This window comes from Macrobrachium rosenbergii, chromosome 3 (genome assembly GCF_040412425.1).
Source record: "Macrobrachium rosenbergii isolate ZJJX-2024 chromosome 3, ASM4041242v1, whole genome shotgun sequence".
NCBI classification, from domain to species: domain Eukaryota; kingdom Metazoa; phylum Arthropoda; class Malacostraca; order Decapoda; family Palaemonidae; genus Macrobrachium; species Macrobrachium rosenbergii.
The window spans coordinates 70,065,998-70,138,086 of record NC_089743.1 but is presented as its reverse complement, the minus strand read 5'-3'; the positions used below and the strand labels follow the sequence as shown (position 1 = coordinate 70,138,086).

The following is a 72,089-nucleotide window of genomic DNA, read 5'->3' as shown; positions in this document are numbered from 1 at the left end:
CTGGTCTATTTTTTATGAAGTAATTTTAAAGAATTGATGCTTGTTAAACGGTTGATGACATTCTTCAAGTAATTACTTAATATCAAACTTGAGATATTGTATTTGATGCAAAAATTTCATCTACAGTAAGAAAGTATGTCACATAGGTTCATCCTACGCACTTTAGGGATTTGTTATTCACCCAATATACAACATTATCGTGCTCAAGTAGTGTCTTTCCTTGACAGATTAGGTCTAGATGATTAGGACTTAGTTTACTAATGAAATATTTTGTAATGTAAAGGTAAATAGGTCAGGGATCATAGTTTTCTCTTCTAGTACTGAGAGACAGAGGGAAGTGGAGTCGGGCTTAATCTAATGGTTATGACCTTTTTAACACTATGGGGAATGTATGTCAGGGAAAACATATACAGAAAGAGAGTTCCAAAGTTTTGGAATAAAGGAAGATAAATTAACAGTGTGAGGGGAGTAGTTAGCTCATCTGACAAGGTGAAAGGAGTGTTAGCTAATTGGTGCTTGAAGGTCACCAAAATAGTCAAGGGTCTCTTAGTTTAAAGGAACAGTGGTTGAAATGTTAGCTACAGTAAGATAAATTTACTATAGGAAATCTTGTAGCAAACTGCAAAAATGTAAGGAATTTATTTTTTAAATTGCTTTTAAACTCAATTCTGTCAAGAAGGGACAGAAGTAAAGATACTTCAAAATAAAACTAGTATTGCAACTATGGATGGAAGGCAGGAAAGAACTTTAGAATTCACAACAAACCCCCTTTTTTAGGCAGATTTAGCAGTTAGAAGTGTGATCACCCTAAATGCTGACAAAGTGAATTTCTTTGTCAGCAAATAGAACTGAAACATTGGACGAGTAGAAAAATAACCGGGAGAACCAGTCTCATCATAGTGTATTTACTAAAAGTGTAGATGATTTACACATTAATCCAATTAAATTCACACACAAAATGTTTTCCTTAGGGCTGCGATGTTGTCATTATTTCCCTTTAAGAAAAATCCTGCGAAGTGAATGCTCAATAAATTTCTCATTAAGACAAACCTTAATGGTACAGGCAACTCTAGCTATACAATTAAGGTAGGTTCCTCAAATGCCAACCATTGGTGATTTATTGTAGATTGATAGCATCATAATATGGATTTAATGGGGGATATATTCCCAGCCACTCAAAAATAATAGAGAATTATTAAAAGGGCACCCAGACCAACTGTAGAGCACTTATTTGGTGTCAATATACACCTATTTACACTTTCAGCTAGACAAAAAAATCATTAAAATATTTTATAATGACAGAGAAATGAAATAAGACAAAAATTGATAAACAAAAGAAAATTCCTGCACTCTTACACCAAAATGTCCCGATTTGCCACCTCAAAAACTAACACTGGAGCATCTAAGTTACATTTGCAATGTGAATACTGTATATACACATAATCAAATGTACAAGTATTTAAATTTTAGAAAATTTTCATTATGAAAAAGTAAACAGAAACAGATGTAATGATCACATTCACCAGGCCTCCTAACCAACTACAGCATTATTAATTATTCACAATAAATACTATAATGTATCATGCACCTACACAGTTTTTTAAGTAAAGAAAAAAGGTATTTAAAGACAAGAAAATTATATTTAAATAAATTTTCAGAAATTGACAAAAACAGAAACAATTTGATACTTCAAACAGTTCAGACGAGTCTGGCATTGTGAGGTGATGGGAACGTGGTGGCTAGTTCTGATATAGAATGGAGCGTAGTAATGCCAACTTATTGTCTTTCCTGTCTTTGAACTGCAATTGTGTGTCTCCTTATATTAACTAAGGTTGCAAAAAAAAAAAAATAAATAAATAAAAGAATGAACCAGGCACTTTCATGTTATTTCATCACATTTTCAAGGTAACTTGAAAATGTACTGAATTAATACAAAAGCACTTGGTACTTCTTTTGTGTCTCCTTATGTGTATGCAAGTAAGAATGTACCTGTATAGGTGAAAGCTTGAATTACATTTGTTTAAAAAAATATTGTAAAATGTTTATAACATTACATGAACTTTGTGGACATTTCTCATTAGAATTTGGCCCAAGTGCTTCGGTGCTTTTGACTCTATAATTAGTAATTATAATAATATAGTTAGATTTCATGATACACATTGGTCGTAGTCATTTGACTCTGGAGCAGTTTTTGAATAACCACAGGACTTCATCCCCATATGTAGAGAATGCAGGTCCATGCTTAAAAGTTAAAATGTTTATAATATACAAACATTCACAAGTTGCAAATGTCAAGGTTTGGAAACAAATAAAAAATTTTTATTAGAATTGTCAACATTTTTTACAAACTATCATATTGTGAAAGTACTTAGTATATATAACATTTTAATTTTACTATTAAAGACATCCTTTGGGTCAGCTCTATGAGAGTCAGTTTTGACTTTGGTCTGGTTAAACAGCATGAAACTAATAATAATAAACTACCAATCTTACATTCTTTACAGTATTTGCAAAGCATGCAAATTTAAATTGTTTGCTTAACAATGCAGTAGTAAATTTTGTTTAGCCTAATAAAGACAACTGCAGCAGTGTATAGTTTTTTTTTATTTTACAAATTACAGTTTAAGAAATACAGATTTATGTACACTACCCTAACTAAGGCTGCAAGTGAACAGTATTTTAAATAAAATACATGTAATACTAGTAACAATAATGTGGTAATACTCATGATTTAGATGTTGAGCAAAAACCCTGCTTAGACTCTATAAGTGGTTGGAGGGTTATCAGATATAGACTTTGGGCAGGGATAATTAAATATTTTATAACAGATAAACAATCTGTTGTACAGCGAGGGTTGCCCAAATTTATGTAGGTATATTACTTTAGTAAAAGCCCTTTCTTTCTGGGAAACATTTGCTTGATATGTGCCAAAGTAAAAAGCAAAATCTTGGACTTTCATTTTAACCTCTTTTTATGTATTATGTATACAGTATTGTTTCAGCACATTTCCTAGTGAACTATTTCATGCATTTTAATCTAAAACTCATATCCATTCATTTGAGGCATATCATTTCAAAGTGAGCATATTCTTTATTTTGTGATGACGACTGATCTTGTATTTTGTAACATAACTTACTAACAATATCTAATGAAGTGGAAAAAGGTTTTCTAATCTTTGAGGTATACTGTACAGTAAGAAATTCTGAATTAGGTGGTGCTGTAAAGGTTTACGGTAGCATTATGACATTCATGGTGTAACTAACTGGAATATGGTTTTAAACATTCATGGTGTAACTAATTGGAATATGGTTTTAAAGTTATTTTTTACTCTACACAGTTTGGCATTATGACTATACCTTAGGAATGTTACTTTGCAGTTCACCTAGGTATAACCTTTGACCCTAGAAATCAGCCAATTCTTCACACTCTAGATCTCACAAAACTCAACTACCATAAAATGTCATGATCCTACTATAATCCAGAGATGCCTACATTTCTGTGGCAGTTACAAAACTGGTAACTGCAAATAGATTTGAAAAATTGTACAGTGTTGAATTTGTAATAAACACTGTACCGTACTGTTCTTTAATGAACACATATATTCCTGTAGTTTAGCAAGTGCATAATCTCTCCTAATCAGAAACGAATAGTTGAAATGTGAAAATATTAAAGGTTAAGTGCTTGAGTGATGAATTCCAAGCAGTGGAGTGAATTCCTTAATGGTTGGTGTTTGGGGCCAGTTTTTCTCATCGCTGATGAATTATTTGATCCGCATTGAAAGATTGATTGAAGGCAGGTGAAGGACCTCTAGTTGTGTGTTACTTCAAAATAATAATCTAATGTATCATGCTCCACTTTAGAAAGGTTCATTTCTTGTGTCACATGGGCTTATTTCATATTCTTCACCTGTAGTGCTGCACTGACTATGTGAGGAAGCCATTGTTGTTAGAAGTAAAACCTGTTGTTTTCCTGCCCTGGTTCAAGTTTTTATTTGAATATTACATTTAATTTTGTTTTATTAAACATTTTATATGTCGTTTCATTAAAAGTTTATATATATTAAAGGTGTTTCCAGTTTTCCCAAAGTGTATGCTTCTGTCTATGTCTGTTTTTTGTGATTTGTCTCAAAATATTGCCACTCTTTTTATTGAGTACTGTAGTTTTAGAGTAAAAACAGGTCATGCAGTGGAACTTTTAAAACACAAATTTTAAAATTAATTAATTTGTATTTTTCCTAGGTATACAAACCAGAGCTTTTCATAAATGGACTATCCAATGGAGTATGAGGTAGAAGGCTGTGAAGGTGGACTGATTCTTCCTTGCTCAGGAGGCCCTCCCCACTCCTGGACAATGCTGTATGCCCTGGTTATTACCTACCTTAACCGGAAGATGGTTTTCTTAGGCACTTCCTCTTTTCCTGCCAGTGCTAATGAACAGCTTCCAGCATGCTGGATGTTAGGCTGCTGTTGTAAGGAGTGCCTGACAGCTCTGACTGGGCACCAAGGACCTTAGGTATGGGACAGTGAGGTTCTGCGTTTTGGCCACAAACTCCAGCAAAAATCCCTTCCAGGTGGGAGACCATGTGGGACAGGCTGTGAGCTCCCCAACTTCTTGGCCAAGGTTCGGCCAGGAGAAATACTGTTTTCAACGTTAGGTATCTGTCCTTAGCTTGCTTCAGGGGCTCTTATGGAGAGCTTCTGAAACTGGACTTGCCAGCACCCTGGTCACATCCCACTTGGGTAACCTGACTTCCCTCAGGAGGCATGACTGCTTAAAGCCTCTTATGAGTGCTGATATCTTTCAGGCTGCAGATGAGTCTATCCCTCTTGGCCTGGACACTTGCAAAAAGGCTGCCCTGTTCACTTTAATGACTACTGCTACAGAGGCCCCCTATCTTGCCTGAGGTACACCAAGAAGTCTGCCACTCTTTGAAGTGAGGCTTTGAGTGGAGAGTGACCCTTTCAACAACAATTGCAGATGGCTTTCCTTGCCTGGTATATGCTGCAGGAGATGGCCTTAGTGTGTGATATCTCTTACACAGGTCCCTGAGGAAAGCCACTCTTTTGCAAGAGTTGCTGGATAGCCTCCACCTATGTAAGTGCAGTGCATTCACCCCTGTGGTAGCTCCTGATGTGCATCTGGACTACCAATCTACCAAAGTATGCCACTGTGGGATCTCTCTTGGAACGCCTACTAACAACAGCAGCAGGTCGGTTACACTGCTTGCAGTCACTTGGGGTGCCACCAGCATCACATGCAGGGGCAGGGACATGAACATCCTATTCATCACCTTCTGCATGGAAGCTGGAAAGCATCTTGCATCAATACCTTCAGGCCTGGCACCAGGGAGCAGTAGAGGGGTAGTTTAGAGTTTTGACCTGTGACAAATAGGTCTGTTGACATCATTCCACCACTTCTGATGTAGAGACCATACTGTCCCCTCTATCTGGTCCTTTCTGCTTAGTAAGTCTGACCCACATTCCTTTACCCTGGCATGTACCTGGCTGCTAGGTCCACCATGTCCTCCTCCAACCTGTCGTGCATCCTTATTGGCAACAAGACAGACTTGGTGATGTCATGACTTGCTTGTTGATGTAGGCCACCATGGTGGTGGTGTCACTCACCATGACCAGTGAGTGGCCCTGCAGTTGTCCCTGGGAGTGCTGTAGTGCCAACCACACCACTCTGATCTCCAGGAGTTTGATACATTCCTTCCTCACCTTGGTCCTCCAGGTCCTGGAACACACTTTACCACTCAGGTGTGCTTCCCATCTCCTTTGGGAGGCACTGGAGAGTACCAGCATATCTCGGGCCGGCTTGCTGAGGGACACTCTCTTTCGGAGGTTGGAGGTGTCCAACCATCACTCCAGGTCCTTCTCACTTCCTTGTTCATGGGGAATAGTTGGTGGAGTTACTTTTTTGGGTATCCATTGAATCTCCAGTTGTCACTGCATGGAACAGAGGTTGAACCATCCTCTGGGCGCTAATGCTAGGTCCTTTCTTACTTTCTCATTCAGGGAGATTAGTTGGTGGGTTGCCTTTTCTGGAATTACCCAGTGCTTCTTCAGCTGCCACTGCATGGAACAGACGTGGGCTCTTCCTCAAGGCACTACCTTCTCTAAGGTGAGATGGCCTATTAATACCTGCCACTGTTGAGCTGGCTGCATGCTCCCTGATGAACTCCTGCACCACTTCCCGCAGACTGTCTATCTTTCCCTGGGAATGGCAACACTTATGTTGACTGACGATGCCTTGCTTGGGGGAGGGTCTGAGGTTTGGCATCCCCCATCTTAACTGCACCACTGGCCTCAGTGCAGGGGCCCTGCTGCCTTATCTTCCCTTTAATGAAACTGCCCTGCGAGAACAAGTCTCTGGAGTCTTCTCTCTCTCGATCTCAGTGGCCTTCCATACTTTGCTGGGTGGGAAGTAGAATGGAGAGTGTGTGATTGGGCTATTCATCAAATTTAGCCATCTCTCGTAGGAGACCTGATGAGAGACCATTGACAGGAAGGATTCCTGCCTCCTTAGGAGTAAGTTTGCCCAGATGTGGGCAATATGACATGTGAGGAAAGTGACTGCTTTCCTTGCTGGGGCCACCAGACTCTTGACCATAGGCCACCTGTTGCCAGAGCCATCACTTTTATCTCCTTCAGGAAGGCTCCCTGGCACAGATCTATAAACGAGATGGACTGTAATGCCCTCCATATGGTGTTGTTGCCCAAGCTAAAAAAGGCTGGGTCCAGGGAAAGAGAATCTGCATGGGCATCTTCTGGGTGGGACTGGGTAGCAGCTTCTCTGATCAGCTCATTGCCAATGAGCCCTCTGGACTGGTGATCAATGCATTGTCCTCTGCCAGCACACCTTTTGACAGGTGGGACCAAGGTAGTCTCACTGACTGACCCACTTCTGGGGCAGCATCCATTACTTGCTCCAAGCATGATAATGACGGGGTGATGAAGAGGAGAGACATGACCTCATCAAAGCATCTATCTTAACAGCTGTAATCTCTCCTGAAAGCCCTTCTCCTCCTCCAGGTTCATCGTTTCTGCTTGTGCTGACTCCTACTGGCTATCTGGGTCAGAGTGGTTGCAACATGGCTCCTCTCCACTGACCCCAGTCTTAGTGTGCCTTCGCCAATTCTAGGATCATTGTAGCTCTGCAGTGAGTTTGCTTCCGCTGGGTGCTCCCCTGGCAGGATCAGGGTAGGTGCCTTTGGGAGTCAGGGGGGAGAGGACTTGCCTGGAAGGCCCTATGCTCTGAACAGAGTAACTCTGACTGCAAAGCAGTGTAGTATGCTTCGCTTCTGGGAGTCTCCTCGCAGTAGGAAGAACTCCTACTCTCACTGTCTCAGCTTTGACATCTTGAGGAGGGTTCCATCTCCTCTCTTGGTGCTGCCTTGTCAAATAACCCCCCCTCTTATTGCTCTTAGACTTCCTCCTACTAGAAGATGCTGTTCTTCTGTGATGACTCCTTTAGATAATGCTACTATTTGAAGAGAAAGAACTGCTCGAAGGAGAGGAAGAAGATCGTCTCAATGAGCTCTTCCTCATGAGGGGAAGCACCTGCCTCATCTTCCCAGTCATTATGGCCTCTCTCTCTCTCTCTCTCTCTCTCTCTCTCTCTTTGATACTTGAAAGGGTGGGGGAGGCTAGAGTGCTGACTGGAGATTGCAGCCTCTTTTCTTTCCTGGAGTGATCTGCACCTTGATCCTCTCTGTGAGTGAAAGGGGGTGGGAACTCCAATAACCCCCTTCACTGACTGCCAAAGTGAGAAGGGAGGGGGTAGGCCACTGGTGCTCATGTGGTCTGTTGTGCAGGTCTCTCGAACCTATCTTCAGCCACTCAAGCACCCTTTCAAAAATCTTTTTTCACAGGTGTCTCTTTTTGAAGACGCTGGTGAAGGGTTCCTCCCCATTTCTACAGGGATTGATGGAGGAGTGGGAGAAAGAGGAGTGGAGGGGGTGTGAGGATAGGGGCTCAAAGTCGGTTCCCTCAGTGACATGTCCTTCTGTTTCCTCCTTAGCTTCTCAAAGCCTACCGCAGGGTACGCCATTCCTCACACTCAACACCTGTGGAGTCCCTTGCACATTCATTTCCCCAGCAAGAAATGAACACTAAATGCAGGTCCACTGCCACAGCAACATAAACGTATTGTAGGGCTTGTCCTTACCTGTGCATCAGTGAAGCTCAGGCGAGCTCGGAGTTCAGGAGTTCGCAGACACTCGGAGCATGAGCTGGCGCCAGGCTGTGTGCCAGGGGAGCTGGGCACCAGGCGAGTTAGATAATGAGATGTTGGGTGCTCCTGGAAGTCAAGAGAGTCTGTAACGACCTAAAAGGAGAAAGAATGGGTCCAGGTCTTGGATGGGACCTTCAACTTCGCTAAAATACCCATGGGTAACAAACAATCCGAGTCAATTTCTTACTTGCTTGGCTGGATAAATGAATCAAGGAGGGACGGAGATTAGGAATAAATCTAGGTCCCTGTGCAAGTGGAGGAGTACTAGAGAAATTAGAACTCCTCAGAAAAGAGGTAAACTGCCATTGGGTCAGAGCTGTCTCAAAAGAGGAGCTGAAGTGTCTGAGGTAAAGTTACAGAAAATTGATCCCTTAGTCTGGTAGATGAAGCTAAAAGATTGAAGTCTGCATGCCATAGTCTTTGCAACATGTCTCAAAACCTTTTCGACTGACAAGCCTCTGGATCTCCTGAAGCCTGTCCAGGCAAAAGCAGACCATCTTTGGTGGTATCTCTTGAGGGAGGTTGACGGAGGAGAAATGGTTGGGGAAGTAACCTGGAGGGTCCACTAATGACTGTCGCAGATTCAGGAGTCATTCTACATAGGACAGAACGTGTTATGACGGTCCTCATAACGTTACAATAAGTCTGAAACTTATTTAGGGCTTCTCTGAACCATAAGGTTGTGTAAGGCTAGGAGAACCAAGAAGGATCGGTCTGTATATGGCGACTGTTGCCCATATTAGAGAATTTGGGACAGGAGAATCCAAAGGAGGAGGTGAAGGGTCCTTGCAGTGACAGACAGGTCCAAAGTCGTCTTGCCCCATAGAGTCAACAGATCCTGAGAAACCAAGGGATTGAAGGTCCACTTGGAAAGAAGGACATTCTTCTGATGGCTTGATACAACTGCCAGACCTTAAGAGCACTGAAAAATTTGTGTGGCCAGAATACTTGACTGATTAGCCCACCGAAGTTCTATTGTTGTTGGAGCATCACAGTGCAAACTGCAGACAAAGTGTGGACTCACTGTCAACTCTGCAGCTTGTGTGGACTGACGAGTAGCCACCTCCTCCACAACACTTCACTGTTGTAATGGTTAAATTCATGATAATCAATATATAAGGCTGGCAAAGACATGGGAAGGAAGCAAAGGAGCCAGGTGCAGAAACAAGTGGATAAAATAGGAGGGCTAGCAGCAGAATATAATTGGCAACAGTGGACGTGAGCTGGCACCACATACTGCGTGCTCTGAGCTTGGCCCGCGAGGCGGGAGGAGGCAGGAGGCATGTGGAGACAGGAGGCAGGTGGCAGTCGCTCCTGTGCATGCAGTGGCGGGTGGAGGCTAGCGGTGGGCGTTTCACTGATTTTTGGTAATCATCGTTACCGATTACTTTCATGAAAAATAATCAATTACTAACTGCTTTTTTATATCTATATACCAATTTCTGGTATCTGAGCATAAAAACATGCATACAATGTATGAATAACATTAGCATTTTATATATTCAGACTTCAGACATGTATGCATTTTAAGATAACAAACGTACATTTATCTTCTAAAATAATGATAAATATCAAAAAGTAGTTTACCATAGCCGTCTGCGCATGCGCGCCTAAGGATACTCCTATCACATGATGTTGGGTTTGTATGTCAGGAAAAATACAAATTATTGCTGAATTTGTCATATTAATATAAAAGAGGTAGTTTTATCATTAAAGTATCAAAGCACATCCAACTCTAATATTTTAGAACAATGTGTTTTTATTCTCTAATTAGTGATCGAATCCAGTAACCGATTACACCCACCACTAGTGGCCAGCGCTGGAGGCTAGGAGCTAAAGTTGTGGAACGTTCACGATTGCATGGTACCAGGAAAAACACCTCCTTATGCCGAGGCCATTCGAACCTTCTCTGTAACGTTTCAAAGTACTGCTGAAGCAAGAACCGGTAGCCAAAACTTGGCTGTCGAGAATGTTTCCTCTTAAGGCTCACTGCAGCCAAACATTCGCACCATTCTCTCCTTACTACGTTCCAGCCACTAAACTTTTCAATTCTCTGCAAAAGAAAGTGTGATGAGTAGCCCCGGCCCAGTAAACAAAACGAATTACAAACGTTTTGGCCTAAAGGAATTGCATAACATTTAAGAACTACTTTAAAATAATTTCTCGGAGGCTAGCGAGATGCCCAGGCCCGATAAACAAAAAATAATTCACAAATGTTTGGCCTAAAGGAATGGCGTAACATTCAAGAATTACTTTTAAGGCAATCACTTACCTGTGGCTGGGCTCAGCCTATGCCCAGTAAATAAATCATGAATGCAAAAGTTTTTGGCCTAATGGAATAGCCTAAGCCCGGTAAGCGAAACATAAATGTAAAAGTTTTGGCCTTACAGAATGGTGTAACATTCGACAATTACTTTTAAGACCAAGCTATTACCGGCTTGCTGATGAATCTAAATCAAGGTAATAATAATAATAATAAAAAAGGCAAGGCTCATCCTGAAAGAACTCTGTCTGAGGGCTATGAAATACGTGTTCTGGTAGTTGTGTAATGCTACCGAAATCCGGTGAAATAATCAGAAACTAGGAATAAGCTTTGAGTAAACACTCAATGTTTGTCAAGTACAGCAGAAAACAGAATGAGGTGGTTAGCTAAGTCATTCCTAGTACTGCCGTTAGGGGGCGGTACTGTGCACCTACATTGAGCAATCGAAGTGCTACCTGTGAAATTTGAATTTACTCTGCCGTATGTGGAAAAATATAGCTACGTAATTATTGGATAAGTCACTTATATAAAACCTGGAAGTAACGGCCCCAAGTTCCTCCCAGGTTAACTCCACTGAGGAAGAGGAGGAATCCTTACTTGGGGGAGATGTCCCTATTAGTGGACACGAAGTGGATAAAGTCCCTCGTTGGACGGGTCGGTACCGTTCTCAGCTAACACTTTGCTGGCCCACGTTCGAGCCTCCTACCAGCCAATGAAGAATTAGAGGAATTTATTGCTGGTGATAGAATTCATTTCGTTACCAATGTGGTTCAGTTCACAATGGCTGTAGGTCTCATTGCTAGGTAACCAATTGTTTCTTAACCATGTAAAATAAAATCTAATCCTTCGGGCCAGCTCTAGGAGAGCTGTTAATCAGCTCAGTGGTCTGGTTAAACTAAGGTACACTTAATGAAGTGAATATGGCAACTGTAACTGCCCTGCTGAACCTGGAAAGACCAAGGGACACAATTTCAACTGTACATGGAATAAACTCCCCAAAAGGAAATCCATCTCCCATGCAGCTACTGGATACTGAAGGGGATCTTACCAGGATCCACCTAACCCCACTGAAATATCTATATTATCTGTAGTAACTCACTCAAGACTTCTGCCCCTTGGTTACTGGGCAGTTGCAGTTCGGCTGTCGAGGCTCAATCAGATTGCACAGGCTCCCCAAAAAGGGATACACAGTTTGCTACATTTGCTGAATTCTGTAAGGAAACCATGAGCCTTATCAAAGATGTCCTTGCTACAGAATGGCAATATATAAGGGACATGAGGCACGATTCTGCATATTGCACAAGTTCCAAAAGGGATACACAGTTTGCTGCTTTTGCTGAATTCTGTAAGGAAATTATTAGCAATATCAAAGATGTCCTTGCCACAGAATGGCAAAATTCCGTTCTTTAAGCGTCGTAACCATCGTGCGTAAGCGGAACATCGTCGAAAATCCCAAAATCAGAAAACCTCAATGATCAGAAAACCCATTATTATTGGCACCAAGGATTACATTTTGCAAGGTATAAGACATCGTCGTCCGGAAATAATTTCTGATGAATATATTTAGCAAACCGGATAAAACCGTCGTAAACGCTGCCATCACCTCCGTGATCCCAAACGTAGATCAGCCCTTTGATGTATCTCAGCCTTTAACCAAAGGTTCGAAAATCTGCCCCTGGTAGCAGAAAGTGGCCAGTTCAGACTACAAAATTTCAAATCAAAATATAGCAGGGGCTCCAGTATCCACCCCTGTTGATACTGATAATCCTTGGTATGATGCCTCTATGAGCATTTTTTCTCCTGATGGTATCTTATTAATGAAAGAAAAACCATGACTGAAGTAGAACATGTAGAATTTAGAGACAGAGCAGCATTTCAAAATACACAATGGCACCTGGTACCACCTTCAGTAAACACTCAGAAACCGCTAAAAGAAATGGTTATCCTACCCATGAATGTAGCATTGAAATTTATAGAAGAAACCCTTTACCAGGTTAATGGAAAATGGAGCTCTACAGCTATCTTGGATAAGATATCCAAATTGCCCATAGGGTAGCCCTAGCCTTCTGTCCCTTCACTTTTTAAAATAATTAATCATGTGATGACAGATTTTCAGAACTTTATAGTAACTAGAAAAGCAAGAGCCAATGGCAGAAATAAAGCCATTTGCTGTTGTCATTCCTCTCTCTGATAATTCTACCATGGAATGGGCAATGCTTGTCCTTCCCTTTTGAAAGGAAAAGGCTCCCTCTGGACATGCTACTCAACAGTTTGGGACCCCTATGAGAAGAATCTCAGATTGGACAGCCTTGGCAGAATTTCATGCCAGGATCCTCCTCCTGAGTATTATGATCTCTGCTACCTTGTTGGAAATTGCCACTAAAAGGCTTCCAGAATCTTCCAGAACAATTTTTGCTGTTGTGGCCAAATCACTATGTGAACCCTATGGGAAGCACTCTATGATTTTCTAGAGTGGTGCATAATGGCCCACATGGAAACATTGGAGGGCTCCAATAAGTTACTTCCCAAAGTAACTGCCTTATTACAATCTAATCCCTTCTGCAAGGACCTTTTTGAGGAGTCTAAAGTGGCTCAAAGAACAAGCCTGCCAACAGAATTATACAGTGAATGCTCTCCTTGGGAAAGGGGAATCCAAGAAACAAAAAGCTGGAGATTTCCCTTTTCCCAACCCAAAAAAGGTCCATTATGATTTGGAGTCATATGTCTTTAGCCACCCCTAACCAATTCCCTCAAAAGGGACAACAGCAGCAATATCCCTTTTAATCCCTTTCAGTGTCCAAAAACACACTTGCCGGGGAAAAGGAAAGGCAACGCCTGGAATACCTATCAAAGGAAACAAGGGAAAGTGGATCCCAATAAGATTGTATGGTCAGGGTCAAAACTACACCATCACATGGAATCGAAGTCCTCCCCTTGGGGACACAGTATTATCTTCAACGGGCTAGGGTGGAAATGGTCTTCCCCCCTTTAAAGAGGTTCCCCAAGTAACCAGATCCCTCTTTGGAGGATTACTTGCAGAGGGCCTTTTTAAAGGGAGCCACAGAGAAACATGCCTATATTTGCCACCAAGCACGTTTCTTCAGTGTCCCCAAGAAGGATTTCTCTGAATGGAGGGTGACCCTCAACCTATCAACATTGAACAAGCACACTGTTTGCCACAAGTTTCTATAGATTTGAAAGACGCATACTGGCATGTCCCTATTGCCATTCCCTTCCGGCCCTTCCCAGGGTTCTTGATGGGGAAGGAAACGTACAGGTTCAAAGTCATGCCCTTTAGGCTAATTATTGTCACAAGAATTTTTACAAAATTAGCAGCAGTAGTTGTCCAAGAACTCAGGCAAGAAGGAATTCACCTGGTAACCTAACTACACAACTGGCTAATCTGGGGGCCAGAAGAGAGTGCCTACGAAACCTAAGAGCAGTAGTTGACAGACTCCAGTCAATAGCTTTTCTGATAAATTGGAAAAAATCCCGCCTCACACCCAGCAGACGATTTCAGTGGCTGGGACTTTATTGAGATACTCTCCACGGCCAGTTGCCTCTCCCATCAATTATCAAAACAAAAGGTTCCTTGCACAGCCCAGCGTTTCCAGATGGCAATTAGAACGTATGATGGGCCCGTTACAGTTCGCATCTGTGATAGATCCAATCCTCAGATTACAACTGAAAAATGAAAACAAACTTTGGCTGTCACATGCAAGAAAAAAGATGTGTGATCGGCCTAATCATAGGAATCAAAAAGTTGGGGAGATACTCTGGCCTTGGACTCGGAAGGGGTCTCTGGCAAAACAGGTCACCCTGACTCCTCCGTTTGCACGAGTAAAAATACATGCAGGTGCCTCCTTGACAGGTTGGGGAGGTCACTGGGAGGATCGTCAGGTAGCAGGGTGGTGGTCACCTACTCTGAGGAAATGTCATATCAATTTCTCGGAGCTGATGGATGTCTATTTCTCTCAGAAAACTGAAAACTCCAAAAGAGAGACATATTTTGTTAGTCTTAGACATGATTGCAATGTCCTGCATCAAGAGGTCGGGATCACGTTCACCACCTATCAATACAGAAATGCTATCCATCCTTCGGATGGTGCAAGCAAGGAAGTGGCACTTGTCTGCCTTACAGGGTCTCTCAGTGTAATAGCAGACTCTCTATCAAGGGGAAACATCAGCCTCAACAGAATAATTTTAGTGTCCCTCTTAATGAGACCCACAAAGGCAGACCCACACTGTACTATGTCATTGGCTTTCTACAGAAATGTCTCTTTCAAAGAAGTCTCTGTATGTACAGGGTGATCATCAGAGACAGTATTCTTAAAACATTATTGCCATGAGCTACACTGTGTATCAGTAGGTGGTATGGTTAGTCCTGACCTGGCAAGCGCTACAGCAGAAAACCAGGGGTCTTCTTGATCAGCGGCCACAATATAAAAAACCAGGTTTTGATGTAAGAAAAACCTATTTTTGGTGGCCGCTGTGAGTCCTCAAACCCACCCACTCTTCCTGACGAAAAGGCATGGGATTGGGTGTACAGTTATCCTGCATAGACCAAAGAGAGTAATGGCACCCTGATCTGTCCAGTTACGTGTCTTCAAGATGGCAGCCTATGTATATGTGTCATAGTCACTACTACTTCTCGTAGGCTGACATAGGAATGAACATAAGTAATCACTGTAGATAAGAGAAAAGAGCCCCTCTTATCTTTGAGTCCTATACTGCAAGTGTCAACAGCACTTATCCTGGGCCTAGACTGACTAAAAGAGAATTCTTTTATATTAACTGTTCTATCATGGAGTCTGAATGGACCCATGAGAGTAAATCCTTTGAGGACTCACAGCAGCCACCAAAAATAGGTTTTTCTTACATCAAAATCTGTTTTATAAGAATTTTGATATGAATATATCAGCATAGGAATGTGCAAATTTGATATTTGTTTAAAAAGAAATATGTAAAATATACAGATTTTCACTTTAGTTTGTCTGACCCAAATGATAATACATTATCAATTCTCCATTAGCAAATAAAGTGTGAGCTTAGCTGTTCTTCAAATAATAAAGGTCTAAAAATGGGAAAGTCACCCTCTGTCATTGAGGACTACAATTCATGTCCTTTCCTGTTGTCAACAATTTTACTTGACAGTATGTTAAACTCTACTGTTTTCACCTTTGCATATAAATTACAACTTTCTGCTCTTATGTGCCAGCCTCTTGAATATGTTTACATAAGACTGATGAACAGTCATCACACCACAAAAAGAGATGGATATGAAAAGCATGAAAAAATATGATATTTATTACCACTTGGTCCATCACTTCCTCCATCTGCAAAGATAAAAATACGACATCAGTGTCTTAGCAATAATGCTCTACCTATGCAGCTGAAATAAAAAGTTTTTAAGAACTCATTAGTTTTTCCTAATTGATGGCATGAAAGATCATAGATTTTCACAAACTTGCCATGTACAGATCAAATTCAGGTTTCATGGCCAGTAGTGCCTTCCTAAATTGAATACATATGACAATTTTATTAATTCTTGAATACATATGACAATTTTATTAATTCTATGTACCTTTCACCAAACTGTTCAAGATAGTTAACAGGCCCTGGAGCTCTTGTAAACATGATTCGCCCCCTTTTTGTAAAGGGGTATAAAAATACCATATTCAAAGTAATTTGTTTGTATTTTTCATAGTATACAAACCTACATTTTCATAGATTGAGTTACTTGCGCTTGGCGAGCTTTGGCTGTCACTGAATCATCATCTAAGGTAACATTGCTATCGAGTAGGCCTATAGTCACCTGTGACCTGAGCTGGTCTTACTCTCCCATTATGTGAACCAGCCTGTCTGCAGCAATGCTCTGCTCCACAGTTGGGGAGAGATTGAAACTAAGCAGGGTGGTATGAGGAGGGTAAAAAATAAAAATTACTCTAGAATTTGGTATTTGTTCTGACGCAAATACAAACCTACACTTTCACAGATGGAGTCTCACTTGGAGGCTGGAGGTTGTTCTCTTGTAGGGGAGTAATGGTGGGCGTGCCTCTGCGAAAGTTGAAGTTGCACCTAACCCCCATTCCGAGGGCCACACCCTCCACTCATCCAGAACTTGGGTGTAACACTAGAACATCATTTTCTATGTACTCCCCATTCCTGTCTGGCATTCCCAATGTCCTCCTGTCCCTTCCTGGTGGAGCCCCAAAGGTAGACACTCCTGATATCACCTAGTGGGCTTTGACCACTGGGTCCATGGTGAAGCTGTCTATGGACTTGTGTGCCAGGTCCTGAGGTAGAAGGAAGTGAAGGAGACGTCTTCTCCAGACCCCTGCCTTCAGGACTTGTAGGACTGAATGGCTCTTCTTGAAAGCTACTGACAATCTGATGCCCCTTAGCCATGAGTCCTTATTCTACCCCAATGATCACCTCTCAGCCAGAAGGGGATTGTGTTTCTTGAGATCTCTCTCTTCTCTCATCCCATGCTGATCAACAGTCTCCTGCAGTTGGGTCTGTGGGGGCCTGTTCACTAGAGGTGGGATCTCAGGGCTCTCACTGTGTGCAAGAGTATCTTGTCCTTGACATCCCCAAAAAAGTCCTTTCACAATGGGACTAAGAAGACTTTGTGCTACGCTACTGAAAGGTTCTGGGTCTTTGCTACAAAGTCCAGGATGAATCCAGAGACCAGAATGACCACCCCTGGGAGTGGGTGATGTCATGTAAGAGTGCATACAGTTCTCTGACACTCTTGGCTGTGGCAAAGGAATTCCATCTTGAGGGGCAGGTCTCTGTCTGAAGTCTTCTTCAGGGGTTCATAGAGGAGGGCATCTCAAACTGGTGAGGACTTTGGCCACATCCCACTCTAGGGCTCTCATCTCTTATGGGGATACTCCATAAGATAATAGGTGAATTCTATGCCCTGCAGCCAGAACACCATGCAAGGGCAGCTCTATAACCCTTGACTGCAGCAGCCTAGGTGCCTTTCTCCCATCGTAGGTAGACAAAGAAGTCTGCTACTTCCCTTACATAATGGCTGACAGTTCCTTGATCTCAACAGGTTAATACCCCTCGGCCAGAATACCTGTGCGAGGACTACTCTGTACCCCTTAAGTTAATGGCAGTCACTGAAGAAGGGCTTATCTAACCTCAGTAAGAGCAGGGAATCTGCCGCTTCCTTCACTGACGTCTTGAGGGGATCGTAATCCCTCCGACACCAATGAAAGTACTCTGTCCACTTCCGCATTATATTCAGTTGGATTCCCTTGGATTGTGCCCAGAAGGACACCAGCTGGAACACTCTCGTAAAGCGTCGGGAGCTGCCGCCCTGTCAAAGCAGAGAGCCTGGACTGGTATGTCACTCCCCTGGGGATGAGCCTTATGTCTTTCCTTGAGGCCATGTAAAAAGGGAGTGTGGAAGTAAACGTCCTGTAGATCCACTGAAACCATGAAGTCCCCCTCTCTAATGGATCACCACCACCACCAACAGGTCTGCCAGTGGCCAGCGTCCCCTATCCTTATTCCGGTCTGTGGGGTGCTCCTCCAGGAGGACATGCTGAGGAGATCTCTGGTTCCATTAGTTGTAACTCTGCCCTAAAACATGAAGATCAGGGAGGCCAGGGATGAAATGGGACGAGGGTCTGTCCTGCCTAATGTGAGATGAACAGTGGTCCCAGTCAGATCTGCTCCTCAAACGGGAGATGGTTTAACTACTAGCAGGGCTTTCACCACACTGAAGGGCAGTCAGTATCCCTGCCTCTGGACAGGCACTGTCCACTCCTCTGCTCCATAAAAACACACAGGAGGGTGTGGAGTCAACCCCTCTTGGGGCTCGGTCACCCAGCAGTGGGGTTAGAGCAAGGCCTCCCAGCTTCCAGCACGTCTTGCCACTCAGATCAATGTGATTCCACCCTCAGAGACAATGAGCATAGGCCCCCCTCTCTAGGCTTAAATCTAAGAAAGCAGCAACGCATTTCTTGACGTCCAGTCTTAGAAAGCAGAGGGCACCTGATGAAACCGATTCAACGCTTAAGGGTGGGGTGACTGCCCTACTTCTTGACCTCAGGAACCTCCCTCCTCAGCCCCTGGACTGGTGGATGTTTTCCATGGGCCCAGAGTTGGAGGGGGGGGGGATAGGCAAGGGGCCTCAACCACTTTGTAGGCTGAGGCTGCTCCTCCTCTATCCCTACTCATCAAAGTTGGGGGAGTGGGGACACCCTTAAGAAACTCATGGGCTGTCATATTGGATTCTTAAACTTTTCCAAAGGATGTCTAAACTTCTTTACATTGTTTCTACCCTTTCCATTTGCCTGTTACTGGTTCTTCCTCAGATGGTGACACGGGAAAAGATGATAGATGCAAGGGATGTCGCTGACAGAGGAAGCCTTGGAGAAGAGGTAATCATGGAAAGGAGGGGAAGGGCTTAATGTAGTTTCTTTGAAAATATATTGCCTTTCATATGTCTCCTCACACTTGGCCCACATGTCATTCCTTGAACATTCCCCACGCCCCTATTGGGGGAAATTTACTGCACAACCTAACCTTGTTGATACAGTGTCTGAAAACTGGTTTACTGTAGGTCTTGCCCTTACCAGAACAATGCCTAAACTCTGGTTTAATGCTCTCCTCCATCATAGCCATACACACAAAAGAAAGGGCGGGGGGGTGTCACACATACCTGGGCACTACACTGCACCTTGATAAAAACAAAGGACACCTAACATGTACTCAGAAACACTAAGGAACACAGAAGATATGCAAGGCTCTCATCCTTCAGAAAAGAACACGCTGGCCAACACTCAAAATGGCACACTAAAAGGAAAGAGGGGATCACCAACATACATGTGTACCACACTACTGCTCGTTATGAACAAAGACAATCACCAAGTGAGTAGCGCTCCTCACAATGAACAACAAACAAGGCACAAGAAACTACACACTACTCCTGGAGGACAGAAACACTTGGAGGCAACTACACGGGTAGATACGTTCCACAGAGAAATCTGTGAATGCACGAGTCTGCAAATCGTGAGAACGCGAATACGGGGGTTTACTGTATTCACTAGTTACTGACTGTATTTTCATATAATTTTCATGACTAAATGCACTTTTTGTGATAAAACTATTAAAATACTCAGGTACCCAGGTAGTGCTCGGTTACACGATAATTAAGCCTTTTAATTAATATGATTTGCGTTGGGTAGGCAATTAATACCGATCCAACAATATTTAGAAAATATTTTAAATCTCTTGTGGGCTTAGGCAACGCGACAATCAATCAGGCTAGGGCAAATTACAATAGAATAACTTCTTTCCCTCCATCTTTTTATCTCATCTCCTAGTTAAAAAAGTAAAACAGAATGATAAAAGTCTTGTTAGTAACGTTATACTCGTGTCCAGCAACAGAAATAAGTGATTTTCAGTGCCGATATCCACTTGTCAGCGCTGATACATACCTAACAGAGGCGTCGATAAGCCTCGAAAATCACTGATTTTCGTTTATCAATGATTTTCGCTTATCATCACACCATCAGAATGGAATCCCCGACAATAACCAGGGACTGCCGGTATCTGAGGTTCAGAAATAAAGGTTATGTTTCTTAGAATTCTCTTACTCAAAAGAATGACCAGGCATGGCAAATCTCCAGTCAGTTAATTTACTTACCTTCCACCAAGAGTGAGTCTATCCAAATGTTAAGACCAAGGGTTTGTTTTGTATATGAACAAATGACAAATTTATTAAATTAATTTAATTTGTATTTTTCATAACTAACAAACCTGAGGTCTTAACATTTAAGGTCCACCTCTAACCACCACTATGACAGCTTAACCTGGGTTGGAAGAATAACTGATGAAGTCACAGAGTACTGCTTGGGTGTGGGTGGTCCCACATGACTTGTGACTAAGGACAGATGCCACTAGTCCCTTGCATATACAATTTTATTGATTTTACCAGATTCCAGCTGACGCCAGAAGTTTATCTTAGGGCCATATCCAGAAATCATAGGACCGCATTTGTCACCACGTAAGGCAATCGCGTTGTTGGTCCCAGACGAAGGGCTGCTGTATCCAGAAATTGTATGGCCCCAAAATCCCCTAACCCCCTCATCGTGACTTTCTCACTGTTAAACAGGCTTATAAACATATGCGGTTACTGGGAATGAAATGCCTGGAATCGATGATTACAAGGCTGTATCAGTATCATAGACAATTTCTTTTATTACAGTGATATTAAATTAAATTGTCTTTTTATGCTTCTATTTTTAGAAAAGATACTGTATATCTGTAGTATATTTTGTATACTTGATATCTGCTGTCCTGATTTCTAAAAATGTAAACAAACAGTTAGGAACACGCCAAGCAACTTCAGAGAGGAATATGGAGCGTGCACCTCAATAGCGATTCAGCATTTAATGCTTCTTAATTTAATAAAGGAGCATGAGAATGTGATCACCGACCGATAAACAGCTCACGAGGGAATTTCACGCTTGCATCACCTTTAGCCTACCTGTGAGCTTCAGTGGCTGTACTGATTTCAACTTTCTTGGGCAATATAACACTAACACATTAAGATTTCTGATGTATACCAATTAAAAACGTAATTTGTATTGAAAAGGAAAACTCTAAACACGTCATGAAGCCTATTTTGAAGAAAAGAATTCCAACACATGTGCTGACTGGTTCTTTTTCTTGTGAAGAGCTCGAATTCATCCGTCGTCAGAGGCAAAGACTTCTTAAAAGCATTCTGTTCAAGAACTTTGTTGTGCTGTTATTTAGGTCTTTTTACCACAAATTGTTTCATATTTTCGACAGACATTGTAGATGAGTCACTCTGGCAAATGTATTTTGAAATGCATCTATATTTTTGACAGATTGTAAATGAGTCACTCTGGCAAATGTGTATTTGAAATGCAGAGTTGAAATTTACATTCTTTCATTTCTGCCATCGCATGGAAACGGCATGATGCCTCCTTCACTATCAGTTCCAAATTACACGATTTAATCACGAATGCCTCTGCGTATGTTCGTGGGGTTTCTAGATACGGCGAGACCATGACGATCGCATACAATGAACCGTTGTATGATTTCTGGATACAAGCATTAATGTTAAGACCTCAGTTGTTAGTTATGAAAAATACAAATTAATAAATGTCATTTTTGGAAAAGTGCTAGATTTTGGGACTAGGCTAAGCCTAGGCTTTGAATTCCCAACAAGGAAGTCAACAAAGTAGCATTTCCTTCCATGGAAGTTGACAAACTATTTATTTTTGTAAAGACAGTAAATACAAATACTGTTTTACTTATCTGAGAATCTTTTATTATTGTTATGTTGTTTCTATATTGGAAGAGTGCAAACTTTTGGGACTAGGCTTAACCTACCATAAGCTTTGGATTTCCTGACAACTAAAGTCAACATTTGTAGGATGGCATTTTACTTAAACTCTCCTTTTTCTTCCTCCAATCACGTACACTCTTCTGATATACCATATTTGTTAGCAGCTTGCACATTGTTGCTTGCAGTTTAAATTTAGGAGTAAACTTCCTGTATGTATTTGACAACATACTGAAGGGTATTGAGTAAAAATATTTTGAAAACTTTTGATCTAAGAAACAGTAACAGGGCAATAGAGTTAAAAGAATAGTGAAATTGGATAAAGAGAGATTAAAGCATAGAAATGAATGGTTATTATACTGTTCGCTAGTTTTAGTGGTTGAAGAGAAATTAAAGAATAGAAATGTATATGATGATTATACTGTTAGCTAGTTACAGTGGTTGCTTGGCAAGCTTTCGGTAGTTATGACAAAACGATTGTAAACAAAGAAGGTCGGAAGTTTTTTTCCTTTTGTTTTGAAATGAATATATACTGATTTTTTATTTATTTTATAGGCATATTCTAAGCTTTTAGCCTCTTAGTTAAACTCAATTTTTAGATGTGAGAATCTTAGACTAGGCTACAGTAGCACTGCTAACATAACCTAGGCTACCATCATGTTTTAATTCCAAATATATAGAATTATTGTCAGAATGAAAACTCAAACATTACATGGGGTATATGCTAACATCCTAACATATGCAGTAAAAAATGGGGGTCGAACATTACATGGAGTCGAATATTACACGAGTATATATGGTATTCACAGATTTTTCTGTAACAAAACTACAAAACATTAGGAAAATAGGTAGAGATTTGTGTTCATCCATCTCTTTTCTCATGTGAATATTAACTTAACTTAAAAATGACTACATACTTATATTGCTCTAGTCTTCACATGCTTGAATATTATTTTCCTTCAGCTACCATTGTTTTAGTATTTAAATTAATTTACTCTAAAGTTCCTGAATATTAAGACCCTTCCTTTCCATATCAGAAAGGAAATGCCTTTTCATTCTATCTGCCATGAACTTTCTAGTTTTTTGCCACTTCTCACTCCAAACACATCAGGATCACATACTTTTCATCAAACTATCACCTTGCATTCTTTCCATATGGGCACATGATCTCAAAACATTAATCCATCCTTTAATTGCTTTCACCTTCATACCACTTCTACTTGTGTCCACATTCATCTTAAATACTATCCAAACAATCTCTCAAAGACTGCCATTTCCCTTTCCTTTATATTGAACATCTACACTTCATTTACATAGAGCAGAGTTAATAACAATTTCCTATATTTAATCCCTAATACCTTTATGAACCAAATGCTTAAATTCTTCCACTATTCATTTCTACATTCATTGTTCCATCTTCCTGACATCCATTTACCCTCACAACCTTTATTCTTGCTCATATTTCCTCTCGACTTCCTCCTTTTTTAAACATTTTCCATCTCTCACTAGCTACTGCTGCATCATTTTCCAACACTCTCACTAGTTTCTGCAGTTTATCTTCACTATCCCTAACAAGTACTGTATCATCTACAAACATCAATTTTTCAACACACCCTTCACAACTATTTCCTTATCCCAAAACCTGCTATAAAGTTTAATTTCCCTTCCCCGACATCTTGCATCACTGTATCCATAAAGGCCCATTTTCATACCAAACCTGTCACTCCCGCCTACGTACTGTAATACATGCTTTTCTTAACTCAAACATTTTTAATTAATCTTACCACTTTATCTTCTTTACCTTATGTCTACCTTATGTCATCAACACTCTCCATGCTTCCTCTGTCAATTTCATTATAAGCCTTTTCTAGGTCCATGTATCTGCATACATCTTTTTCACTTTAATTTCAAACTTTTTATGTAACTGTTTCACAACAAACTTGATCACACATCCTGTCTTTGTTTTATCTAAACCCACACTTTTCCTATTAATGATTCACCAATTTGTCTTACTTTTTTTATTAAAATAAAATACCATCTCTACATGAGAAACAATACTTATTCCACTACTAATGTGCATGAAATCAGGTCTTAGTGTACAGAATTCTTAGTGAAAAAAGACATTAAAATACACTTTAGGCCTTACATTTTCAAGATTTTGTCTTTCCCACCGCTGACAACTCGTTGACCATCAGGAGACCAATCCACTGCATATACTTCATCTGCATGTCCAGGTAGATCAAGTTCCATCTTTTTGGTTAACAGGCTCCACACTAAAGAAATAACCATTGTCAATCTTTTGTTCAACAGCGCTACCGAGTTTGTACAAAACTCATGGGGTTAGTACAAAGGGTTTGGCATTAATAAAGGCTATTTTTTGTACATAAAAAATATATGGGCCATCTTTATTGTTATTGTTAATATGAATTTTTTTCACCACTAACTCTGCTTTTACAAGCCTGTTAATGTATCTGTTCAAGTTCCCAGACACTCCATTCCAAGTATGTAAAAAGGCAACAAAGAATTAATATTCAAACAACAGCAAAGCCAGCAAATGGTTGCTTGCTTTCCAGACAGACAGGGAATGACAACTACCACTTACTACCATCAAAGGCACTAACCAAACTGACACTTGCCCAGAGAGAAGGTTCTTTTTTGTGTGTACCAGGGGAGCTACTTAATGCAAGATTAGGCATGTTAAACTGACAGGGTTGAGCTAAACAAACTTGTTTTTATGTTATTACCATAATCTGAAAATTCTATTTATTGCACAGTACCATTTTTATTCATTACAGTACAGTACTTGAGTTTTTGTGCTGCTATGCTATTTTTCTCACAGTTTTAATACTTCATTTACCATAAACCTTTTAAAATACTTTTAAATAATCAAACATATTGTTAACTGTAGTTTGTACATGCCTTCATTTCTACAGTATTTTAAAACTATGGTACCATTTCATATTTTATTACAGGAATAGGGTTAAAGAATAAGAAAAGTTTAATTTACACAACATGATATAACAAATTTTGAATAACAATTTGTATTTTTCCCAGGTTTACCAACCAGGGCCTTTTATATTGGAGTATCTTTCAGCACAAGCTTTAAATCGGTCAAAACCTGGTAACAAGGTGTTTTTACCTTCAGCCACAGGGACTGAATGGGATGGCTGTAGGGAGCTTAAATATAAAAGGCTCTGGTTTGTATACATAGGAAAAACACAAATTGTTATTCAAAATTTGTTATTTTTTCCTACGGGAATACAAACCTTCACCTTTTGTAAAGGAAACTTACTCCTTAGATGGGAGGTCAGTCACTTCAACTGACGAGTTTAGAACCAACATGGAATTACCATGATCTCGCCTTCCTTGCAAGCAAGGGAGGTCATGACTCTTGGGCTCCTACTGTTCTGGCAAGATATTTGCCAGAATAGTAGGGCCCTAGGCTTAAGTGCCCCTTCTATAGTGAGAAAGGGTTACTCAAGTGAGGAATCATTCAGAGAACCATGACATCTCTGCAGGAGACTTCACGTTGTTAGGTAGTTTGGTAAAACCAAGAATTGGGTTCTGGACTACACCCTTTCTAGTACCCTCTACCTCGTTATAAGAGAGAGGATAGGAGACAATGCCCGAGGTGCAATCACCTAACCCTGACTGACTCCTGCCCAGTTACTGCTCTCCAAAGAGGGACTAAGGATGGAATGGAATCCTTTCACTCCACTTTCACCCTCCCAAGCTACACAAGGAATAGGTACTTCAGACAAAGTAACAATCTTGTCCAAAATGGACCTCAGATGACTACACAACTTAGGCAACCATCACAAGTCCCAAAGAAAAGTATTCAAGCCTTGTGAGCAACATCCTTCAGATAGAATAAGGAACAGGGTCTGATATATCAGACACCCACCCTCAATACCTGGAAGTCTGAAAAGTTCAACTAAACGTTGGGGGCTATCTAACGCCCTTGGCACTGAGATCCTTCCCATAGGAGGGGAACTAGCCTCTCAGATGAGGTGATGGTCCAACGAACCCATAAAAAGACAAAAGAGAGAGTTCCTACAAACTCTCTCCAGCACTAACCGATACCAATGAAAGATAAAAACACTCCAACTTTGGGTGTGGATATTCAATGGTACTGAGAAGTGCAGGATGGTCCAGTATCTCATCTGGATCTCCATCTTAGACTCAGAGTGAAGAAACAGGGAAACACTCAATCTCTTGTCAAAAGAGACAAGAAGCTGCCTTTCCTACTAAGAGTGATCCCCACCCTACTGAAAGGCCAAATGCAATACAGCAAGCCAGAAGACTTCCCAAATTTATGCCAAGGCCAAGAAAGAATAGCCTAAGTCTAAAGACTCTACCCAACAATGCTTAAAGGTCTAAGAACATAAGTCACTTGATACTGGAGCTTCACCAAAGAGAGGCCTAACCCAACCAGAAAAAGACTAAAGGCAAACCCTAGCCTTTATGTCAAATACTGAAAGGGACCTGACTAGGCTAAGGTAATAGGGAAAGCCTGTGATCTGCTGAGTATAAGCTCTAAGCAGAGAGATGCACCCTTCTACGTTAATAATCATAAAAGATGCTCCTCCCCTGATGCACATTTGCCAAAAACTTGAAAGGTACGCTATTAACTTCCTTGCTACCCAGTGAGAAAACCCATTCTCTCAAGAGATGCTGAAGAATTCCGGTGTATATTGCAGGAAGTGTACTGCTAAACATAAAAGACAAACAAGAGGCTGACAAGGAAAGAGGGCTGGATGGCTCTCACAGCACTTCCACCTGAGAAACAGCGGATCATGAAACCCTTCACTGGAGGTGAATGATGATTTCCAATGCCAGCCAAGAAGGAATCAAAAAAATTTTTTATACATAACAATGAGCATAATCATGTGTTCTACATGTGATAGAATTTAATTACATCACCACTCCAAAAACTGAAAATGAAAACAGAAATCCAAAGTTCTCTGCAATCCCAGACTCTACTCATCAAGTAAGGGAACTCAAATACTTGAAACTTCTTGGCATCCAGGAGAGTAGGGACCAAAATGCACCTGCACCAAGTATGCAATGCATATGTAGACATCTGTGGCAGCAGCAAAGTGTCCACTTGAACACCTGCACTGACAAATGTCACAACAGTACAGTAGTGTAACAACAGTACAGTATCCTCAACTGAAGACTCGCAACCATTCCGAAAATGTGGAATGTTAAACACACTGCAAACTCGGCAAAAGCAGTACAGTGCAGACGATGTGCACCCGAAAAACACTCACCTGAGACGAGAAGTTTCCGTCACCAAAGAAAAGCAAAAGCTTCCTTAACAATCGCTTCCAAAAAGTGGCAAGAAGTCCGAATCAGTACTTCAGTGTCCTATCAGGCTTAGAAACAAACGCGAAAGGTATGTAACTGCAATACAAGATACCTCATGGCTACAGAAGACCTACGACCTGCCAAGGCCGAAAAAGCTGTTTCTGCCCGAACAGGGACTGCACCATTACCTCCCTAAGCTCAATAACTCAAGAGGCCATATCTAAAGGGCACTCTCTGCTGCCAAGTGTAAGTATGCTTAGGTACTTTATTTGCTGTTTGGGACCGAGGTTGGACTGTACTTATTGATCACAAACCTTCGTCTATAAAGAAAAAGTGAGAAGTCCATCAAGATCTGAAGGAATCATGCTCTTAAAGGTGCTACAACTCCACAACTTCAGGGTACTGCGATAAGGCTGAATACCCTTGAATGAGCCCAAGCATAACTGAAGGCAAAAAGTTTGGAATATTCCTGGGAAAAGGCCATCACCAGTCCAAAACAGCATCCTGAACTGATAAACGATTCCATTTCAGGCACTTCCAACAGCTATGAAGAATGAGTATTTGATAGTAGTCTTCCTATCGTTTCCATGAAAGTAAGATGGAAACGGAATGGAACACCGTATGGAGTTAGGTCACAGGCCAAGCACTGGGACCTATGAGGTCATTCGGCGCTGGATGGGAATTAGGGCAGGGAGGTTTGAAAGGTGGAACAGGAGGAAAACCTCACACCTGCATTATGAAACAATTGTTAGGAGAGGGTGGATAGCATTATGGAAGAAAGATAATATGAATGGAGGTATAGTAAAAGAAATCAAAGGAGCTGCAGCTAGAGGCTGAGGGGACACAGCAAAGAACCTTTAATAATGCCTAGTGCACCTCGTGAAGTGCACTGATGGCACTACCACCTTAGGGGCAAAGTAAGCTGGGTACCTGAGCCAACCCTATCAAAATCACTTGCAAAAACAGGTTTTTAACACAAAGTCAATAAGGGAGACAGGTTGAACATCAGTTTTTAACCCCTGGTTAGGTTTCTTTACAGGGAACTCGACAGACCGGGGAAGCATTTTTTTATGACTTAGAATGGCGCTTTTGTCTAAAATCACTGCCCCTGTTAATAAGATCTAGACACTTGCAAAACTGGGAAAAGAAGCAGAATTTGCAAAACTACTCCTAAGAAAATGGTTCTGATCCCTGCACCCACCAATACATGGTGGCAGAGGGGAATAGCCAACCTCGGCTAACCCGCCACTCTCCTCCAAACCCGGCATGCCAGAGGGAGAAGGGAAAAGAGAGTACTGTAACTCTGTCACTCGAGAGGGAGAGAGAAGGATGGGGTTTTGTCTGCTCAACAATGAACAAACTGAAGTAAGAAGTGACTAATTAGCAAATCTTGATACGAGAAAAGGAGAGAAAGACAAACTCTCTCTCTTACAGAGAACCAAGTTTGCCCAGTGGAGTAGCACTCAGGAGTGCCAGGGAAGAGAACCCTGCCTAATTACCATCTTATACTAGACAAGATGCCTAACCCACCAATGAGAGATTACTCATCCAAAATCCAAGTTGTCAATCCGCAGTCAGGACAGCAAAGAGTAGCACATCTGTTCTCTACCGAAGCTGAAAGAAAAGTGAGTGTGATGGTCAGTGAGGGAGGGATACTACTCCAACCACCCACATCTCCACCTTTTAACCACCATGTTACCAAGTTTGATCAGTTTCCAGCTCACACTGAAAGATATACTCAAATATAAAAGGTGATGGTTTGTATTTACATAGGAATAACTTCTATTTCACTTATAACTGAGATAATAAAAGTAACAGTGGTCAATGAGATATATGAAAAAGTTATAGTTTGCAGCACAGACTATTAATTGTGAAAACAAGCTAGAGTTAGAGAAATAGTCTGTGATATACAGTAAACCCCCCGTATTCGCAGGGGATGCCTACCACAACCCCCGCAAATAGCTAAAATCCGTGAATACTTTGAACCCTTCTAAAAAAAGCTTAGAACTGCCTATTTTGATAGTTCAAACACAAAAAAAAAAATCCAAAAATGCTTATACATGTATTATCCTACTTACGGTGGGGTTCGGTTCCAGAAAAAACATTGTTTGTTGGAAAAAACATATCTCGAATATAGCCTAGCCTACACTAGTAATTACTATCAGCTAATTCTGGAGGTTCATGCAGTGACTTACGATAATTCAATACAAAGAGAAATTGAATAACAAACAAGAATTAGCTTAGCTTACACTATGTTATATCATATACATATAAGGTAACCTAGCCTACATTATACTGTATTCTATATTCACATAATATCGTATTATACAAACATCAACATAACGAATATGCATCTTTTCCATGGATCTTTTAAAATGTTATGCTTTAATTCACTGTATCCAATAATACTACATATGTTATATTGCTTTAGTATTATAAATTGCGATCAATGTTTTGGTTTGGAAATAGATTACGCAGTAAGTTTATTTTGCCGTTTTTAACTCAGCTCAGAGCGTTTTTCTTAATTCTAGTTGGCGTAAATGAATCTCTAGATACTTTATTTATTTGGGGCAAGGTTATTTTTCGTTATACAAAATGTTTTTAAGTCGAAATACAACTTAAATATGTCTTGTTGTCAAATAAACTTAGCTGTTTTTTTCCGTTAATAAATGACGTTGGCCATTTGGGGTCACGTTTGTTTTGTGTAAAAAGAAATATAGATTCTGCCCACTATTTTTACTTGATTTCATCATAATACTGTATGAGCTTTATGTATTTATTGTTTATCGGCGTAAAAATAGCCGTAATATGCGTTCTTTCATGCCCAGTATTTTTATTAAAATACTCTCTCAAATTTTAATTACGTTCGAGTTCATCCATTGCGATGCATGATAATTTTATAGTCACAAGCTTGAACATTCTTTTTCTCAGCTTCAGCTACAACTTGCAACATAAATTTAGCAGTATATTTCCTTGGCGATATTTTATCCATACCAAATAATGTATAGTGTAAAAATATATCAGTCCTATTCTTTAACTTCATTTTTGTACTATAACTATGGTAATTGTTTATTACCGTAATGATGGTTGGGGTAAATACAAGCAAAATGGCTGTTGTTATCCAATATGGTTATAAGCAAAAACAACGGTTTCTCGTTTAGTTTGTTTATGGCTTAATACACATTTATAAGAGTATAAGCGTTACTAGCAATACTTTTATCATTCTTTTTACCTTTATTAACTAGAAGATGGGATAAAGAGATGAGGAAAGAAGGTGGTCTATTGTAATTTGGCATCTCTAGCTGCCTGATTGTACGCTGCTGCCTGCATCCGCGGGAAATTTAAAATATTTTCTAAATATTGTTGTATTGGTATTAATTGCTTACCCCATCCAATTATCATAAGGTGAATTATTGTAACTTGATCACTACCTGGGTACCTGAGTATTTTAATAGTTTTATCACAAAAAGTGCATTTAGTCATGAAAATGAGATGAAAATAGTGTAATTAGTGAATATTTCTCAGTGAAAAATACCACAAATGGGCGAATTTTTAGTTAATAATCTGTATATATGTTCCATAGAGAAATCCGCGAATAGGCGGGTCAGCGAATCATGAGACCGCGAATACGGGGGCTTTACTGTAGTCTGAGCTGATGGAGCTGTCTTATTATCTTGCACTTTATTTGGAGTCATATAAATGGCAGACATAACTCCCAAACATTTCCTTTTTCAAGAATGTTTTTTATTTTCTTATTTTACACAGATTTTTTAAAATTTAATGTCATAACTAACAAAACCAGGTTAAATGTTGTAAAATCTAATAATTATGGGCAACTGTACCTCTGACAATTATTGACATAAACAATACAGTAAAAGAACCTGAGGACTGAAGCAAGGGTAAAGCAAGAATCCATAAAAGTTCATTAAAGATGGCAAAATATGACAAACCTTTCAATGTTGAATCTTTGCTGCCACTGACAAGATATCGAGAATCAGCCGACCAAGCTATCTGATAAACACCACTGACATGTCCTCGCAAAGTAGCAATGAATCTGAAAATACATTTTCTTTTGTAACAGAGGCTCAAATCATTTTCCATAAGCACAGAAGTCATTAAGTATCTGTAATACGTACTTTCCATTAAGGCCATTCCATAGTCTTATACTTTTATCAAATGACGCCGATGCAATAATTCTTGTGTCTGGAGAAAACTTTACATCATTCACAAGTTGTTGATGTCCAGTCATCCTTTCTGTAACGACAAGAGAAAGTTGTTAGCTGGTGTTCTTATCAGACTGAGAATTCTTTGTTTGTTTGTAAGGTTTACTGTCCACAATTTTGACCTGAACATGAAATCAATAGTTTCTATTTACCTGCATCTACTTATTGGGCAAAACCTGTCTTCATAGCAAGCAAACAATACCTGAGATAAAGGTCTTCCAGAAAAACTACTGAATGAAACGATGGCATTACACAAGGGCAGGCAATTCTGCTTTTCTTAAATTATTTGCTATAAAGTAGTTAACCTAACCACAAACACATTTTGAGCCTCACTTGGCTTGCCAAAAAATCTATTATTTATCAATACACAAGACCTGAAAATTGGAGCATGGTGTAAACTGTGATAACTGAAGCCTAGAAATATTTGAATCAAGGCTCCTTACTGGTTAAAGCATCAGTGATGAGAAAGCTGCAGGTGTTCTTATTTTAACCTTTTCTATATTTATTCTTGGAACTGACTGCAGTACAAGCAGTCAGTTTAAATCAGGAATAATTTACAAAGCTAAAAAAATACAAATTTGCTTGGAAATTTTACCACCATTAAAGTAGAGTATATGAAAGCTGATTATATTATAAAGTTTCATAAAAAGGATGAGCAACATTTGAAATAAATGCAGCTGCAGAGGGGTTTTCAATAAGCAGAGTTACATGGGTTGTCTCATAATGCAATGTTACCAAATGTATGGATTTGTACTGTAAATATTTTCATTATTTCAGGGATAATTATTATCTATGTTTAATCAATATTTGCAAATAATTTGGGTCTGGCTTTATCTCAGGAGAAAAAACAAACAAATTTGACATTAAGGGTTCTAAAGGCAGACTGGCAGTAGACCTTACATGTGCATTTATATCATGAGTTTTGAAGGGATCTCAGACAAAATGACAACCGCTATATAACTTGTTAGATCATCAAGCCTAAGTGATCAATAATTACATCTAATAATTATAAAATACAGACTACATATTAAGGTTTGACATAAAAAAATTTCTTACCAATGGGCTTCTTTTCTTTAGATGGCTCCCACAAAAATAATGTGAAATCATCAGACCCTGACACCAATCTTTCAACACCTCCAGCACACTTTAATGCTGTCTGATAACGGTTTTCTGCACATGCTAATCTTTCTTCATCTAAAAATATACAAGATAAAAGTAACATATTAAAATATATAATTTTAAGGTGACAAACTTAAATATCAGCAAACAACTGATGAATGATAATGTTTGTTCTTCCCTTTGATAATAGTCATATTACATCAACTTTACAGTTGTTTTCATCATTTACTGAACTCCGTCCAGTACCCTGTGCAAGAGAAAAGTTCTGCCTCTCTTGGTGTAAAACTAGACAAAGTTTCTTACCTGGAAGAAATTCTGGTCTCGGTTTCATTAAAGCTTGAGGCTCAAATGCACCAGTGCGTAAAACATAGTCAGTATTCAAGGCTAAAGTATTAACCCAATGTCCATGGCCCTGCAAAGTTCGGCACATAACGCCCTGCAGAAATATTATTCAACTTGTCAGTATTTCTAACACTGCTAACACCTTTTATGCAAAGAAAAGTTGAACATTTTTGTGCATAAACTTTTCATGCATTTAAGCACTGATTTATTATTGCAGTGTTTACAAGACCTCAGAGATAAAAATTTTCCACTTTTACTGTGATCTTTCCATGCATTAAAAAATTTTTTCTTTTGAGTCTTAGGCATATAAAAGACAAGCATTTCATTCACATATCCCCCCTTAAATTGTAAATATAGTGAAATATTTAACAGAAAGGTACGTCAGTAATCCCAATTCTTTCTTATAAACTTCATCAAAAACACTTACATCAGATCCTCTCCAAACTTTAATAGTTCTATCCTGTGAAGCAGAGAATATTAATCCTTCACCTCCCCACCTCAAAGCTGTTACACTTTTGACATGATTGGAAAGCACCTGAAAATAAAAATGAAAAAAAGTGAGTGTATGAAGGCACACATAAAATAGTATGTTACGTAATATTTTTTAAAATGTTCATAAAAACCTGTGATAGGTATAACAGTAGAAATGTATTATTACTCTTTCACATGAACCATGTCTTATGTTCCATATTCTAATATCTCCATCCTTCCCTGCTGAAGCTACTCTTGAACACTGAGGATGGTCAGATAAATGAAGGGGTTCCCAGCACAAAGCTGTAATCCACTGTTTGTGCCCTGAGAATGTCCGCACTGCCTGCAAATGAGATTTACATCAGTTTAATTCTTACGAAAGAACAACAATATAAATTCATTATAGTTTTAATCCCTTTCAGTAACAATCCCAGAGCTGTAAGCAAAAGGAAAAACACAGACAAAAGTGCTGCAAATTATTCTTACCAAATGTTTAATGAAACTGACAGTACTGTAATTAATTACAGCATGCTTGAGTGGATTTTATTTACAAAGATTACACCGTGGTTTACTGGATTTAAAGGACATTCTGATAAAAGTATATATATCATTAACTGGTTATTACTCAATGACAACAGCAATAATCTAGGTATGCCTTCAATTCAATGATTTTCAAAACAATACCTTTCCAGTTCTTGGGTCCCAAACAATAACTTGACCTGTTTTACAACCTGATGCTAAATGCAACCCATCAGGAGACCAGGATGTGACTAATACCCAATGACGATGTGCTGAAAATATAGATATTCACACGATGAAGACAACTTAACTGAAATGCAGTCCAAGATCTTATAATTTTATTTTACTTCCACTGAAAAAAATCTTATTTTCTAGTGAGTATTATGCTCAAAATTTCTTATGGTAACACTGTGACAATGTTCATTGCTTGAAAAAAAAAATTATATAATTTGAAAACAGTCACTCTGCATGCTATTAGAAGTAATTATGGCTTGCAATATGAATGACCTGAGAGCAATCTAATTAAATAATAACTGTTGGCAATGACAACACCCTCAAGTGCAAAATAATGATTGTTATGATAAATTCAATTCTTTAGGTACTTACCCTCCATCATTTGCTTTGTCTTTGACTGCTTGAACTGCTATTGAAAGGACTTGATAAAAAAACCTTCTTTACCTTTCCCAACAAAATGCGGAGTTTCTGTATTAATATCCCAAAATCGTACTGTGGTGTCTCCTGAACCAGATGCCATGTGCTGCCCATCAGGACTGAATGATGCACACAAAATTGCTTCAGCATGTCCAGGAAGGGATGATGTGCATCTGGATGTCAAATGCAATACACAATTCATTACCTTCATATTGCTTTGAAAAGTCAAAGCACTCTTAGTCATTGGATAAAGTTCATTAATTAAGAAAATAAATGGCCCATTTTAGATAGTAATTCAAACGAACTTCAACTTTTATCAATTATTTACTTCATTAGACTACCATTACAATTTTGTGTAGTTTAAGTCTAAGTCTCCTAATGTGACGGCCTCCTCTGGATAATCTAAATCTAGTTTTACTGCCATAATACTTCACTGATATTAAAACAACCCGTTATAGATGCAATACTTACAGTGCACCTAATTTTTGCTGCATCAGTAAGACCCCCTTCTGCAATATCATTTTACTTTTACTTATCATCCATTCACTGGCTTTTTCCAACTTTGATTATAAGAGACCTTTTAGCTGATGATGGTCTAGTTAATGCACAGAACTGGGGGGGGGGGAAACTGGACCTCAAGGCTCCAATCTGCAATACCCATGGACCTCTGTCCTAGCGAGGAAAAACTTTACTCCTAAACCCTATTCCTAGAACCAACACAATTCACAATGGTCATAAGGATATATTAATATAAGACTATGCTTCTAACAATAAATGAGACCTCAGAAAATAACTACAACTGCTAATACTAGATAAAGTTAATGTAATAACACTGTAATGAAACAAGACTGTAATAAATGTAATGTCAAATGAATAAAAATAATTACATCCCTACACAAAAACAGTGAACTCAGTTAAACTGATTAATTTCATAAAGCAAAAAAGGAGAACAATACCATATCATACAAATACTCAATGAAGAAAGATTTTACACCAAAACCTGTAATCACAACTACCAAATACAATGGGCAACCTAAAACTTTGAATCTTGGTAATGTGTCTAGATGTAATGTTTGTTTTCATGAAGACCAACAAAATTTTGTCTCTGCTGGTTGGCTGAGTCCCAAATTCCAAAACAGGCCTCTTATTCCCATTAACATCTATCCAAGATTACAGGCAATCATTCAGCAAGAAGCTGTAGAGGCTTAAGTTTCAACTCATTAATGCACACACTGGTAAATAACTAAAATATGCCTAAGGCATGCAATGCTAAAATCACCCAGTACTGGTAATTATCCAGAATGAATCAGGGTTGCTTGAAATAAAGTGTCTGTTGGCTACAAAAATTTTTACAATGACAAGCCTGTTATTGTGAGACTCTAAAACCAGCTGTAACATACTAAGTTGGAAATCATCAAGGTTTGTAACCTCTGAAACCTGATCCAGCCTAACATAAATTCAACAACCATGGAAAATAAATTTGGAAAACAGCAGAAATTAATGTTACAGCACATTAACTTTTCCATTAGCTGTTAATAATTTCCTGGCATTCTCACTAATCCACTGAGATGGAAAACAATGAAGTACAATTTTATATCTTAAGTACATAATAGATGTATAACTAAGTTACAATGAACAAATGTTTTGCAGATTTAATCCATAAAATTCAACCATCAGAATAATTCTCTAGATTCTGCAAAATCAGCCAGGTATGTCAAAAATGCATCTCTAGAGAACAGAAATTAACTGCAAATACATCAAGAGTGGAAGGTACAAATAGCCAAAAGAAGCCATACAATAGTTGCATGAGGTGTGAAATCAGGGAAGGTATATTGACTGAGACAAGCTGGTGGAATGAAGATGTGCAAAGAACATTTCCCGAAGAGAAGAACTTTCCAGTTCTAAAAAGTGAAAGCAGGGACAAGAGGTTCATATAAACTAAAAAAAATTACAAATTTTGAAAGTAATTTGTATTTTTCCCAACATACAAACCTGAGGTCTTTACACAGGAATTACCTTCAGTGCAAGCTGGAGCAGACTACCAGTGAGAGGGGCGAGGGGTACAATCACCACCTCCCTCCCCAGAGTTGCGTAAACACTCACCTTATAACCCAGGAAACAGAATAAGGGGTGGCTAGAGGTGAGCAATGTATGTAAAGACCTCAGGTTTTAATGTTTGGAAAAATACAATTACTTTCAAAATTTGTCATTTACTCCTATACGAACACAAACCCTTGGTCTTTAAATAGGAAGACTTACTGATTGGTGGGAGGATCTGAGTAAGCTTCATAACTGACTGGAGGTTTGCCTCACACCTAGGGCTTTTTCCCAGTTGTGTAATGTCGAGCAAAGGAAGTAGTCCCATGCCTCTGATCAGGGAACAATTGTGTGCTTGACTGTCAGACTTCTGGGCTTTTCAAAGTACAGGCAGTCCCCGGTTATCAGAGGGCTCGGTTATCTGTGATCCGGTTTTACGGCACTTGTCTAGCAATGACAATCAGCAATTTTCGGCGCCAAAAATCGCCAATTTCTGCTTATTGGCACGACAACTGGGTATTAGCACCGATACGCACCTAACGGAGGTGTTGATCTCCGGTTATCGGTGCCTATAATCGTCGATAATCACAGATTTTCGGTTATCAGTGATTTTCGCTTATCGTCATGCTGTCGGAACAAAACCCCCACCAAAAACCAGGGACTGCCTGTAATGGGTTTGGAAACAACAATACTTCAAAAAAGGTTTGGAGGAACACTATGTCAATGGCAATAAAGCTAAGATAAGGAACGAGTCAGTTTTATAGCCAATCCCTCTCTCCCTTTGCTAAAGAGAGGGCAGGACTTGCTTCTATTAGATCATAACAATAGAAAAAATACAAAGGCTGACTACTCACCTGCATCTGTGTCCACCCAGCAGATGACAGCTTAATAACCTATCCTCAGCCTGCTGGAAGAGGACAGGTACGAGAAAGGGAAAGGAGGGGGGGCCAGTCTCACACACTCGCTCTCACTTCTACGACTGTGCATCTTAGACCATATGCTTCCTGTCCCGTAGGGGAACTGGATGAGCTACACAACTTGTTAAGCAGCCACCACACAACCCAATGAAAAGGTGTCCAAAGACCTATGGGCAATGTCCCTCAGGTAAAAGGAGGCGAACGTTGTCAGATGCGACCACACTCCTGCTCTCAGTACCTGATTCACCAACTGGTTCTTCTTGAATGCGAGGGACAGAGCAAGGCCCCTGACCTCGTGAGCTCTGGGCCAGAATGTACCAGAATCCTCTTCGTTTGATGTTGAGTATAGCCGCTTGATAGTCTCACGAATCCATAAAGAGATCATGTTCTTGGACACTATTCTTGGTCTTGCGAGTGCTAACAAAAAGTCGTCGACACCCAGGCCTGAGCTGTCGAGTCCTTTTCAGGTAGCACCGCATCACTCTAACTGGACAAAGTAGCATCTCATCTGGTTCATTACCTACAAAGTCCTCCAGGGAGGGGATCGAGGACTCGAATCTAATGTCAGGGACTCACGGATTCTGAGTTTTTGCTATGAATTCTGGGACAAATTCGAACGAAACAGGTCCCAATTCCCTTAAGTGTTTAACATTATAAGAAAAACCATGGAGTTCGCCAACTCTCTTTGCCGATGCCAAGGCAAGCAGAAATACAGTCTTGAGGGTCAGACCCCTGTCTGATGACTCTCTTAGGGGCTCATAAGGTGCACAAGTCAGGCTTCAAAGGACAAGAGTAACATCCCACTCATGGGGCCTGAGTTCCCTGGGAGGGCAAAACTTTTCGAAGCTTCTCATCAGCATGGAGATGTCCCATGAGGAAGAGAGATCTATATCCTTTAGATGCAGGACTAGGCCCAAAGCGACTCTGTAGGCCTTAATGGCTGTGACAGAGAGATGTTTCTCTTGGCAAGGGAAGACGAGAAAGTCCGCTACCTGCTATATAATAGCTCTAACAGAAGATAAACCCCTTCCATGACATCAACCAAAGAAGATGGCCCATTTCCTTTGGTAGACGTCCGCAGAGGTTTTCCGAAGATATCCAGACATCTCTGATGCTGTTCAGTGAGAAAAGCCTCTTGCTTGCAGGAGATGCTGGATAGTCTCCAACTGTGAAGGGATAGGGAGTCTAAAGGACTGGCATAGCCTCCCCAGGTGGGGTTGGCAAAGAAGGTTGCACCAGGGAGGAATTTCTCTCAGTGCCTCAGATATCAGAGCCAGCAGGTCAGGGTACCACTCGGCATGTGGCCATTTGGGAGCCACCAGGGTCATTCTGAGGTTTGTGGTAATCATTACCCTGTTGGTCACCTGACGAATAAGACAGAACGGAGGAAAAGCGTAAGTGTCGAGATTGTCCCAAGTGTTCTGAATGGCATCCTCCGCTGAGCCCAAGGGTCCAGCACGACGGAGCAGAGCTCTGGCAACTTCCTGTTGTGCCGAGTTGCGAAAAGGTCTATCACTGGGTGTCAAAGGCTGAACAATTTCTCCACAATGTCTGGGTGTAGGGACCAGTCTGTCCCTATCACTTGACCCTGACAGCTGAGTTTGTCTGCCACTACAGTAAACCCCCAAGATTCGTAGTCTCACAATTCACGAAATTTTCTGTGGAATCTATCTATCAATTATTCACTGGAAAACTCACCCACTCGTGGATTTTTTCGTAGAGCAATATTCTGTATTTCCATATTATTTTCGTGACTAAATACTGTACTGTACCTACATATACATTTTATGATAAAGTAATGATTTACAGTACTAATTTTCAAATATTAATATTAAGTTTAATAAGATTAAATACTGTAATAACATTAAATAATAGAAATAATAATTCTCTGTCTCTTTCTCCTTCCTTTCTCAGTTTGTTTTCTCTCTCTCTCTCTCTCTCTCTCTCTCTCTCTCTCTCTCTCTCTTACTGAGATGAGAGAATTTCTATGTATATGTAATATTAATGTTTATATGTTTTGTATGGTAAATAAATGATTTACTAATTTTCACATATTAATATTAATATGTCAAACACAGCAAAATATTAATTCATTAAAGAAAATATAATGAATTAGTAAGATTTTAATTCAGTATAAATTCTTTCCCTCACCTTTTTCCGAAAGCTTTGGAGGCGAGGAGGGACTGTAACATGTCAAATATCTTGACATACTGACGGCAACGGTAGATGATGTTACCAATCGGTGGTCAATTAAATGTTGCCACTTGGTGGTCAAATACCCTATGAAGGATACTGAAAAATTCTCTCTCTCTCTCTCTCACTGAGATAGGTTTTTATGCATATGTAATACTGTATATGTTTAATTGTTTTGTATACTGTACTGTAGTTTATATATAGATAAATATGACATTACTTTGTAGTTGATTTTTTCCATATTTTCCATGCTATAATTACAACTGTTTGCATTTGTATAGTAAATTATTAAGAAATTTAGACAAATACATATTCTCAGTCTTTTTCTTGGATTCTTCAGAGCGAGGGGCTGTGCAAGTTTGTGTCAATTAACTTGACATATTGACATACACCAAGAAGGGGTGGTGATGTTGCCCACAGATGGTCAAGGATATAAAAACTCTCTCTCTCTCTCTCTGGCTGGAAGGGTTAGAAGTATGTACATATATATGTATATAATTTTAAGGGTAAAATGTTTAAGATGACTTTGAAATATTAATAATGTCATTTCAAAGATTAATACAATATAGGATAATAATTTAAGGTATATTTCATGTAGGATGCTAGTTAAAGGTATACATTTGGTATTTCAACTTTCAAGATAGGCACTTATAAGCATTTTTAGCGAGGGGTGTTAACATTCGTGGATTTTAACTATTCGTGGGGTTGTGGTATGCATCCCCTGTGAATATGGGGCTTTACTATACATTCCTCTTGCCTGGGATGTATCTGGTTGACAACTCCACTGAGCATGCTACTGCCCACTCATGCACTTGCACAGTCAACTGATGAAGCTGAAGAGACACTAGACCCCCTTGCTCATTGATGTATGCCACTACCAAGGTATTGTCGCTCATTAGTACCGTGGAGTGCCCCATCACTTGATCCTGGAATTCTTGGAGAGCTATGAAGGCTGCTTTGTGCTCCAGGATGTTGGTGTGGAAGTTCTTGTCGCTCTCATTCCACACTCTGGAAGTTAGTGACTCCTCTAGGTGTGCACTCCATCCCTCCCTCAAAGCATCTGAGAACAAAAGCATCTCAGGAGGGGGAGTGTGAAGCTGAACTCCTACTACGAGATTCTTGTTGTCTAGCAACCAGGCTAAGTCCTGTCTCATTTCTCTCAAGAGAGGAATGGGAAGGGACAGTGGATCCCTTGCTTGAGACCAGAACTCCTCCATTGGAGGGAACAAAGATGAAGCCGCCCAATGAGGGACCAGCTTCTTCAAAGACGACAGGTGACCTAGAATGACTTGCCACATCTGAGCTGGTTGTTCCTGTCGGGACAGGAACGACTGCACTGCCTCCCTGATCCTGCTGACATGGGAGTCTGAGGGAAAGACTCTCACTGCTGCTGTATCTGTCAGCATGCCTAGGTACTTTATCCTCTGCTTGGGCATGAGGTCTGACTTCTCAAGATTTATTGCAATGCCTAGGTTGCGACAAAACTCGAAAAGGCAATCTCTGTCCTGGAGCAACTTTGAACAAGAGTTCGCCAGGACTAACCAGTCGTTGAGATACCTCAGAAGATGTATCCCGTGCGAATGGGCCCAAGTCAACACAAGGGTGAACACTCTCATGAACACCTGGGGAGTGGCTGAAAGCCTGAAACAAAGTGCCCTGAATTGGTACACCGTCCTGTTGAGGAAAAAGCGGAGGTACTTATGGGAGGACTGATGGATGGGTATCTGGAAATAAGCATCCTGTAGATCCACCGTAGGCAAGAAGTCGGATCCCCTGATGGCTGTGAGCACTGACCGTGTCGTTTCCATCTTGAACTGAGTCTGGTAAACAGATTGGTTCATGGCAGAAAGATCTATGACCAGTCTGTAGATAGATCTAAAGGATGGCGAGAGGTGGAGGAGACTTGAAGGGAAATAGACCACCTGAAGGACATTTGCTACCCAGGTCTCTGCTCTGTGTTGCTGCCACATTGCCCAATGGCTGAACAGGCATCCCCCAACCCCGGTGGCAGCATGTGGAGGGGAACGCCGCCCCTAGCGTCCTCCTCCCTTCTTCTTCCCCCTACCTCCTCTACCTGGCTGGGCAGAGGACTGAAAGGGTTGCTGATTTGCATCCTTCCTGATGGGGCAGAAGAAGGCTGGGTGTTCCTATGAAGGACCTTAGGATCCTTAGGACCCATAGAGGAAGGGCCAGCCTGACCCAAAGGTCTGGCTGCAGTGGCACGCGAAGGCCCGGAGGTCTTTGCTATTGCATGATGGTATTGTCATCTGCTCTTCGACAATCCACCATGGCGTCCTCTTGCTCCCTGTCAAAGAAAGAAGTGGAACCCAGCAATGGTCCATTCCTCAAGGTCAAGACTGACTCAGGACCAACAAACTTAGAAACTCGGGAGAGAACTGCATCTCTCCTTTTCAGTGTCAAGTTTGCCCGCAGGTTGGCTGTCTAGTGGGCTAGGTAGGTGATGGTCCTACCTCCAGACAGGAACAGTCTGTTAAGATTAGCCACTTCTTTGTGATCACCTTGGATACTGTGGTGGACCAATGATCCATCCAAGAGACTGCTTGAAACGCTGCCAGGGCAGTCATTTCCAAGGTCATTGGCTCCTGATGAGAGGGGGTCGATCCTCAAACGACAGACCCAGACCAAGAAGAACTAAGTCCAGGTCAACCTGTGCTGTCAGAACTGACCTCTCCGAGAGCTTATAGAACTTCTTCTGGTAAGGGAGAGGTGGAGGAAATAGCTTGAAAGAGTAGCTGGCCCAAAGTGAGTTCTCCCTCCCAGAGATGAGAGCTCAACTGGCCCAGGACCGACTCGGCAAGCTTTGACCATGGCAACTCTATGGAAGGTGGGGATTCCTTGTGGGGTCCAACCAGTGCTTCTAGGCCCAAAGGAACAATCTCATCAGTTGCCAAAGTCTCTTCCTCTAGACTGTTGTACTGACAAATCAGTTTAACAATCTCAAAGTAAGACCTCTGCAGCTCGGGGGTGTCCACGTCCCTGGGGAGGGGACCTTCCGGCTCTTCCAAGTCGCAGTCTTCCTGAGTTGTTCTCTCTGCACGTGAGAGACCCTCATCAGAACCCACATGACCTCTCTCTAACACCCGAGCATAAGTGTGTTCTGGTCTTAAGACCGAACTGGGAGTGTACGAAGGTCTACGATGGGATACTAATTTCTAATCATCAACCCAAGTCATGTCCGTTCCACGGATCCAAGAGTAACCCCAGGAGGTTGAAGGAACAGGTGAGAGGGGCCTAGCACCCTTCCCGAACCTATTGGAGGCCATAGTCCCAGCAGGAGGCGGCCATGAACAATTGTCAACCCACAGTGACAATCGATGCACAGGTCTGGGAGAGCTCCCGGCACACGAAGGTGAATGGGTGTTGTCCCTGGGGGGAAACACATACTCCCGCGAATGTGCTCGGAAGCTATCCCGAGGAGAGTAGGCCCATTCACGCGAACGCAAGCAGGACCTGCCCGAGGGAGAGCAATTGCAATCCGCTGGGTGGAAGCGACAGGCTCTTTACCAGACATAGGAGAGGTTCGTTGTCTGGAAATGGTGCCTTGAAAGTCAGTGAACATAGGGGAACCACATACATGGACTTGGCTCATGGAAGCCGCATTGTGGCTGGGCGAACACTCACTGCTTCCGCGCCTCAGGTGTCCATGGAAATCCGAGACGTGGTTTCCAGGACAAGGGAGAGCCGTAGTGAGATCCCAATGCTTCTTCCGTGGAAGAAGACATGCCGTGATGGGGCAGCCAAGCCTTCTTACGGTCAAGAGCAGCAACCTTTTCCTTCCTTAGGTCTGTCCGCATAAAGGGACCCTTGGAAGGAGAAGGATAGAAGGTGAAGGAAGGAGGTGACAAAGACATCAATGATGACAATGAAGGTGAATGGGGTCTCTTCTTCAATGCCTTCTTGCAGTCACTCTTGTACCTCCTCAACAACTTGTCCAGGAGGAGATCCTTGGTGTCGGGAGACATTGGAGGGGGCTTAGAAGTTGAAGGAACAAGGGTGAATGAGAGATGGAGCTGTGACTGTAGTGGAAATTCCTATGGACCTTGTGACTGAAACCGTAGTTCCAGCCACCGAAGCAGTCGGCCTGCACCGATGGCTCCCTGGGAAGACCAAGAGAGGGCCAGAGGTCTCTAAGTTCCTATAACGTCTTCCCGATCTCTCCCAGACCTGCAAAAGATGGGTTAGTAGTGGCTGCCTCCCTTTGCCCAGGGGAAGACTGCTCTCCCCCTGACCAAGCAGAAGAAGCCCTTGAGCGATCATGATTGGCCTCCACCCTCCCCCGTGAACCACTCGTTGCTGAAGCAGCAGGTGAATGCGGGGAGTGACCTCTCCCTAGAAAAGGTAGCAGCAACAGGAGTTGAACAAGAAGAGACAGCAAGCTACCTGGTGTCCTCAGAGAAGAATAACCCCCCTCCGAGGACGGAAGGGCAGCCCTCCTGGATTTCCTCTTACCAGCAAACTGCATCCACTGCTCCGGAGACCAATTACAACACTCCATACAAGGATCGGTAATGAAGCACACACGTTTGTGACATCTACTGGAAACAGTGTGGACAGATATACCAATGCATCAATATAACAATGCACAAACATGGAAAAACTGTGATGAAGTGCAGAGAACAGCCGGTAAACATCGGGCAGAGGAAGGAGAAGAAATGAGTCTGCTCTGAATGAAGGCTATAGGGCAAGTGGTTGCGCAACTTAGCGAAGGGAGGTGGTGAGGGTACCCCTCGCCCATCCCACCAGTAGTTCAACTGTAGGGTAGCCTGCTTCAGCTCACGCTGACGGTAATTCCTATGTAAAGACTGAGGGTATTCATCTAGGAATAATTAATGTTTGGCATCTTCTCGACAACTTCTCTGTGGACCTCTCAAGCATTCTATCTAGCATCTTTAACCCTAGCCCTTAGAAAGAAAATATATTGTACAGTAATTCTCCTTCCTCATGATTTTTCTTACATTCCTACTATTTACTGTTCTCCCTGTTTGCTGTTCATACAATGAAAACACAAGCATAGTACAGTGCTACTGTTTTTTCGTGAATCACTTTAATCTTCACCATCTGTTTGCTCCTTCCTTTTTTGACAAGAATGCTAACTCCCAATTTGTTTGTCTGGCTTATACTTCACCAAACTTTATACTTATCTGCCCTTGTCACTACCAATTGTTATTATCCTAGCTCTTGTAAACAACCTGGGCACAACATTAATGTTCCCATTTCTTCTTGCTACCAACCAACCACCTTCCTACTCTTTCCCAACATTGTTCTAAAACATATACTTTATGGATATTAAACAAACACCTACAACCAATACTTCCATGAAATTTATAAAAATATAAATATAAACCAAATTGATAAGGGGAAACCAGTAACTTACCTTGTGACTGCTCTTACTCGGAATACTGCCTGAGGTTGGTAAAGAATTGTCATCACCTTTTCCTCACTCTCTGATTCATCTAAAATTCCTGCAAGGTCATCTGTAACTTCTTTCTCATTTACAAAGAAGCTGTATGGTGTATTCTCTTCCTGTAAATTCCCAATGACCATGAATTGGTATTTCACAAATATCATGAAACATGAAAATTTTAGTCTATAATTTAATGCTAAATTTACCAAAAAAAAAAAGAAAAAAAAAAAAAAATATATTATATATATATATATATATATATATATATATAATATATATATATATATATATATATATATATATATATTTATTTTCATGATGTTGCCTTGTAATAAATATATCCTCCTATAATTTTTGGACATATTTACTTTTTTTCTTTTCTGTTTGTATGTGTACGATAATGATTGTTGGAGTGTTTCATATTTAGTTTGGCATCAGATCTCAAAAGAACTAATGATTAAATAACTTAATAGCGTAATTTAGAATTGATAATACAATTTTAAATAATGTAGTTTAGAATGAATAATATCTTTCTTGGTAAAGCGTAGTATATGAACACGTGTGTGTCCAGCAAGGACTTGTTTCATTTCATTGTCATCAGTTGAGATAAGAGAGAGCGCTTTGTTTTGTTAGTGATGACAGGTTTTGGATAACAAATGCCGATTGTCCCATACTGGGCTCAAGACAAGATTTCTTTGTTGTTACATGCATTCTTCGAGTCACGTGCGCCACTTTGAGAGAAGAAATACGTGTCTTGATCAGTTATGCTATGTTTTGTAAGATTGCATTCAAAACTTTTTGCTGGGATGACGTAATTTTCTTTCTAGAAGTTTCTCTTTGGTATCTCGCACCCAAAATGCTTTAATGACGTCATCTCCCTGCTTCTAGAACTTTTGTATCTAGTACCCAAAATGCTTTAATGACATCAGTTAATTGTTTCACGTGTTACTGGAATTCTAAAATTGTTTCATTCTGATTTCTGAGACCAGTTGATTTGGTTCCCTCTCTCTCTCTCTCGTTCTTAGAAAGAGATTACTTTAACGAAATGTTTTGTGGTCACGTATTAGCATTAACTTTTGAGATCAGAATTTAGTAAGTTATTTAGTTTGTAACGGCGCTACCTGCTAAAAAGTGTTTTAGGTAACGCAGCTGCAGCAAGTGATTTTACAGAAGTTTTCAAGTTTGTGTAAGGTAACGTGAATTTTACCAGTAATAACCATGGTATGATAAGTTACCGGAAATTACAATAGCCGACCAAAAATTGTCTGTTGGGTAACAAGTATATTTTTGTGTGTTTCTATGACTCTTTAATTTTCAACCTTTGTATGTTTGCATGTAACATTTAAATAGCATTTTAAATATATATCTGTAATTTAAAATTACATTCTAGTAATATTCAATCATTACCTTAATTTTCTTTTCAAATCTGAGTAATTCTTGACAGTTTAATATTTTGATTTATGGTAAATTTTTGAAAAACTTTTGTGAGTTAGTTTTGTTTCTGGTGAATTCAAGAATTAATTAAATTCTTGTGTTATTTTCAAGTAATAATAAATTTTTCAGATTGTATATTAGCCGTTATAAAGTTTTATATATAAAAATAAATTTTTGTACAATACAACAGAAAAAGTGTTTCATTTATTGATCACCAGTGAATAGTTTTGATTGTGTGTGTATAAGGTAAAGTGATAAACATGTTTTGTTCTTTTAGTTTTGCTAACTTTGACTCAACCAGGAAATGGTCAAAAAACGCAATTGTAAGCTGAAAACTCTTACATTCTAGAATATTCAATCATTTACCTTCATTTGCAACACATATTCTGATAAACAATATTTCAATTTATGGTGAATTTGAAAAAAGTTTTTCCTTACGTCCTCGCAGAAATTCTTCTTTCAAAAGCACCTTGTCGTTCGTTTGCACTGTTTTATATTAGTCGTTAAAAATCATAAAGTTTTATATATGGAAATGTGCTCATTTTTTTGTAGAATACAACAGAAGTTTCATGGTATGCAACCATCAGTTTTGAAAAAATTCATTATCAATATCACAATAACTGGAAATTTCAAGCAAAAAAAAACTTTAACTCCTATATAATTGTAAACAAAATATGCTGTAAAAAGCGGTTACATTCTAGTAATATTAATTTTGTACTTGTTTTGTAAACAAACTGCAAGATTTTTGGTATATAACAAATTTTAAAACGATTTATAAGAATTTCAGAAAAAAATTTTCACAAATTGATGCATGAATAACTCGCCGAACATCTCAGTAAAAATTTTTTTAAATTTAAATCGAAATATTTGCTAGAGACTTCCATTAGTCGTTACATAAACTTTTATATATGAAAATGTGCGCACTTCATGTGTAGAATACAACAGAAGATAGTCAATTTATTGTATTTTATCATTTTGAAAATTTTCAAAAATCACGATAAAGCCAAAATTTCAACCATTCAATTATTTTTAACTTGTATTGAAATGGTAAAACGCAATTGTAAGCTAAAACTATGTATTCTACTAATATTCAATCGTTTACCTTCATTTTGACAACGAGGCGGAAGAATTTCTAGCACATGTTAGTTACAGCGTGAATTTTTGAAAAATATTTTTTTAAATTCACGCCGGTAACCTCGAAATATCTCTAGAAATTCTTTTTGTCTCTTACCAAAATTTGCAAACGATTATATTACTAGAATAAGAGTTTTAGCTTACAATGTGCAATTTTGACAATAACAGAAAATAACTTAAAGGTTGACTTTATCAGTTTTGAAACATTTTCATATAAATCACGATAAATAGAAAATGAGACTTTCAAACTCAAAAAGCTACAACCAAATGAGAAATTTCAATTGTAAGCTAAAACACTTACAGTCACAGTAATTTCAATCAGTTTCATTTAATGACTAATGTAAGTCTCTAGCACAACACTTCACGACAACATGGTGAATTTCTGAAAAACATTTTTTACGTCCGAGGATGTTACTTAATTCATGCATCGTTTTAGATAATATTTTTTCAGAAATTCACCATTTTGCTAAATATTGTACTAAAATCATCGCAGTTTAGTTACAATAATGAACTAAAAATTAACTCATTAGCTTTTAATGTAAGAGTTTTAGCAGATTTGTATAATTGCGTTTTTTTTGCTGTCATATATTAAATTTGATATGATAATGATATTTTTTCATTTCATGGTTGCATGCTAAACTTCAGGCAATGACAAAAATAGCAAACATGAACTCTTAATCTTGTAAAACTACATGAAATTGATTTTTGATAAAAAACTTTTTTCCGCTAACGACTAATATAAAACAAAACATTACATTTAATACGGGAGACGTTTTGTAAATAGAGGCTCATGTTTTTCAAAATTAATAAATGGTAAATAAGTTAGAAATTTTTTAATTGAGTGAAAATGATTGCAAATGATTGTATTTACTAGAATGTTTTTTATTTACAATTGCGTTTATACCATTTCGGTCGACATTTTTTATGTTTGAAATTTTAACATTTATTTATGATTTTAAATATATATCTTCAAAATTGATAACATTACATACTTGATTTAATATTCCATTTACTAGATTTTCTTTTCTAATCTTGAGTAATTGTGACATTTTAAATTTATTTGACTTTATGTAAATTCTGATAAAGTTTTTGTGAAAAATTTTGTTTCAAAATGAACGAAGAATTAATTAAATTTTGTGTTATTTTCAAGTAATAATAAATTTTTCAAATTTAATTCAAACTTTGAATTTAAAATAAATTTTGCTATTAACTTCATTTTTAGCAAAATGATTTATTGGTACATGATTGAATATTACTAGAAAGATAAACATGTTTTGTTCTTTTTAGTTTACAATTGCGTTTTCGACCATTTCGGTCGAGTTTTTGACTGAAGGTTGCCCTTTTGTAGAATATTTCAGTTTAATTTTTCGATACTGCGGCATTCATATTCTGATATAAACTTAGTTTGATTTTTCAAGTGATAAATAAGTTTTTAAAGTTAAGGGATCACTGTTACCTTTGGAGTACTCAGTCGTAATAATTAATGTTATGAGAGTTCAGTATCTAAGCTAAGTGAGGTATATTTCTTGAATCTTGAGATTAGTTGTGTAGTAACCAGGTACTTGATGCATCGTGACATTATATATATATATATATATATATATACATACATATACATACATATATATACATACATATATATATATATATATATATATATTACTATACTGCACTACTGGGCAATAAACTTTTCTATAACTAACAAACAAAAAGAGGCAGAGACCTAGCACTCTACTTCTTTGAGAACTCAAATGCCAAGTTTAGACAGTATAGTGCTTTTTCAATCTTTAAAAATTCCAACAAAATATAAATTTTCATAATAAAATTTATTATTTGGATACTTACCAACTATTAAAGATAGCTTATATCTTCTTGCCTATCAGTGCAGGGACATAAGCTATCTTTAACAACAAGTAAGAGCCATCCCAAATAAACATATATCCATAAATCTGGCTTTCATCTTTTCCTACAAGAGAGGCTCCCTCTTTGACTTTATTCCCCTTAACTTAGCTTTTGGACGATTCTGTTAAACTAATCACTAACCCTTGTTTTTCTCTTTCTATTCTTTCCCTGCCATCCATAAAGAAATCATCTCCAAACATGAGCTTTGTAGGTGAATTTGCAGAAAAGCATATCCAAGTATTTGCCCACCTCTCTTCTATCATCTTATATGATGGTTGGCACAGATCACAGACACTCCATTCAAGATTCAACCGATTTAATCTCTAGATTTCTATCTCATTACTAATCAAGCTCTTATTTCCATTCCAAATTAAATTTCAACTTCACTGTTAAGTAGTATCTCAGTTTATTCTAGTTATGACTGGTTATTTCTCTCTACATCCTCTGATAACACATCATTACTGTACTACTTTCTTGGTCTTTTTGTATTAGTAAGGTTTTTCATCTCCTTAAGTGGTGAATGGAAGGTATCAGTTTAAGAAGCAACCAGCTGAATCAGTCCCTCACACCATTCAGTTACAAAATGAGGAACTCTGCCTTGCATCAATAAATCAAAAGGCAAGACTGTCATTGCTTCAAAGCTCAAATCAATCAATGCACTCTTCTTGCAGTGACTGAGCTTCATGTGGACAGTTTTATCTATCTCAGTTTCTGAACTACAGTATAAACTAAAATTACTTTGCCTCTTGACAAGAAAATTTTTTTTTTCTTTTTTAGTTATGAATCAAAGTTGATTGCAGAGCTACTTTCACTATTATGGCATGCCATTTTTAAACAGTTTTTCTATGCTAATCAATGTGCTACATAAAGTAATACTGTACATACAAAGTAAATCATTTTATCAGCTTTTATACAATACGAAAATTGACCATTCAGTGTTTTGTAAGGCTACTAAAACAGGAAAAATGGACCAAGTGAACAATAAGATATTTCCACAGATGGCTAAGATTCTTTAAGCATTGTATAGTTAACAGCAATATAATAAAAACCTGTTAAACAACAAACATTACCTGCTTAAGTAAGGCATTGAGAATCAGCTGAAGTTTTTCCCGACCAAGCATCAATGGTAGTTCAATTGGAGGTCCTGCTACTTCCCCTGTCTCTGAAGCAAACTGGGCAAGTACATTGACTCTCTCCATGGCTTCAGGGCTTTGGAATGTTGCAAATAACTTAGAATTAATCATGAGAAATGTCAATACAGGCATTAATTTCATTTCTGATAAAACATTTATACCTATGCAATTGTCAAGTCAGAAAAAAGGAAAAGAAAGGATTAACATCTCATCATTATATTTACTATACTTTTGATTCTAAATGCTTACCATAAAAATTATGTATTAATGTACACATTAGTATTTTTACATGCAACTAATACACTTAATCCATAAATTTGTAATGATAAAAAAACTAATTCCTAGACTAACATGAACTCAAGAAAAGTACTGTACTGAACAAAGCTGTGAAGCTTGCTTACCCATCTTCAAAGTCATCATCTACCCTGAGAACCTTCTCCCTTTCCTGCTGCCCCTCATCTTCAAAAGAACGTTTCAATATTTCACTGAAATATAAAGAAAATTTCATAAGAACATAAAACTAAATAAAAAATTAACATTATTTGTTATACGACCCAGATCAGATGGGCATTATTTGAGGAGGAGGGCTATCTATAGACATCTTCCTTTCTGGCGAGTATCCCTCTCTATTGTACTTTCTCCTACAGACCACAATGTAAGAATTATTTAAAGAAAGGTGCTTCATGAAGCACCTGTTTTTAGGTTCACATGGTTGCCAAGCAGTGATGGAAACAGGTTTTGGGAACTAAGCAGTGTATGCTAAGGCTGTATCTAGGATTTATGCATGAAAATCATAAAAAAATTCTTCTGGGATGAGTTAATTTAAACTCATGAAGTTTGGTTTCCAAGTGGCACTGTAACTAGGTCATCCTATCACCTGCAGTACTTATCTGAAGAACTATAATATAAAATCTATATCCATAAAAAGCTTGATGCCTTTACTCTAATACAATAAAAATAAAAAACTCAATATCAGCTGCCATTAATCTGAATAGTTCCTAAACATAATATATGAATAGTTTCTTAAAACATAATACACAGTATGTTACTCTCACTAAAACAAACTTAGGCTACATTATGAACAGTCATAACAATAGCACAGGGGTATTTTCACGAACGGGTTTTCTCCTTTTTTGTCCTGTGCTTTTTCTGCCTGAGGTCCAACCAGGTCTAGGTGTTTATTTCTACCATTTTTCCATGATTTTCTGGGTCTCGCTACAGGTCTTACGTATCTGCTGCTTTTCTGAACAAATGTTCCTCATTCCCACTCATCTAATGTCCAAATTATCTCAATCTTTGATGCCTGCCTTTTTTCCTGTCTCTTTATATACTGAATTTTCCAAAGGTAAAAATGCATTACAGTATTTTTCATATACTCCCAGTCAACTGCAACCGGATGTTTAACTGGTGGGTAGTCTCTTCGTGTATGTGTGCATGTGTGTGTGTATTTCACATGGTCTTGTAACTAGCCTCTATCAGACAAATGCATCATTTAATATTTCCAGATCAAATAGAAAAAAGAAATTTTACTTCTAGATGCATAATATATACAAAAAAGGTAAGCAGACTTGAGCATATCTGATTTTCTCTGAGTTTATTCCACCATTGTACCTACAATGGCTCTATTTCAACCTGCAGCAGCTATGAAAGAATTCTTGATATTAGTAGATATGTCTTAGGGAGCCCTAGTGGGAACATAAGGGTAAGGGTAACTTCTTTGAGAACTCTAAATGGCTACCAAATATGACATTTTTATAATAAAATAGAGTTTTATATATACTTACCAAATAATTACATAGCTATTGTTTCTACTTTACACAGCAGCTCAAAATTTAAAATTCGAGGTAGAGCTCGTTTGTTAAAGGTGTAGTTATACTGCCCCGCCCACTTTCAGGGAAGGATAGGTACAACACAGCTAAAGAGCTCAGTTTGTTTATGCTCTACGTCCATGAGAGGGGAGGAGGGAGGGCTCTGATCATGTAATTATATGCTAAGTACATATAAAACTTTATTTTATTATAAATATGTCATTTTTATATATGTAACTTAACAAATAATTACCTAGCTGAATCCCACATTGACAGGAGGTGGGATACATGGACAAAACTACTCAAAAACACTCAGGGATGGAGATGAATTTGAAATAGGAAATTTAGCTAGCATCGTGAGATACTTGTTGTAACCTTACCTGGTGAGGGAGCTACGGCAGGTGGGTACTGCCTCTGGTCGGAGCTCCTCTCGACCTCTAGTGGCATGGTGGTAGAGCCAGGAGTTAATTGCAGGTTGCCAAAGCTAACAATCCAAACAAACCTCATTTAAATGTGTGTGTAAGAAACTCCTCTATCCCTCTTCAACAACACCATGCCAGCTGTAAAAAACAGGCCTATGACCAGAATTTTAAAAACTACACCACAAACTTGGATTGCAAAAATCAAACCAACCAATGGCGTACTCTATGAATTTCCATGTGCTTTGGCCTTGTATAAGAAAACACCATCCTCCTTTATCTTGGAGTGAGAGGAAATCACAGTTCTTAAAAGAAACATTCTTGGATATCCCTGACTGGGGTTTTAACCAACACCATGCAGATTTGGAGAAAACAGGTTCTTCGTAAATACCTGTGTAACAAACTGGACAGAGGTCTTTCTTGATTGTTTCTTTATGTCACGCAGGCTCTTGAGAACATTGCCAAACTGATCTGTTCTTCACCATCCACCCTAAGGTTGCAGGAGAGAAGCATCAGTTGATAGCCTTCTCTCTTTTCAAAGGCATGCAGCTGACGCTAACCCTCTTCTGTCGCTAAGCCCATAATCTTTCTTGTCAGATCTTTGACTTTGTCATTAAGTGAAACCATCCCGCCTCGTTCCTTGGAGGATTGTGCCTCCTTACCTTCAAAGTTTTTTTGTTGTTTTGAAGAATGTGGTGAGCTGCCGTTTTTCTTGGATCATGGCTGACTAGGGGTTTTTAAACTGAACACCACAGATTTGGAGAAGGCCTTGGTAACTTTTTGAGCAACAAGTTTCAATGGACCAGCGTGGGGTGGAGTGTGACCATGAACAAACCACGGCTGCTCAGAGGAGTGAGGCTGTCTGACGTCTCCGTGCTTTGGTGGGTTTTTGAATGTTATTGCAGCTGAGGCTGTCTTGACTGCAAAGGAGGGCATGTTTAGCTGCCTGCTGTTGTTTATTTTTGCCTTTGTTCTTCACCATTTTTTTTAAACCCTAAGGTTAGAGGCCTTTTGGTTTTAGACAGGTTCACCTTTTACCAGAAGCCTCTCTTGTAAAAGGCATTTTAGCTTTTGTAACCCCCCCTCTTCGCATCTGCGCAGTCATGACAGCCCATAAGAAAAACCTGCATAACTTTCCTGTCAGATCTTTAAGAGAGAGGATTCTAGAGGCTCAAAGGGAGGGGCCAAAAGCCATCTGAGGATGATATCCAAATTCCATGCAAGAGCTGGGCTTCTATCTTGCTTAGTAGTATTCAGGGACCTTATTAAATCATTTAAGTCCTGGTTTAATACAAGGTCTATTCCTCTGTGCTTGAAGACAGAATCAACACAGATCTGTATCCCTTGATGGCTGATGTGGCTAGACCTTTCAAGGATCTGAGGAACAGCAAAAAATCTGCGATCTGAGCTATAGTCGTCTGAGTAGAGGATATATTTCTGTCTCGACACCAGCTCCGAAAGACTGTCCACTTTGATTGGTAGACTGCAGCAGAAGATAGTTGCCTACATCCTGCAATAGCTTCTGCAGCCTTCCTTGAAAACCCTTTCGCTCTGGCAAGTTTCCTGACAGTCTGAAGCCTGTCAGAGTGAAAGTGGGTAAGCCTCGGTGAAAATGAAGAAAATGGGGCTGTCTGAAAAGATTTTTCTTGAGCTAGGAGCCTTGGATAGTCTACTAGTAGGCTTAGAAGGCCCGGGAACCACTCCTTGTGCGGCCAAAAGGAGGCACTAGGGTCACTGATACATTGCTCAACACTTCTCTTACCATTTTGAAAGGAGGAAAGGCAAAGACATTGAGACCCAACCAATCTTGCAACATGGCATCCGTCACCCACGCTTGTGGATCTGGAGTCGGGGAACAGTACAGAGGGAGATGGTGGTTTCTTGATGCTGCAAACAGGTCCTGTTGTTCTGTGGCCATACAAGAAAGTCTGTGGCTGCTTTGCATAGTGAAAAAGAGTGGGTTTCCCCTTGTTTCTTTATATAGGCCAGTGCGGTCGTGCTGTCTGAATGTACCACCACTGTTTTCCTGAAAGTCTCTGTTGCAAAAAACTGAAGGGCCAGGTGTATCGCCCTCAATTTTTCACATTTATGTGCAAGCCATTGAGAAGGGCTCCCCAACCCAGATCCAACGCGTCAGAGTACAACATTAGGTTGGGGTTTGCAGGAGACAGTGACATCCCTGTCTAGAATCTGTCCTCCGCCAGCCACCACCGAAGGTCCCCCTTGATTTTGGGGGTGATTTCGAAGCTGAACAAATCTGGAAATATCTTTCTCCGCCACGTGGCTTTGAGATAGAACTGAAGGAGTCTGATGTGTAGTCTGCCCAGAGGTACAAACTTCTCGACTGATGACACAGTTCCCACAAGGCTCATCCAAGAGTTGGCTGAGCAGGACAGAAGAGACATGAAGTCTCGAACTCTTTCGCAATACAGTTGTGAATCCCTTGTTGGGATGGAAAAGCCCGAAAATTCAGAGAATTTATCAATATCCCCAAATAAAGAATCAACTGTGTAGGGATTAACTGTGATTTCTTGAAGTTTATCAGCAATCCTAGGTCTTGTGCAAGTTTGGAGGAACTGCAGTGGAAGAGGAACGTGTTGAGATCCTAGTCCTCTTGGTGAACTGAGCGACTAAATCTTGGGAGGATTTCTTCTGCAATTTTCCTGCCACCGGTTCTAAAGTTTCTTGAGGAAATAAGCCATTGCTGCCCAAGGGAGCGAACAGAAGGGAAGAATGTTGAGGAGTGACTCCCTTAGAGGTAAACGAGCAACGTAAGTCTCGTTTCTTCTGTACACCAGTAGTGAAAATGGTGGCTAGTTCATGGGCGCCGTCACTCACTGCACGATCTGAGCAGGTCAGAACCCCCAGCCAGTCTGAAACAAAATACTCTTAAAGTGATGCGCAGTCTTCGATCTTCTTCGCTAGTGTACCAATGGTCCAATCGAGGAAACTCAGAACCTCGAAAACCTTATAAATATCTTTCAGCAAGTGGTCCATTTCCGATGTGGTAAACAAAATCCTGGTGGACAAGAAGGCTGACCAATGAGTAGCGTCAATGAGACTGAAGAAGTCCACTTGAGAGAGGGCAGAAACTCCCAAGGATGGAACTTCCCCAGTAGAATAGGACAAATACTTCTGGCATATCACTAGACAACAGGGTATGAACATCCACACGGACGCCTTTCCAATGGCGGTCCTCTGCAACCTGGGATTGGCGAACAACAGGCTCGGATGAGGCGATGACTGCTTGTGGGCAAACCCCACCGACCTCCCTTGGACTGCCAGTTTGCTTCCTCCCATATGAGCAAGAGGAGTTTAGCAGGGAACTTGGTCTAGGAGCATCAGTGGGATGAACAGCCCCCACTGACACTGCACTTGGCACTGCACCAACACTGTATTAAATTTGTCCATCAGGACTTTCACAGAATTCCCTATCTAAAACAGTATTAACAAGAAATTAAATTTCTGATCCACACGTGCTTCGAAGCTGGTAATGGCATTGGGTTCAGAAGAATGAGAGCCAAGTAACGGAGTACAGTAACAGGAAAGGCTGGAGGGCTGGAAATGGGAGAAAAAGCCGTCACAGGTGTTGAAGGGATAGGCAAAGCAGTGATATCAACTCCTGGAGAATCAACTGAACTAGTGGAAGCGCTTACTTCAGCCCTAGCCATAGCCTTCCTCAGTTGGTCACGTTACAATTTATCTAAGTGGGTCTGCAAAGTCTTCCACCGTCCTTACATTCTTCACAATTAAGATTGGGCGAGCAAATTTGCTCCCTACAAGAACTACAGACAGTATGAGACATATTTTGCTGAAGTGAGTCTAGTCTTGCAGCCTTTGCTGCAATACCTAATGCTAGACAAACTAGAGTCAGACATAATTAGTCTAAAAGTCCAAATTGGGAAAGTCACAATCAAAAAAAGATAACTGAATTCTAGCTAAGCTAAATAATAGCTGAACGCTACCAAAAGCAAAGAGTACTTCACCAAATGAAGATATCCGACCATCCGGGAAAAATGAATCAAGTGCTAACAATAACCAGTGTTCATCATTAGCCAGTGAAACGAATTGAGCTCTTCAGCTATGTTGTACCTATTCTTCCCTGAGAGTGGGCAGAGCAGTCTAACTACACCCAAAACAAAAGAGCGCTACAACGATTTTTGAATTTTGAGCTGCCGCGTAAAGTAGAAACTATAGCTATGTAATTATTTGATAAGTTACTTATATAAAAATCTCTTACAAAGATCATCTGTGCACAGAGGACCTAAGAACTAATCACTAACTTGGGACTGTCTGCTGTAAAAAAGCCAATGATTTAGACAATACTTTACTTGTCACTTATACCAAATAATGTTTTATAATTGTCAAATTTGCAAATTTCTATTTGCCAATTATTTTGCAATGTTGGTGTTTTATTATTGTCAAATTTGAAAGTTTCTATTTGCCAATTAGGCTAATTTGCAACGCTAATTTGTAGTTTACTAATTCTATTACTAATATGCACTGTTTGCATATTACACCCATCATTATTTACAGGCAGTCCCCAGTTATTAGCGATCCAGTTTTACGGCGCTTGTCTAGCGACGAAAATTGGCAATTTTCAGCACCGACAATCGCCGATTCTGGCTTATTGGCGCCGATACACCTGTAATTGGGTATTGGCACTGATACATACCTAACAGAGGCGCCAATAACCAAAAACTGGCAATTTTTGCCACTGATAAGCCCAGAAAAAGTGCCGAAAATCACAATTTTTTAAAAAGGCGGAAATTGTATTTTTCCTAACTAAACCTGAGGTCCTTACTTAGGAATTACTACTTACGGCTGGACACGGCGGTTAAACTCTTAAACAAGGTGGTTAGGCAGCACCACCAGGTAAACATTCCAGTTTGCCTGGTCCAGGTTCAGATTGAGGATGGCATAAGGTGGGCATATTGAGGACAGAAGGACCTGGAGCTTGTATAGTTAGAAAAAATACAATTTTACTTTCAAAAACTGTGATTTATTCCAACACAATATAAAACCGCTTTCGTCCTTATATTATGAAGACTCACTGGTTGAGTGAGAAATCTGAGTGAGTCTCTCGAACTGACTAGAGAGTTCTGCACACCTGGCTACTCCTCCTGGTCAAAGAGCAAGGAGGAGATCAGGTTTCTCTGGGACACATTGATCAGAGCAGAAACTGCAAGATCAAATGTCAGACACTAGACCTTCTCGCAAGTGAGGAAATATAACTCATAATGAAATAGGTTGGAAGAATCTTAGTTGGAGTAAGGAAAACCAGAGATAGGGGCTTCCCCTATTGCCAGTCTCTCCTTCCTCCTTGCTAGAGTGAAGAAGTGAACTGCTTTATGATTCTAGAAGAAAACAGAACAGGTACTGATGTGTAGTCTACCCATCAGATGCCAGATCCAGCAAGTTATTGGTTCGAGTCCTATTCTCATCCTGAAGGAAGAGAAGTAGGGAGGACGGGGAAGGAGGAAGAGAAGCCAGTCACTCTGGTATCCTTTCCCTCACTTCAAGAACCAACACCTTAGGGAGATGTTACTTTCTTTGAAGGAGCCAAGAAAAACACAACTTGTTGATAGCCACCACAGACCAAGGAAAAAGGTTCCAAGGGCCTGTGGGTTAAGATCACAGGAAGACAAGAGTATGGTCTATGAGACCACGCCTTGCTTCCAGACTGACAGAAACTTCCCAGAATGTGAGGGATGGACAACCCATTGACTTCGTGAGCTCGGGTGAAAGTACCGCATCGCTGGCCAGCTGCTGAGTACTCATCATTTAAAAAGCCAGGAGAAAGATGTGTCCTAGACACTTCTTCCTTGGGAGAGAGTGCTAACGAAAACGTGGATGACATCCAGGTTAGAAATGTCGAGCCTTTTCGACAAGTACCATAGCTCCCTAATAGGACAAAGTAACGTATTGATCTTGGATCACCAACCAAGTCCAAGGAGGAGGGGGAACAAGAAGACTTGAACCCAATAACAGATGCTGATGGATCAGAGTCCACCACGACATCCGAGAAGGAGTTGAGTGTATGATCCTTCACCTGTTCTTCCATCTTCTACGCGCAAGGCTGGAGAAGATAAGAGATGGTCCTGGGAGGACATCTCTATCTGACGACTTTAGAAGGGCACGGCAGAGCACGGGACAGAAACCCAAACGAGAGTCACATATACACCCAGGAACAGTTCCTGGGACAGCAAGACTGAAGAAGCTTCCTCATCCGTAGCTCAATCTGACTGAGGAGGTAAAGGTTACTTAGATAGAAGACTAGGGTCCTAAGGGCCTATGTTCTTCAAAATGAAAGGGAGAGAAGCAACCTCAGCTTAGTTTTAACAGAGGAAGCACAGACTTGAAGAGTGACTTGACCCAAGAAGAAGTCTGCTGACACCCACCAGCAAAGATGGATCCAGTCCCTGGGAGAGGTTACAGAGGACTTCATGGCGAGAAAGCCTGAAACAGCCTGCAAGGAGCTGGAAGGTCTCCAGTCCTGAACACACAGGGATGTACTGGGTATGAAGAACCATTTTCTGTGTAGCTGCTACAGGAGGTTTGGTCACAGAACTTTCTCAATGCCTTGAAGCAGAGCTACTGTGTCGTGGGCAAAGGCGAAATCTTCCAGCATTTGTCTGCAACTCTGGGTGCCCAATGCTTGTGAACCCTAGCTAAACAGAGATAAATATGTGGAGGAAAAACTCAGATATCACCTTTCCTAAAAAGACAGCATGCCTCAGTGACCATAGTGGCCCTGGGTCTGGTATGAAGGAGCAGATAAAACCACCGACTTTGTTGTGTCAGGAGGCAACAGAAAGACGGTAGGGATCTCTCTCAGTCGAGCAGTCTCTTCATGAATCTTTCGTGGAAGAAAGAGTGAACAACACGCCTGGGCCCCAACACCAAACCCAGAGGCCAAGTCGCCATCAACATCCCCACCCGGAATACATCCACAACTGAGCTGTCATAAACAGAACACCAATTACCTGCAAATGTTGACAGATGAAACAGATGAAAAACGATTCCTTGTTTGTCGCACGAACGCCGCTTATCAGGTTTGCTGCTCAACAAATCCGGCGTGTCGCAAAACTTATCCTGAATTCTCTGAAGGCCAAAAGGCTGCCTTGGGTTCAGGAGGTTGATGAGAAGGTACTAATCGTCTCGGTCACACAACTTCAAGACAAAGTCTTACAGGTGTGCGCATATTCCTTGATAGGTGAATCCGGAAGTAGACACACGATGTGAGGGGAATATGCAAGCATACTCGAAGGTTCCTTCAATCAAGCATTAGCCTAACTCTTTCCTCATACTTCGAAGAGGAAAGAAGGACGGAGGAATGGAAGCAGACCTCCATTCTCCATCATGGGGAAGCTTCTGCAAGATGACAGGATACCGAGATGATTAGACCTAGCCGGGCCGGTATTTCACGAATCGGGAGCACATGAGACAAAGCAGGATGGAAGTTTGCTGAAAAGAATTGCTGAGACCCAAGGGAAATGGATACTTCTCCTGAAGGAATCCATTCCCAGATCTCAGCAATGTCACTGTCAGCTCCAGAGACTCGATAAGTATCATTTCATCCAGGCATCAGCAGTAGGAGAACTTCTTCCTGGTCGATACTTCTTTCTCTCTTCCCTTCTTCTCTCCTCCCTTATGGAAAAGAGGGTGGAAAGAGACACAGTTACGCGCACTTTCCTAGAAGGGAAGAAGAGGGCTATGTGTTCTGCTATCTTCTTCCGAAGCCTGGGACTTCTTAGGAGTTGAGGGAGGCTGGCTTGAACTCAAGGTAGAGTCGAGATGACTAAGACCACAAGCTCCTGGCCACTGTCCAAAGGACAAGGGCCCTGGTATGAACCTTGATTACCGAGGTATCTGGCAAATCTCTGAAAGAGAAAGGCAGAACCAAGTAAAGGTTTGTTCCTAAGGGTTGAGCAAACTCGGGACTTACAAAACCAGAGATCCGAATTGGGACAAAGTCCTTCTTCTTAGCACCAGAATTGCCCAAAGAACTGCAGTTAGCAAGACCCTTCGAGGCAAGAAGAATTCGTACTCTGTAGAGGCAAGGGAGAAGCTTGGTGTCTTGACCTGAATGAACTCCTTCTCCGAAGAAAAGAATTCATCTGGTTGAGAACTCTCTCGGATGCAAGGACCCGCAGCGGCCCCCGACACTCTCGGCCCCTAGGAAACTGCAAGGGTTGCGAGTGATGAAGATTTTTCATTGGGGGAGCCGAGGTCCTGTCCTGGGGATCCTCGCACAGATCTGTCAGCTGAAGTTCTCCGAAAATGAGGGCGATCGTGAACTCTCAAGAGGAAGACACCTCGCCAGCTTCCTGGCTAAACTCCTGTAAAATTTCTCCTGGAGGAAAACCTTGAAAGATCGCAAAGAAACCTCCTCAGCTACCTGGTTGCTTATTAAGACAATCGGGGGACCACACCCAAAGCACGCCAGGCAGCCAACTCAAGACAAAGTTGTTGAGCCTTCTGTCCATTTTGAGCTCGGAGCAAATCCCAGAGGAAAAGAGAATTAGTGAGGAGAAAGAGTACTCTACCTGTCCTGCCAGCATGACCAGCAGGAGAGGCGGACTGTGAAGGATAATCAACCAAGGAGATTACTGCCACAAAGGGGAAGAAGAGTGCTTAAAAAGGTAGTGGCAAAGCATTTTCCTGGGAAGAGCAGAAAGTTCACTGAACAGAGCCGAGAACCCGATTCGAAAACTGAGCAGGCCAAGCTGCCGCACCGAATCGAGCTGGGCTACAAACGCGACTAGGGCTGAGCCAATCGCCGAGCCAATCGCGCAAAATACAATCGTGAACTGGACAGGGCGAAACTTGTCTGCCGTGGGACTACTGCTAGTTTCCTGAACTTCTAAACTCCTTCGAGGCTGAGGCCTCTAGAGAAGGTTCAAGGGGAATTCTGGTGTCTGTTATCCTCACACATGCTCGAACCATAAGGTTCAAGACACAAGATGAAAACCTCCTGCCAGCAACCAAGCAGCTGGCGGCAGTATTGAGACACCCAGTGTCTCGGCACCCAGGGACCCAGGTGTCTCACACTTTCTCTCGCCCCAAAGCCTCTGTGAGAGAGCGCCATGATCTGCGGTGGGATCTGACCCATGAGATCCTGAAATCGAGAGCTGCTTTCGGCCTCTAAGAAACTGAAAAGAGCTGGCACAAACCAGTCTTAGATGCAGACTTCTAAGACTGGCAACAAGGGCCCCTTCTGGGCTGCACTTCATGCGCCCAGAAACGCCAGACCCTACAGGAGAATGCGAATGAGTACTCTCCAGACTAGATTAGGATACTTGATATTACACCGAATCTCAATCACTGGAGCGTTTGGCACAGCTACCCAAGAGGCCTCATTTTAGAGGCGGAACTCTAGGACTGGCAACGGGATTGCAAACTAAGTCTGCAGCGCCTGGCTCCCAAAAACACAAAACCCTGGGGTATGCGAATCTGGCTTCTAACCCGAAGGTGGGAAGAGCTACAAGAGACCCACTGCCTCTCAGAAAGAGGCAGTCCTCAGTCGCCAAGGGCATCAAGGGAAAAGAAGAAGTCTTCTCTCCCTTCGGCCGACGGAGGTCTGTCCAGTTCCTGGGACCCTCAACCTGGGAGAGGAAGAGGCAAGAAGAAGAAATCAAAGATAAGTTGGAAGACGTCGGTTACCTTACAGGGCGTAACTTTCATTGTACACGAAAACACGTCCTCCAGGGCAGCCAGGCAGGAACACAACGAAGTGGCCCCAAGACATCACTCACCAGGAGAAGCAGCAGGCACAATCAGGATAGTCGATGCAGGGGCTACGGAAGCGGTTCGGAAGGCAGGAGCTACCACAATGGCCAGGAACTTCACTTCCACAGGGCGACTTCCTTCACCTTCACCCCAACATCTACAGGACAGCGGACATCATAACCTGCAGGGCAGCTACGCATGAACGCAACAGAAGCGGCACAGGACACAACCACCAGGAAAAGCAGCAGGCATGATCAGGACAGCCGATGCAGGAGCTGCGGAAATGGTTCGGAAGGCAGGAGCTACAGCAACGGGCAGAAGTGTCACATGAACGGCACCAGCAGCGACAGGAACGATCAGGACGGCTGCAGCAGTACACCAGGAAGAGCCGCCCGAGACTGTCGTCGAGTTAACAGAAGCATAACACAGGAAACAGCAGGAGCAGATGGACCACAGATACACCAGAGGCAGTGCCACAGCATACATGAAGGCCAGCAATGACAGTGATCGATCCACATCAGCGGGAACAAAGTCAGAACGATCCCGACGTGGAACTATGCCATTCCAACCCGGTACTGTGGTCGATCCCGAAGCAACACTGAATGAATGTCAGGACGTTCATGACTCCTTCATGCAAGATATCTCCTGAGATATTCAGCCAACTACTGCTGTGCCTGCAATGCTCACTGTCAACCTGAAAGAAAAAGCAAAGATGATTAGTAGAGGGAGACTCCTCTCGCTACGAGGGAACTGCCCTACGCAGTGAGAGGAGCCCCCCTTAGAAGAGGTTGCCCGACCACCTGCGCCCCCCCACCGCCCCCCTCTTCGAGGTCTTCGCCCGAGTGAGCGAAGAGGGCGAATGAAAGAAAAGAAAGAACTTACAGGGAGAGAGAAGGAAGGAGGAGAGGCCACCAAGGGCGCTGTGGGAAGGAACTTACCACAAGGGAACTTCAGTATCTAAATAACAAAGGATACTGAAGAGAAGCATTAACAACTGCAACTGTTATGCCTCTAAATACACCTGGCCGCCAAACCAGACACAGACACAGGGGAACAACGGCTTATGCAAGGTTATCACAAATCATGGGTTTGTACAAATATCAAAACATGCAATATATACACAAAAAAATACAGGAAGATCCCCACCGATAATAAAGAGCTTAACAACAGTCAGGCAAAAGAGATCCGAAAACATGTCTTCAACGTGATGACGGCTGAAAGCAACTGAATGTTTACATCTGGGCAGGCAGGTTTCTACCCAGAGGTAGAAGTTACTACTTAACCACCTTGTTTAAGAGTTTAATGGCTACATCCAGCTTCGCTGCAGTAATTCCTAATGGAAGGACCGACGGTTTGTGGTTATCAAAGTTGGAACAAATCGCAGATTTTCGGTTATCGGCAATTTTGGTTATTGTCACCCTGTCAGAACGGAACCCACGCCGATTACCAGGGACTGCCTGTGCTACTTTCGAGTGCAGCTGTAAACTCTAAATGTTTGACGTCTAATCAAATAATTTTATTACAGCATTGTATGCTCTTCATCATCTTATTTTTGTATACTTGCATGTCATTTCATTTACTTAGATATTTGCATTTACAGTACTTAGTTGAAATGTTTTTTTGTTGTAAATTGTCTATATCTGACGTTGAAACGAATAATTTTTTTACAGCATTGTATCCTCTTTATCATGTTATTTTTGTGTGCTTACATGTCTTTTGATATACTTAAATGTTTGTATGTATGTACTCGACTGGAATACAGTAAACCACCTGTATTCGCGTTCTCATGATTCGCGGACTCACGCATTCGCGGGTTTCTCTGTGGAGCATATCTAGCCATTATTCGCGGAAAATTCGCCCATTCGCGGTATTTTTCACTGAGAAATATTCACTAATTACTGTATTTTCATATAATTTTCATGAATAAATGCACTTTTTGTGATAAAACTATTAAAATACTCAGGTATATGCATTTTTGCAGGGTTCTTCTGTGTTTAAACTATCAAAATGGGCAGTTCTAAGTGTTTTTAGAGGGGTTTTAAGAATTTGCAGATTTTAGCTATTTGCGGTGGGGGGTGTGGGACGCATCCCAGCGAATGTGGGGGGTTCACTGTACTTTGTTTGTACAGTAATGCCAAAACAAATTATTTTTATATAATTTTTTAATAACTTTTGTCTTTACTCAAGTTATAACAAAACTCTTCATCAAGGAAAGGTGTTAAAATATTAGTTTAAACATATGGCTATTAGAATTACATATATATGTGTCTGGTAAAAGTGACCAGTAGATTCTACATATGATTCTCAGTTTTGTCTCTTTTATAATCTGTTTGATTTTAAATTTACCACTGATATCAGCGAAGGCTAAGAGTGTCATTTGCATACCAGAATATAAACAAACCCGCCCCATAACCATAAGGCAAGACTGTAGACTCTGTAGCTAGTTGTACAATAAAACCCATACAAGAAAGACGTGTGTTCTTATTACTCCGACTCGAGAAGGTAGAAAGAATATAAAAGGAATGCAGAAGTCGAATTAACGAAGAATATCACACATAACCAAAACAAACTATAAAATCATTTCAACTATTGTAGATTTCTTCATTATATTTCAAATCATTTCAACTATTATACATTTCTTCATTATATTTCTCAAACAAAATGACGTCTCACAGGCTGCAGAGGCTTCCTGGATTTCTTTTCAATTACTCAGGGATAAGGCCTATTATAAATTACTAGAATTTTTACATTTGTTTTTTACCTTCCTCCTCCTCGATGTTTTCTCATATTGTCTTCACAGTTTATTTTTATTTTATTTGCCATTGTTTTCAAGTCCTTTTTTCCACCATGTCTTATAAGACTGTGATTTGGATTTACAGTACTGATATTCTGGCATTTCTGTAATAACCAGAGCAATATTGCAATTGGGACTTGGAAATATCATTTCCCTATGTTTTAATGAGTGCCTTGAACGTTTCGGACATTCATTCCCTTAGTGGCAAATGCGTGCTTTTAGACAGTAGTGACCCCACCCTTATACCCTACAATTCAGGGGCCACAGTGGGAAAAAGAAATAGAAGAACCTGAATCCCACTGATAGCTCGGTAATTCTAAGTATTAGCTCCGCGCCTGTTTTTACCTTGGAAACTGGTTTTTTCTACACTTTTAGGGCTTCTGATACTGGCGGTGCATTTGTTTGTTGTCGGCCAAATGGAATGTCCCTTTGCCGTGTTTAGTACCAGACCAGGGGGGCGGTACCCCTACGTTAACAAGTTATTGCACTTGCCGGACAGGAAATGAACGGTTCCAAACAGACGTACCGTACCCGTGCTCTGTCTTGTGAAGATCGCATATGGAAACCCCTTGTTGGTTGGACTTCAGGGGTTAATTACATTCGTGCAACAAAAACTGAAGGTAAATACATAATTAGCAACCAAAAAAACTGTAGAAAAAGTCAAGTTAGAAGGAAATCGCCGCCGCAGAGCTACTGCTTAGATCTACCGTCAGAAACGTCCAAAGCACACATTACAGCATTGTGAAATGATATTTTCAAGTCCAAACTGTCGTAATGGTTTAAAGTAACATTTTACATACACACCTGAGGATAAGCTAGGGCCTAGGCTAACTTGTTGCTGAACTTACCATAGTTTGCGATAACAATTAGCCTACGAATATAATAAATTTTTAAACATTTAACAGAAACATCCTTAGCTTAAACAAGTACTTACGTCATTTTAACGTATTATTTGCGTCTCCTAATGTGGGGTTATATCCATGATAACAGCACCATGTGTGTGAGTTCAATTTGGGTTTACGTCGTAAGTAAATTTAGTATTAGCTCTGATTTTAGGTCAAATATATGTGATTGAAAAACGATTTAACTTGCTCAAAATCTAAATTAAAAACTTTAATTATAAAATAAAAGATATATGAACACTTTTAGTGCAAATTATTCTAAAAATGGGATCGACAGAGAAGATCACAAGACATTTATGGAGAGACACATTAAAACATTATTCGAGATTGCACCATTGTAAACAAAGTTTGCCACTTCTTCTTCTTATGACATTTAAATAGATTTCATGACCAAAGATCAAAACAACCATCTTTTTTCGACCTTATTATAGACCCACTGCAGAGCAGGGTCGGTCCGACTCGGCCGCTCGAGTCAACTTTCTCCATCTATTTCCATGGTAGATCTAAGTAAAGTAATAGAGACACGGCGGGTATTTAGCAGTTTCTTATAGTATTTTGGTTGCTAATTTACAATTTATCGTTATTTTTGGGGGGTCGAATGTAATTAACCTGCAATTAACCCCTGAAGTCCATCCAACAAGGGGTTTCCATACGCGATCTTCACAAGACAGAGCACGGGTACGTCTGTTTGGAATGGTTCATATCCCGTCCGGCAAGTGCAGTAACTTGTTAACGTAGGGGTACCCCCAGCCCCGGCCAGTACTAAACACGGCGAGGGACATTCCATTTGGCCGACAACAAACAAATGCACCGCCAGTATCAGAAGCCCTAAAAGTGTAGAAAAAACATTTTTCAAGGTAAAAACAGGCATGGTTCTAATACTTAGAATTACCATTTCTATCCCTTGTATCTTCCTCCCCAAGTCCCACCTCACCCATATCTCTCCTCACCACATCCATCCACCTGATCCGCTGACGCCCCACACTCCTCCGCCCCATCACTGGCATGTTCTTTCCTCTCTTGATTGGTTCCACCCCCTCTCTTCGTATTACATGGACATAGTATCTCAGACGATCAAAACAACCACCGCTATGCTACTAACATAGGGAAATTCCTACAAGAAAATTTGACACATGTTCATTAGACATGAAAAAATGGATTTATTCAATTTGGCACAAACTGTTCCTATGCAAGATGCATAAAGAAAAAGTGATGTTCAGAGTATAGGATTAAGGTAAATAAATCACCAGGTCACTCAAATGAAAAAAATTCAATGCCTCTGATTCTGTTTTTACAGGTACCCCTTGAATTAAAATCACTCACACGAGATCTCAAGGAAAACTGACATATTTCTCATATCTATTCCTGTCTATCAGTAGGGTTCCTGGTTCATTATGTGGACACCATTGTTCATCAATTAATTAATAATTTTCGTACAAACTTTGTTTTAAATCTAACTTCTTTATTTTCTGCAAATAACTCCTATATTATTCTTAAATATGTTTTAATATTTGTGGCATCTTATTGAGTAATCTGGTTCTGAGGTCAAGGGTCCTTCTGATATCATAATAATATCTTAACTTCATATTCAGCAGTATTCATGGTGCAGGTAAACTTGAATAATTCTTTTGTTTACTACTGAATAGTTTGTTAATGTTCCTTTAACTATCTGGTCTGTCTTTAAAGTTAATATATAAATGCATTAAGTATATAAATGAGTGTACATAACTTGTTTTATTAGGTAATTTAGTTTGGTTTTCCACTGATAGAATATCAGAGACCACGATTTTGAATTGTTCTCCATGATCGGTGGCATTTTCAATCTTTAATTCTTGTTCTTTTCCTTCATATTTGACACACCTTGTTTCCCCAAGATGTAATCCATCACAAAGTATGCATGTACTCTGTTTAACAATAAATTTACCTAATCAAAGACTTAAATCTCACTTGGAATACTTCTCCATTACATCTGTTTTACTTATGTTTAAACTTCTAATAAAGTTCATTACAATGTCTGATAAGGTTCCCATTACAAACAATGTAGCATATATTTTTGTCTGCACAGTTTGTCATTTCGTATTCCTGTGTTTCTCCTTAACTGCGGTGAGCATTTAATTGCATAGTGTTTCCTAGCTGTAGTCAGATTTCAGTGTTGCGTCTTACATAAAAAATTCTGATCAGGTCACTAAACCCAGGATTCGTTCCTTAATATGGACGAAAGACAGCAATCTTACTTAAACTACTGGAGCCAGTTCTAAAACACCTTAAGTTTACAACAGTGATAAATGCATCTTGTGAAATATGTGAGAAGGACAGAATAAAGGTCAGAGACAAGAACAACTTAACAGACCATGGATTTTACAAAACCTAGGAACGGGTTCGTTATTATTATTATTATATTATTATCATGAACAAATTTACTTTCTTTTTACATGGAAACACCCTGAGAAGCGTTCTATAGATTTAATGCCATCCAACTAGTTGAAATTTACATCGTGAAGTTTCGTAAACTTTAGTACATTATAATTTTAAGTGCTTCTCGCGAGAAATTTCAATGTTTATCGGGATGAGTTAGGAAGTGATCCATAAACTTTTTTTTTTTTTTAAGGAATAGCGATGCTGATTTATCAGCAACCCATGTTTTATGAGGTAATTTTTATGACAAGTTCGAGGCATTTTTACATTTTATTTTTAAATATGCATCGCAAAGTTTTTAGTTGAGGGCACGTACCACAGTTGCTCTGTTCAAAACGCCAAGAAGGTTTGGATATACTTTTTTTTTGAAACGTTCTTTTCCATTTTCATATGGGTAACGAAATGCCATCTTTTGAAGAACCTGATTGGTGGGGTAGTAGGAAATCGGCTGCCCTGCCTAATACCGTCAATCGCTGAACCCAGTAGCACTAATGTGCATATGTATCATCAAATCCCCAGACAATCTCACTGCCAGCAGCAAATAGATGATCGAGAGTTCCAGGAGTAAACGAAGACAAAAGGCTTCTGTTATGTTTTTAGAAGATGTTGAAGTGTGTGAAAAATAGTCTGCCCAACAATTTCTCAAAACCTTGAGAACGATTATATAATCCCGGGGTGTCTTTAGCAAAGTGTCTGCCCTCTGACCAGCTGGCTGCGAAATACAAGACTTCTTATGAAGTCGGTCTTGTCTCTGATTACTCGTTTCCGAGTTTTCCCTTACATCTTCTTTGCTAGACAGGAAACTAGTCTCGAGCTACAATGATGTTGGTCATATTAGTAGGAAAGTGTAAATTACAACCAACTGTCATCTGCCCTTCAGCCTATTTCATTTGATATAAAAAGATATAGAAATCGAAGTTCCAGAATTAAATCCTTAAGATAAAGTCACACTAAAAAGGAAAACCACTAAGAGAAAAATAGCTACATTAATACTCAAAACCTTGAGAACGAGGAGCATCCTCCAGTTTTTACTGCCCTAAACTAATGCTTTACTTATACAACTTTCAGGATCTCCTTTCAGTTGTCTTTTTGATTACCGTTTACTCTTTTCCTTACATCTTTATGTTCGCATGAATAACCTATCAAAAAGATTCATAAGAGATGAAGTCAATTGCTGAACTAATCTGCCCTTCTTATGCGCCATCTTTGTTTAAGCTCTTTTGAAATATTCTGAATACTTATAGCAACGATAGTTGTTATCCAGAGCCTCTTAGTCTATGCCCAATTTTGTTTCCCCTCCAAAAACTCAATAATAGGATTCTTCATTTCAACCTTCTAATATATTAGGTCCACCTGATTAAATCCTTTTGAAATTACGTGTTAACTGGTGTTAAGGATTTAATCTATCATACTGTATGGCGTTAATTTTTTCCTCACGACCGGGAGTGGTCTTCCAAGTCCTGATGGTATAGACTGAATGGTCAGGCTTGGAAGGCACTCACTAGCAAACATCGAAGAAGGTCCATCAAGATCAGGCAGGGTTTTACAATCAGGCTACACTCAACCAAATATTAACTGGATTAAACCTCGATGTCAAAATGTGAAAAAGGATCAAATAGCATACCAAATGAACCGTTTCTTGTTAAAATGGACAACTTGGCTGGGGAGGTGACGATCTGGAGAGTGTTTAGCTTACCTCAATGGTATGCCCTCGAGAAAGACGCAATTGCCCTTTGTCCACTCGGTTCCCTCTCAAAATTTTCTATATGGATTTACTTTACGAAAGATTGCACTTGAATTATATAAAAAAGAGCCTTCTCTGACATTCCTGGCACAGACAACACAGGTGCCGACACAAATAATAACCAACATATTTTACAGAAAAAGTGAACCACGAACTCAGCCGCCTGCTTACCCCTCCCCCTTGCTTGTCCTGAACGTTGTGAAGGATTGTCGAGAAAAAACGGATCCAGTTTTTTCACGACACTGTAATAATAGTTAGAAACGGATCTACCTTCTCTGGTATCTCACCCCCGAGCCAATTGCTAATTGAGCACTCGTCGATCTCTCCATACCAATGAAAAACTTTGGGTCCCTACTAGGGCAATGTTTCATTTTTCAGATTACAACGTTCCACCCAGCCATAAATCACGAGGCAAACATCGATCAAAACTTTCCTAGTGTAGCCTGCATCTGCCGGGGCGTAAGCTATGACTGACTTCAGCGAACCTTATATACCAAGAGATCATCTTTTGCACCTTCCAACTCGCCTTGTTGGATGAGGAATTATTAATGGCTCCTTCGTATACGTCCTTATTTGATCTGCACGTATAGCCTAATTTTCCTGTTCATAACAACAGCAAAGTCATTTTGAAGAAACACTATTACTTTTAATTCATCTGACCACGTTACATAGCCAATTATTTTCATTCTGCTTTAGTGACTCACTCATCTTAATAACTGTGTGAGTAAGTTCATATAAATTTTAAAAGCCTAAAGATAGGTTCAGGTTTCACAATAGTCTGGCCTATTCACAAATTGTACCATGATAATCTGTGAAAATGCACATACCTTTTTTCCCTGCAGCTAAGAAAAATATTAAATGAACATAACATGCACGTGAAGCATATCCTTCCAAGAAAATGATAGAAAATTAAGCTTTCAAAATCTGATATATTCAGCTATGAAAACAATGCAGATTCCCTCTACTATACACAATGATGAATCTACGTATCAGTCAGATCCTTCGGCAAAATCAAAAGTTCGATCACTTTTCGCAAACCAATACAACGGAGATAGACCGAGAGCATCAAACCCACCAGCTAAAATTATCATCCTAAAAAGAATTCATACAAACCCCACCTGATATGGAAGAGTTAGAACCGCCCCAGATATAGCAGACTATATAATAGTACTAGACCAATACAAACATAAGGGCAAAAACCAGGCTCGGGGCCATTTGGAGCAGAGACTTCCTTTTCCCCCAGATAACAATATGCAATTGTTTTATTTTTCACAGAATTATCATAAACAGTTAGTTTTGTATGAAGAATGTAAATGACAACGCATACATAAATATATATTATTCCAGCTTTGAGAGAATCTGAAGTTCATTTCTAGCTTACAGAACAATTTCTTGGTGTCCTAATGATGACTTCACTAGACGATTACTTCAGTGGGAATCACACGTATGAACGTTTTTGAAATTTACTGTTTCAGTAATGGTATGGCGAGAACGAGAGAAACAATTTGCTTGCTCAGAATTATACATTACAGCGATCTCCTTATCATCGGTCTAAATGTACAGTACAATGTCTGTTTCTTTATCTATCTCTGGCACGCACACTCAAAGACTATTGACATATAGATATATGCA

The 72,089-nt window shown here is 40.2% G+C and overlaps 1 protein-coding gene across 2 annotated transcripts; it reads right to left on the bottom strand.

Annotated features, from left to right (window-relative positions):
* Positions 1 to 15,790: 15,790 nt before the first annotated feature.
* On the bottom strand, positions 15,791 to 66,782 carry Nle (notchless). 2 transcript variants are annotated; one of them, XM_067081519.1, is made up of 14 exons: positions 66,331 to 66,782; positions 51,045 to 51,128; positions 50,581 to 50,719; positions 45,011 to 45,159; positions 34,496 to 34,641; positions 33,983 to 34,089; positions 33,486 to 33,641; positions 33,255 to 33,362; positions 32,789 to 32,921; positions 32,423 to 32,560; positions 31,280 to 31,397; positions 31,094 to 31,197; positions 23,980 to 24,106; positions 15,791 to 15,834 (listed from the first exon to the last, which is right to left on the bottom strand). In XM_067081519.1, exons 1-14 carry the CDS (start codon positions 66,333 to 66,335, stop codon positions 15,822 to 15,824), a joined length of 1,527 nt encoding a protein of 508 aa, XP_066937620.1. In that variant the 5' UTR covers positions 66,336 to 66,782; the 3' UTR covers positions 15,791 to 15,821. The 2 variants fall into 2 exon arrangements, with proteins under 2 accessions (XP_066937620.1, XP_066937609.1); XM_067081508.1 differs by lacking the exon at positions 66,331 to 66,782 and having other exon boundaries at positions 51,045 to 51,166.
* Positions 66,783 to 72,089: the final 5,307 nt, after the last annotated feature.

Coding starts and splice junctions, on each gene's coding strand:
- Nle (XM_067081508.1), bottom strand. CDS start 51,151: ATGAAATTTTCTTTATATTTCAGTGAAATATTGAAACGTTCTTTTGAA. Junction 45,160..50,580: donor TCAATGCCTTACTTAAGCAG/GTAATGTTTGTT, acceptor GGGAATTTACAG/GAAGAGAATACACCATACAG. Junction 33,363..33,485: donor GACATGGTTCATGTGAAAGA/GTAATAATACAT, acceptor TTTTATTTTCAG/GTGCTTTCCAATCATGTCAA.